This window comes from Glycine soja, chromosome 10 (genome assembly GCF_004193775.1).
Source record: "Glycine soja cultivar W05 chromosome 10, ASM419377v2, whole genome shotgun sequence".
Taxonomy (NCBI): domain Eukaryota; kingdom Viridiplantae; phylum Streptophyta; class Magnoliopsida; order Fabales; family Fabaceae; genus Glycine; species Glycine soja.
In genome coordinates this window covers 35,504,331-35,576,419 of record NC_041011.1, presented here as the reverse complement: position 1 = coordinate 35,576,419, position 72,089 = coordinate 35,504,331, and the positions used below count along the sequence as shown (strand labels likewise).

The following is a 72,089-nucleotide window of genomic DNA, read 5'->3' as shown; positions in this document are numbered from 1 at the left end:
ATTATCATCCAAAACGGTAGGAGGAGTCAGATGATCCGATGGTGTAGTCTCAATTTCAGGCATAACAAGCATGTCCTCCAAGGTATCTAGATAGTCATCCAAATTCACAACTTGATCAGGTGTTAAATGGGGTCGACCCTGAACTAGTCCAAAAGACTTCTTCGGGGGGCGACCGACACTTCGTGTTTTTCGTTTTAACTTCTTTCCCAGGGTGCCAATCTCATCTGTCGCATCTTCTCCAGCCTCCGATGATGGTAGAGCTAATAGTGCTAGAGATTTGTGAGTGGGGACACTCAGGCTTCCTGTTTCTTGTTTTAACTTCTTTCTTGGGGTGCCAATTTCATCTGTGGCATCTTCTCCAGTCTCTAGTGATTCTATAGCTAAAACGCCATATACATCAAACAATAAGAAAAATACATAAAATGAAGGAACAACAAAAGTTGGAAGGATGAGTTAGAAGTAAAGTTACTCCGTAGCAGACAAGAGGATCCCAACTTAGTTCACAAACTTCACACCAAAAAGATTATTGATTTGCTCCTTTCTAGAACTAAGATATTCATCTCATCACCATCATTTTCCAAAGTATTCAGAAAGACAACTGTCACACCACACTTTAAAAAAAAATACAGAGGAAATATACATAATACAAGTCATCACTAGTATCTTATTATTCACCTTCGTACAAGAAGTATGAAGGAAGCAAGTCCATCAACAAATGATAAAAATCACAAACCATTGCAGTAAAAGTTGAACAGTGTAGGGGCTCATGACAATCATGGAGGAAAAGTATCAACAATGACTAAGAAAACTGAGACAAATAGAAGGACTTTTATGCAGGAAAAAATTGAAAGATTTAAACTACAGCAAATCAAGACAATACCAAAAATAAAAAAAACAAGGCAAAAATGAATGAGAAAATAGCAACACTAGGTTGAAAAGAAAATTGTGAAACTGTTTTTGGCTAACCTTTTGTAGGGGTTTGCTGAGTTGAGGGAATCTGCCAGCTAAATAAAGCAAAGAATGCTTCAATTTTCATGTCAGGATAATTTGATTGAAGATATCTACTAATATCAGCCTTGCTTCGAAACTCTGCCTTGCGACGAGACTTCTCAAGAGATCTTGGAAGAGTAAGGAATCTATCAGTAAAATATCCAGAATTGTTCATCCTTTTTGCCACTTTCCAGCCCCATACATCACCAGGATTAGGCCACCCTTCAGGTGCATATGGCAAACCTACACCAGAAGAAAAAGGTGACACTGGTTGAAGATCAAAGGTTTTCTCCTTTGTCACATCCTTACAAGCATTGCTGTCAATTGGAGTGTCATTCTTCAAGGATTCCCTTTCATCCGTAGAATTATTAAAAGCATTGTTGTCAACTGGAGTGTCATTCTTCAAGGATTCCCTTTCATCTGTAGAATTATTACAAGCATTGTTGTCAATTGGAGTGTCATTCTTCAAGGATTCCCTTTCATCTGTAGAATTATTACAAGCATTGTTGTCAATTGGAGTGTCATTCTTCAAGGATTCCCTTTCATCTGTAGAATTATTACAAGCATTGTTGTCAATTGGAGTGTCATTCTTCAAGGATTCCCTTTCATCTGTAGAATTATTACAAGCATTGTTGTCAATTGGAGTGTCATTCTTCAAGGATTCCCTTTCATCCTTAGAACTGCAATAACAGAGAAGACAATGTCAACTGCTGAAGAGTCCATATGAACACACAATTGCTTATATTTTCCTGTATATTAGCACGTACTAAAATGTTTATGTATTCATGTGCTTGTAGAATAAATTTGATGATATAAATGGAGTTCCCTAGAACTTAATCCTACTACAGAAGTCACTGTCATTGTGCAAATGTGAGCCAGCTAATGTGAAGATGATCACAAAATACCAAGTACACAGGTGAAAAAATGTTGCCGACTTCATTCACCACTTACTTAGGAATTGAGATAAATATGTAATATCATGACCATGGCCCAACAATTAGTGCTTATCATAAACTCACTGAGATTTAACATTTGTGCTATTCAAGTCGCATGAGTTAAACAACAAACGTGAAAGAATAGCTTTTCAAACTCCAACAAGGAAAAATAAATAAAATGACAAAAGCTCATAATGTGAAAGATATACAGTGGAGAAAAAAAAAGTATCGCAAGCATTAAATAATCACTCGATCACCACATATTGATTATCTTGCTTGCTATGTTATGCAGCATGATGCTCCAAGAATCAAAGACAGTCTGAGAATCCATAATGTTTAAAAGTAGTCACTTTTTTAAACAACAAAAGCCTTATCCCACTAGGTGAAGTAGACTACGGCTATGTTTGGATAAAAGTTGAGAAAATACTAAGCACATTTCCAAACTCTAATGCACAAAATGAAGAAGCGAAAATTCATTTCTTTGAGATTGAAAGTACTTTTAAGTTCTCCCAACTGAAATCCAAACATACAGTGCATACTGCATAGATCACTCAACATGACACCATTTGACTCATTTTAAAACCAAATATTCAGAGATATTATTTACCTTGAAATTCCTCTTAATAACTTCCTCAACAACAACAACATCAGCAGCACTATCCCACTTTTTTAAAACGAAAGTTTTTTTTTTCTCAAAAAATGTTCTTTAAAATAAGTCAATCCAAATAATCACGGCCTTCAAAACAACACCATTTTTAATATAAAAGAACCAAAATTTCTAAACATGATGGTAACCCTTTAGTTGAATCTTCACAGAACACAAAGAAATTGACATGAACAACCCAAATACGTTCAGCATCTGGAAAAAAAACACGGAAAACAACAAATAATCTGTCCCTCATTGCTCTTCGCACTTCGCAGCAAGCTATACAAATTTTGTGATCTAAAATAAAGAGGCATTCGGGACTTCTAATTCTATAATAATCGTAGTCTAAGCTTGCATAGTTGCATATAACATGTTCTAAGGTCTGATTCAACCTATTCCTAAAAAACGAGCAAAAAAAAAACTCAAAAGGGCAAAATGGTAAATTACCAAAGTTGGGGGAGGGGGGGGGGGGGAACAAGAAGAAGAATGAAAAAGGAGAAAACTTGACCTGGTGGGAGTGATAGTGAGAGTGTCTGGTTGAGCCATGTACGGAAGAAGAAGCGAATCGCGGATGTGTTACAGAGAGAACTGCGCGAAAATTAGAAAACGCGAAGATTAGGGTTAGGGGAGGAAAGAAACTGAACTGTACCGGCGAGGCGTTACATGGTACGATGCCGGAGGCGAATTCGGAGATGGGGTCGGAGAGTTTCGACGAGAGGAGGGGTGATTTGGGGATTGGGAGGAGGACTGTGACAGAAAAAGAAAAAAAATGCTTCACGAGTCACAATGCGAAAGAGGAAGAAGGGTTTAGTTTACTCACGTGTTACTCATATGCTCTTTGTTATTCTTGGTAAGATAATTATGATCCGTTGGATCTTTTTATATTAAGGGCTGAGATTTATTCTTAGAATTGCACGTCTCAAAAACCATATAAGTTGTGTTTGGTTGAAGGTGGTTCGGAAGATGGAAATAGTGAAAAAACATTGTTGAAGGTGTTGCTTCGAAAGATGGAAATAGTGAAAAACATTCTTTGAGATCACTTGGGTCTTATATTTTTTATATTTTACTTCAATTAAAAAAAAATTCATTATCTTTATTTTCATCCTCTAAGTTAAACACAACATTAAAGACATAATATAATATTATCAAACTTAGCTTGGATGGATAAGTCGACATGTTAACTCAAAACTTATTATATAATTGATTTGTTAGGTTTGAGTCAGTAGATAAATTAATCATACGTATGGGTGCATCTCGTTTTAGTGAATTTAGAGATTAAACCGATGAATCATATAATTTTTAATTTTTACTTTTACAATTGAAAAATATTAATTATATGAGAAAATTCAATTTTTAACTTACACGGTGTTATTTTATAGATTTGATTTTTTTTAGCAAGTATAATTGCATCTTAAGATTTGAGATGATAAAGTTATTGTCATTTTCAATTTGGTTATTTTCTCTTACTTATATTGTTATTTTTTTCTCTTATTCATAAAAATTGAACACTATACGAAAGGATTCATAATACTCACATATTTTACCCAATCAATTAAATACATACTTTGAAAAATGATTATTAGTATTTCTTGTAACAACATAAGTTTTTAAAGTCTAAATACGTAATTTTATAATTATAATTAATTATCATTGTTTTTGTGAAAGATAATAATTAATAATTAATTATCATGAAGCATATAAATAGTATTCATTACATATAATTAAAGTAAATAAATAGATAGAATTTAATTACTTTACTTTTTATATATTTTTTTATATATAACATATTCTAAAAATGCATTTTTACCACAAATTTTTTGTTGGTATGTATTAGGTTTGATATTAGGAAATTTATTATGGATTTAGAATTAATTTTAAATATATTAGCATATGTTTAATTTTACTTGAAAAGGAATTTATAATTGATTTTGAATTCATGATTGATGGTAGGTTAAAACAATTTTAGGTAACAAATCAAATTTTACTTATAGTTTAATTTTATAATAAAACCTTCAAAATATAAATTATATTACTTTAAAATTAATTTTAATAAAATTTAATTTCATTTAAAATTAATTGTATAAACACTTATCCAAAACCCACTTAGAAAAAGTCATTAAAAAATAGAAATATCATTAAATTCCATTAATGAGGTTTGGAATAAAGATTAATAATTGATTAAAGTGTTGGTGGTAGATTCTCTAACATATCGAGTGAAAGAGTAGATGGGAGGAAGGAAGTAAAGAAGCAGCGCAAAAAGCACAGCTGAAGCAAACCACCATCCATCATCACATCCTTCACACCCAAAAATGCAGAACAGCACAGCACCAGCACCCTCCCAGTCCCAGCTGCACTGGCCCTCACTCTCCACCTTCCTCAACCTCAGAGATCCAAAGCCCAAACCCACCCTCCTCCTCTACTCCTTCCTCTTCCTCTCCCTCCTCTCCCTCACCCTCATCCTCTCCCTCTCCTTCACCTCCCCTTCTCCCCACTCCGGCCCGGACCCCTTCCTCCACCCCATCTTCCACACCCACAAACCCTCCACCCCCTCCCCTCCCTCCCTCGCCTACCTCATCTCCGGCTCCCACGGCGACTCTCCCCGGATCCTCCGCCTGCTCCGCGCCACCTACCACCCCCTCAACCTCTACCTCCTCCACCTCGACCCCTCCGCCCCCCACGCCGATCGCGACCACCTCGCCCTCTCCGTCCAGTCCGACCCCGTCTTCAAGGCCGCCCAGAATGTTCACGTTGTCGGGAGGCCCGACTTCGCCTACCACAAAGGCTCCTCCCCTGTCTCGCTCCGCCTCCACGCTGCCGCCATTCTGCTCCGCCTCTCGCAGAACTGGGACTGGTTCGTCAGCCTCGCTGCCGATGCTTACCCTCTTGTTACGCAAGATGGTATATTATATACATATTTGCACGCTATGGTTCTCATGAATGAATTTTCAATTTTTTGGTTCGAGGAGTGGAAATGTGAAACGCATACCTTTTTGATCCCTGAAAGATTTGAAGCTGGTAGTAATAGTTTTGAAAAGATGAGAAATGTGGATGGATTTAGTTGTTTTTTAGGGACTAAAATTGATGCTGAAATGAAGGACTATGTTGATCGAGTTTTCTTATGGTTTGGGGAGTGAAATGCTTACCCTTTTGGTCTCTGAAAGATTTGAAGCTGGTAGTAGTCTTGAAAGATGAAAATGTTAGTTTTTTGTAGGGAGTAAATTGATGTTGAAATGAAGGAATATGTTGATCCTTTTTTTGAGGGATGAATATAGTAATTAGTGATGAAATTGGTGATTTTCATCTTTTTGGACTAATGTGACTAACATGAACTCTTCCCGTAAATAGTGTTTGCATTGATAATGTAAATGGTTTTTAGACTGTCAACTCAATCATAAGCTGCCATATATGGTACCTATATGACAAATTTGTTGAGTATTATTATAACTATTTTAAAAGTTATATCAATGATGATTTTTTATTGCTTGACTTTTACATTGATAGTACATAGCAATTACGTTCTAAATCTTTTAAGTACTGAAAATGATGTTTTGCTCCCTTTATGTTACATGAATATGTTACTTTTAGGTACTGAAAGATTCAAAGTCAGTAGTAGTAGCCTTTGAAAGATGGAAATCTCTGTTTTAATCTTGGAAAGATGAAAATGTGGATCGACCTTTTCAATTTTTAGGGTCTAAATTGATGTTGAAATAATGGACTATAATGACCAACATCTTCATTTTTCAGCAATGAAAGTAGTAATTTTTTTCTTTCAGGTGCTGAAACGATGTTTTTCTCTCTTTATGTGATGTGAGTATTTTGCTTATAATCACGTGTTTTGGTGTTTTGATGATGAATCTTTTGTGGGTGTGTCAGATCTTCTCCACATATTGTCGTTTCTGCCTAAGGATATGAACTTTGTGAATCATTCAAGTTATATTGGATGGAAAGAGTAAGTTAGTGTTTTTGTGTGTTTTCTTCTTTTGTTGTTATTATTTGTTTTGCATAGGGGATTATAATATGGACTGTAAGGATGATACTTGTTTTCCATGTATTTTGATGCTGTAGAGCGAAGAAATTGAAACCTATTATTGTTGATCCTGGCCTGTATCTCTCTGAAGGGACTGAAATGTTTTATGCTACACAGAAGAGAGAACTCCCTAGTGCTTACCGTGTTTTTACAGGTATGGATGGCTTTTATTGTTATGTATTTGAGTCTCTGCATATTTTTGGATTTTCGTTTTGTTTATTTAGAGAGTGTCAACAAGTGCATGAGTGGAAAATAAGTGTATTGGTGATGATAATATTGTGATGGATGATTGACATTCATTGAAAAAAAAAAAACATAAGATCAAGATCTAATGATTAATATTTGTCCTCTCAGTCTAACATTAAAAGAAAACCTTTCATTTTATATGTTTGATTTTTATTTTGTTTTAAGGAAAATCTTTCTTGATGGAATCATGGGACTTCATTCATATGTTCCTTACTGTTCCAGTATGTCATGGATAAATGAGAGATAAATCCCGTGTTCAGCTTACAGAAGAAATCCACTGTTGGAAACATAGTAATGAAAAAAATAATGTTATCTGAGATGAAATATTCGTTGTCTAGTTGCTGGGTGAGATATTCGGAATTTTAATTAGCACCTTTAGGTGAATAGTTGACAATGTATGTTGTCAAAAGTATTTGCCTTGCCCCTCCTGTTCTTCCCTTTAGAAGTTTTAGAGGATACTTGTAGTTACCAAACCACTTTTGATCAAGGTGAAAATGTGAATTCTATGCTAGGTCGTGGAATGTCAGACAGTTACCAACCAGATCAGTGTACTTTAAATTTTGTTTTATTGTTTTGGAGGGTAGAGGGGAAAAAAAAAACCTCAAGAATTACCTGTAGAAGCATTCTTTGTGGGGAAAAAAATTCGGGAGTATTGATCTTGTGGGGATTGCTCATGAACAGGAAGTTAATTAAATTGATTCTTTTAAAACTGGGGCAACAGACCACAGGTTTTGTGGTGTGTTGATACAATGAGATAGAGTACTATAGCATATCCTTGCAAGCCATCAAGTGATTGGCTAAAAGGGAACTTCCACATTGCTATTTTGGTCATGTAAATTGGTGTGTTTGGTCAGTTGCTTGGGAAATTGAGCTACTTCCGGCATTTTCAGTGTTATTAAATTGTTGATTATATAGCATCACCAATTATCATAAATCTTCAGCTGTTGATTCAGTAGCGAAAACACAACAAAATTTTTACACTAACAATGAATCATACATTTTATAGGCATTCTATGGTCACACAAAGTACCTATCATACATTGAAGGGTATAGATTTTGTTTTTACCTTCTTATAGGTAATTTGCTCATGATTTTACTTTAATGAAGTTTCCTTTTTGGACATCTACACAGACTTTGGCTGCCTTGTTGAATTCCTGAGTGTTTCTGCATGTTACTTTCTGTATATGTTTTTATAATATATATTTTGAAAGAATTTTATCATGATCTAATTGTACTTGCCTCTATTCTCAGTTTTCACCATATAATATTTCATTTTCTATCAATAAAAAGAGTTGGGTAAATCTTGCTCTTTTCTTGTGCAGGTTCATCTTTTTCTATCTTAAGCCGCAGTTTCATGGAGTTCTGCATCTTGGGAGAAGACAACTTCCCAAGGATTCTGCTGATGTATTTTGCAAACACACCTTCATCCTTGTCCAACTATTTCCCTACAGTTCTCTGCAACGCTCGACAGTTTAATAGGACAGTCATAAATCAAAACTTATTATATGCTATCCATGACAGCCATAGAAATGATCTTAGACCACTCAATTCCACTGATTTTGATGACATGATTCACAGCGGAGCTGTCTTTGCTCAAAAGTTCCAGAACGATGATCCTGTGCTTGATCTCATTGACCAAAAACTTTTGGGTCGAAGTCCTAGATCAATTGTTCCCGGTGGATGGTGCTTAGGTGAGCCTGGGAACAACACATGTCTAACTTGGGGTGATGCCAAGATCTTGAGACCTGGTACAGGTTCCCAACGGCTTGAGAAGGCCATTGTTGAATTGCTGGCTAATGGCACTTTCCGATCGCGCCAGTGCATATATGAATGAACTGACTCTAGCCTAACATCTCACAATGTAACAGAATAGAAATCCATCTTGAAAGAATCTCAGAAGGATCGGCAACAACTATAGAAATGGTTTTTGTGCCTTATCTATTGAAAATCTTGTAGCATAGTTGGGGTATGGATTTTTTTGGGTGGTGCTTTATACAAGATAGCTATGTATTGTATGAGTATGTATTCTGTTAGCATAATTAAATTTTTGCCGATTCTGATTCGCATTTTTATAATTTAATATGGATATCAATATAGCATGTATGTTCAGATTTGATTGCTGGATGTTGGCAGAGATGTTTGCTTCGTTCTTGAATACTAAAAGTTGGATCAAATGCACTATAGGTGGGAATTATTTCTAATCCCGTGTACGTGTTACAATTAAGTATCAAGGTGTTAGCTTCTTGCTCTTTTTACCCAGGTATGCACTTTTGTTACTGGTGTCAAATCATGAGAACATATTGGGATTAATCTGAAGTGATGAAATTGTTAAAACTGATGAGTACAACACATATTCGTGTTACTTTTACTCATTTCATCCTTATTGATCACTCTAACTAAATAAACGATACGCTTGAGTTGGGGATAAATATTTTTGAATGGTTAATTGTATGCCTCATGTAATCTCAAGCCTTTTTATGTCTTCTGAATAAGATCCAGGCACTCAAGGCGGAGAAGATATAGTTAACATGGAATGTAAATAACACAAAATGCAACACGACAACGGGTACGGTTCCAAGTTACATGTGCATGCAAGAATTGAATTTGTGATTTTTGCGTTATTAGTCTGACGTTTTAACCAACTTAATTAATAGGTCAATTGTGTTAGAAAATAATTAATGTAAATATATGTAATACTAAAATTTTTAATATATATTTAATGTACATATAAATTTAGATAATAAATTTTGTGACAATTAATTTGTTTATATATATAAATTTTTATGAAACCTATTATTTTTATTTACAATTTATATATGTATACAAATTAATTATTAGATCAAAATGAATCGTCACAAAATTAATTATTTAAATTCACAGTGTATTAAATATACATGGGAAATTTTAGTTTTATAACTATTTTTTAATATAATTGATGAATTCGTAAGTCTTATACGAATTTAAAGTATCAACTTAAAAATAGAATTTAGTAATTTTGCTGGATGTACTAACAATTGTACTCGGTGTAGAAAGCAATATTTGTCTTCCTTTCGATCATACTCTTCAATTTGCATGAGCTTCAGCTTCAATAATAGGCCAAACTTATAATTTAAACAAATCCACGATTTTAATTTATTTTTTTAAAATCACGATTTTAATCATTTTGAGGATGTTGACCATTAAGTTTGGTTACATTAACCAACATGTGACACTGTCTAAATGTTAAATGATGTGACAGAAGCTAATTAGATAAATAAGAGATGAGTTGGATTTTTTTTATTATCTGTTAATTTTTTTACATTAAAACGATAAGAAAAAATAAAAAGAAAAAAGAAAAGAAAGAAAGAGGACACGTGAGGAAGGGACCATAATGCTTGTTCCCAAAACTAATACTTCAGAGTGTCTAAAAGTCAGAGAGAGTATCCATACCATTTCTCTACCCAAAAATTTCCAATCTCTTCTTGATTCTAATCTTTGTGAGACACACACGAGGAAGATCGAAGCGTTGTTGATTGTAATTGCAAAAAACAAATACCAGGATTCAACACTCCGATAAATTATCTAAAATATAGTTGAACCATTTCCTCTGTTTCTCTTTTCTTGGCTTAAATTTTCCCTGCATCTCCTTTTTTTTCATCTGATAATCATAAAGCTGATGTTTTGGTCCTCATTCCCCATGAATTTTCAGTACAAATCACTGCCAAGGTTATGGTAAACAAAGTATTTGAGTTAGTTTCTAACTTTTTTTATTAATTGAAAAATTTAATTGATTGTTCGGTAAATTAATTTTTTTAATAGCTTCTAATATTTTTTAAAGGGTTCTTCGAATAACATTTTTTAAAACGATAGCTTCTAACTTTTTATATTTTCTTGTATTTATATCCTTTAATATATTATTTATCAAATCTCTTAATTACTCTTTTTAAATAAATCATAATTCTATTTTTTTTATCATTTTACAATTTTTATCTATTTCAACAGTTAATTTTACCAAGCATTTATAATTTAATAAGTTAGTTTTTCAATTTTCAACTAGTTTTGTCAAACATAATCTAAAACACCAAACCAAACGCAATGTATTCTAATTGAGTTGGAGTAAGTTATAAATATAATGAAGAAGTTAATAAATCATAGACTTGATCATTTTCAAAAATTCAAGCTCAAGATAATACTAACTTTGTTTAATCTTTGTAGGGTTCTGCAGTTTGAGTATTTTGTAATCCATTATATAATAAATCATTAACTAGGGTATTTTATATAATTTAAAAAATTATGGTAAAACAACTATCATGGTTGAAATTGAGTTGAAGTTAAGTTATTTAGGAAACACAAAAGTTGATCAATTATAGGCTTTATCCTTTTCAATTTCAAGCTCAAGATGACACTAACTTTGCTTAATCTTTGGAGGGTTCTACAGTTTGGGAACTTTGTATTGTATTGGTGAAAAGTTGGAGGCCTTAAGGATTGTTTGGAGGCTTTTGTTGAGGTTAGTGCTTTATGTGATGAGGGGTAAATATCCCTTAAGGATTGTTAAATGAAGGGTAAATACCCACTTTTGTCCTTGAAAGTGTAATTCACTGACAAATGTGTCCTTGAAAGATATAAATGTAAAATTTAGTCATCGAAAGTGTTAAAAGTGCGACAAAAATATCTTGTCATCAACTTTCGTCCGTTACCGTTAAAAAAGTTATCTACGTGACACAGAGGGATAAATTTGTCACAAAATTGATTGTCAAGGTGACCATGCTGACTAGATTGGATGAAAATGTTAGTAAGAAATCTTTTTTGGACGTAAATGTCAGTAAAATTTTGATGGACCAAATTGTCAGTAATTTTTTTCTTGGAGGAAATTGTCAATAATTTTATTTGGACCTAAACGTCAGTATCTTCTTTTGGAACAAAATGTCAATCACAAAAATAATTATGATAGATTTTGGTCATTTGGATGAAAATAGTTACCAATTTTGGACGGTAATGTTAGTAATTTCATTTTTTTTATGGGTAAAATATAATTTTATAATATATTTTCATCATTTTTTATCGTTACAAGCATAAGTCACAATAATCACTTTAAAAAATAATTTGCAAAAATAATTTATAACAAACATAATATCAATAATATTGATTATGAACCATAATTTTTTTGTCACAACATAAATTATCCAAAATAAATATTGTACCAAAATACTAAAATAAACATTGTATCACTGTATCAATCATTACAAATTTATCTAAATTATAATAATTAGTTACTATCTACTATAAATAAAAGATTAATCTATCCCATATTTTAGTTCTTCGAATCTTGGCGACTGGACATTCCTGGTGTAGGTATGAAACTCATGTAATTCAGTTAGTTCTTGTTATGAAATACTTCATCTGGCATTATAATTCGAATTGGTGCTGGAGGCATAAGTGGAGGTGGTCTAAACGCATTTGACATCGATGGAGGTATGAAGATGGTTTCCTACCGCAGTAATAAGTGATTAGTTATGCATAATATAATTTAACAATAACTAATGAATAAAATGTAAAAATCACTACATGACTTGGAGTTGGAACATTTTGAGTTGAAGCATTTTCAGCATCAGGAGTTAGAGTAATTTCCAAATTAGTTAAAGTTTGTTCAACTTGTGGAGCAGATTCAAAGCAGTTAATCTCATCCTACATATATGTAAAATAGTCATTAGTCTCTGCACAAATTTAATATAACTATAGACAAATAAAGTATTAGTAAGTAATCATTAGCAACTAACATTCCACGTGGATAACACAAACCAATTAACATTTTTATCAAATGTTTGTGCTAGCATTATTCCCTAGAAAAAGCATCGCATTATAATAGACAAATGGTGTATGCAGTGGCATCCTCCAAAAGGAGTAATCATGAAAATTTAGTCTTTAAAGCTAACCTTTTCCAACAAAACAAAGTAGCCAAATGGTTACTAACAATATACATGACTAATCCCTTCTTATACAACACAAACTACATTTAAGAACAAATGCTTGCTAACAAAATTTAAAGTAATATACAACACAAACTACATTTAATAATAACAGACCTGCATCAAATCCAGCAGAAACTAATCATGTACTGGATTAACAAAATTGCATACTCAGTGGATTAACAACAATAGGTTTCTGCAATAGTAGGTTTTCACTTTTTTGGTCTTGGTGAAACACCACCATTAATGCATCCTCCACTGTTATGACCATTGAGACCGCATCTAGTACAAGTAACCTCTTTGTAGGATCTTTTCAGTCTACTGTTACTGACTTGGCCCTCATTCTGATCTTTTCTTCTACATTTTTTGGGTCGACTAGGTCTCTTTTTAATATGGAGTGGTGTTGACCTATCAAACGGTGTAGTTTCCCAATATTGTTGACTCCTGGTAGGGCGTATGTAATTTTCATAGGTTGCATTGTAAGATCCAATGGTCAACATACCATCATTGTAGTCCTCTAATATGTGGTTATTGTATCTTATGGCAACATGCCTACAAGGCAGACTTATGCACATAAGCACAATTTTCATAGAGATGCAATACATAAAATCCATAATTGACAAATTTAAGTCATGCAGTGATATACCTGTAAGTTGCCTACATGTGAATGACTGGTTTTGTAGATCTACATTAATTCTTGTTTCATGATGGCAAACCTCAAATCTAGTTCCATCAGGATCACCACCCCATTTTGCAATCCACTTGTTGGATTCAACTTTCTCTTTTTCCAGCCTTGACTGTTGCATAGGTACCAATGGGCTTAATCTTGCAGCAATTTTTGGTTTTGCACTTGTCATCTTGCGCATTATATACGTCCTTATATCTTCACACAGACTCAAAATTGGCTTATTTCTAAACTTTAAAATCTTTGCATTAAAAGACTTACAATTGTTGTTGGTTATGTTGTCAACTTTGCAATTTTCACTAAAGTAAGCTTTGGTCCATGATTCACGGGACCACTTGTCTAAACATACCCATGCTTTTTTAATTCTTCCTTTTTACAACTTCCATACTAACCTTAAAGTCTGCTTCAGTAGTAGATTGTGTACACTTCCAGACTAAGCCTCTTAACTCTTTTTCTTTCCATTGCTTTGAGAAATTCTTCCATAAGTGCAAAACACAATACTTATGTTTCACACCTGGCATAACTTCCTGATTGCAGGAAGCAACCCCTAAACTTGGCATATAAATAAACATTACATGTTAAATATCAAAATAGGTAAAGGCAGGGAAAATTAAATGCATGCAGAACAAATTATATTGCTAGCATGACACACTAGTAAGATTTGAATGAAATCATAGACCAAATTACTACAGAGTTAAAAAAAAACCTTGATGTTTATAACTTATTGACATTTGTATCCTTAAATTATTATACTTACTAACAAAAATGTTCAGGATACAGTATATCATATTGCTAGCATGACAACAAACTATCACATGCATGCATGAAATCAACTTTCTATATTGAATTGCACCTTTTGGATGTCTGACATGAAATTCCAGCCATATTGCTTGTAGTCTCCTATGTCTTCATGTAACAAAGTGAGGAACCACTTCCAGTTATCTTTATCTTCAATATTTACTGCCGCATATGCAATCACAAAAAAGGCATTGTTTGCATCTTGTCCCACTGCTGCAAGCAAATGACCGCCATAGTACCCTTTTACGAAACAACCATCAAGACCAATAAAAGGTTTGCAGTTAGCCTTGAATCCTTTCTTGCATGCATCTAAACATATATAAATTCGAAGGAATTGTGGAGAAGATCTAGGTATGGGAATGCAATTCATTTTCACAGTTTATCCTTTATTGCTTCTTGTTAACTTATGTGAATAGTCTTAAAGCTTAGCATATTGCAATTGGATGCTTCCCTTAACCAATGATCGAGCCTCTTTGATAGTCCTAAACATCTTTCTTTCATCAATGTGCACACCGTAATGTTCTCTGAGATGTTCATGTGCCTCCACATGATTTAGGTTTGGATGAAACCTAAGCTTATCAGCCACCCTTTTTGCCACCCATTTCATTGTAGCTTATTTATTTTTGAAGACCCTTCCACATATGTGCTCCTCCAAAAAAGTCTTGATTTGAAAGCTTTTTGTAACTTCAGACCATGAACAAAAACTTTCCCATGAACATCCAACTTGTTTACAGTGTGCTCTAGCTCGAATGGTGTCAACTTTTATCCATTTCAGCATGGAAAATAGTATAGTCTCTCATGGCTTCAATAAACATTTTGATGGTATCAAACTCTATCCCAACCTCCAAATGCACTTGTCCAAAACTACTTGTAGGATTGTATTGAGGATACAGGATTTTAGAATTGGAGTCACCTTCATCATCACTATTGGAAAGAGACTAAAATTCTTCAGACTGGTAACTATCTGCCAATGTGTCACTTGATTGTTCATCATCTTCTGAAGACACATATACATAGTTTGGGTCACTTTTAGAATGATAAGAAAACTCAACATCCCCATCATGTTCTTTAACTTCATCATCATCTGCACCATTGTTAACTTCAGTTTCAACTCCAACAACTTCAGGTTTCAACTCCTGTTTCAACAACTTCAGTTTCTGCATCTTGTACAACAGTTCCAACTACTTCATTTTCATCATCCGAACCACCTTTAGCACCATCAACATCCATATCTTCAATACCATTCTGAGTACACTCTTCAGCAACATCCTCAACCACATTTTCTGCACTGCAACTTATAGGCATTGCATGTACTTTAATCACTCACCCAATTTCATTAACAGGACCCCCCTCTGGATCAACATTTTCTAAGTATACATGCACTTCTTTTTTTGGATCAGCAAGCCCAATTTGGCACATAGACAACACATTACGATCATTCTCCAACCTTTGTAAACCAATACCAAGCACCAAATAACATACTAAAACAAACTTCACATGGTTGCGGCAAGCTTTGCACAATTCCTGGTGTATCCACACATTAACCAAATCTGTTTCAACTTCTCCCTAGACACAAAATTTACCACCGACATACTCCAGTGCCCCTTTTGCATTTTGTATGAATTTATCATTGTGGTGCAAAATAAGACTGATTTCATCAGACATCCTACGGAGAAACAAAAAACATTGATTGTATTTTCACAAACAAAGAACACAAAAAGTTTCAGAACAGAGAAGAGAAGAGAAGAAGTTTGAGAATAGAGAAGAGAAAACAAGAGAAGAGGTTTGACAACAGAGGCCAGATGCACAATGACCACCATGGCAAACGCAGCGGAAATGGTGCCACTTCGATCAACGAAATATGCAATGACGATGGCGTTGTTACGATTGTCGTCAAAACCCCAAAACAATCATCCATCGATGAAGAAGACACTAGCCGACGACGGTGCCATTATGGCCAACCAATAAACGCCATACGCGTAGAAAAAATATTAAAAAAAGCATAGAATGATGACACAGTATACGACAAACTCTAAACCTGGGTGTGTGTTGTTGTGGCCACCATCAACGGGAACGAATGTATGGTGATCGTCACCGTGGTTGGAAAATTTAGGAACGAACCACTTTCTGTGGAAGTGTGGGAGATGAAACACAGTTGATCATGAAGAACTTTCTGGAAATAGGCTGTGGAAGTGTAGGAGATGAAGCACAGTTTGAAAATGAAGAAGTTTTGGGAAGGAAGCTTTGGAAGTGTGGGAGATGAAGAAAAATGAAGAACTTTTGGGAACGAAGAGTCACTTTAGGGAATATGCATTATGTTGTGTCAAAAAAATTATTTTGGGAATGAAGAAAATGAACCAACATCAAAAGAATCCTTTTTCCCACAATCTAGGAAAATCAAGTCACTAAATTTGCATATGACAAATATGTTCCCAGGTTCACGTAAGTAATTTTTTACTATCAAATTCGTCCTTTTATACCAAGTAGACAACTTTTTTAACGGTGACGAATAAAAGTTAACAACAAGATATTTTTGTCACACTTTTAACACTTTCGAGGATTAAATTTTGCATTTACATCTTTCATGGACACATTTGTTAGCAAATTACACTTTTAGAGACAAAAGTGATTATTTACCCTTAAATGAATTTAAGAAGTTCCCACGCTTGAGTTAATGAAATTGTTCCAGATTGTAGACCCTTTTCAAGTATACCAGAGAACAATGCAATATAAAACTGCCTTAAGGAAATCTAACAACAGCAAATTGTTTTTGATAGGCACGTTTCTTTGAATCTTAGATGTAGTTTGATTATACAATAAATAAAGACACTCTACAGAAGCTAGTCTCGAGAAAGAATTACACAAGTTTCTCTTCAAACCTCACTCTAATGGCACATTTCATGCTTCTTATTCTCCAACCATGTGAGCAATTTGCTCCTAATTTCTACTCAAGAAATCTTTTAACAAAGTTAAAATATGAGCTTTTCTCTGTTCTCTCACAATCTTTCTGTTTTGAGCATGTGTTATTCCTTTTAGCTCCATCAGTGATATATTGCACACAAAAAAGGTGTATGGATAGACAACAATGAATCAGAAAACCCCAAAAAAGGTGGCCACAGCAAAAATTAGAAACAGCCCTCCACCCAAGTAGCCAACCTGAAAAAAGACAAAGTAAGTTTCATTGGATATTTAAAAATTCAAGCATTGAATGCTCTATCAGGTTGACTTGTACCAGTTTTTCAGAAATGTAGTTAGCAAGGAATGCTCCTCCAAGAATGGCAATAGTAGTTGCGAGTAGGTGTCCAGCAATGGCTCCACTTGCCACACCCCAAGGAGACTGAAAAGAATTAATGACATTAGTATATAAAGCAAAAGATGTTATGAGTTATCTCAGAATTTAAAAATGCACCTGAGCAGCCCCAAGTGCAATTGTCGCAAGCATAGAGCGATCTCCCCATTCCTGTATAATTCCAGTTACTAAATTAAATTTCATGCATGATAACACAAACCAATATAACTGTTAGATTCTATATATGAAGGGCTGATTAATCACTTCCAAGTTCCAACTTGAAATTTAAAGTTAAGCTGAAAAATACTTATTTAGACTCAGCATTCTGACATAAAAAAAGGATCAAAAGTACTAGGTATTAATTTCAGGTCACCTATATTCGTGGAGAGCATTCAATGCATTAATATTGTAAGATTTTCACAATGCATTAATATACTTGTTTTATTATAGTGATGATGATTTTACAATCAGAAATATAAGCTGAGTTGTTCCACAATACAAAAGATATGAGAAGAGGAACCTTACAGCAAAAAATACGAGGCTGAATGATTTCCAAACTATCTCAAGTGGATTTGAAAGTCGTGTTGACACCTGAAGATAATTTGGAAAGACATGGTTAAAGGGTATAAATGACAGTTGAATTGCCAATATCAAGGTAGAATAATGTAGCCACATATGCCGCCAGCCTTGGATATATAAGTGAGCTGTGCATCATAAAAACTTAACCAAAAAATTTACATCTGCACAATTGTCCAGGACTCTTGGTCATGCATATGGTTCAAACCTTTTCTTTTACAAGCTCCTCTGCTTCGGCAAGTTCATCAAGTTCAGGACTGCTGTTATCACCCTTAACCACATCTGATGGAAGATCCCAAGCGTCTTTTATTGCTTTTAGGCCGAAAAACAAAAGAAGAGTTACTGCTGCATATTCTCCAATTGGCAAGGCTGTAGGTTGACCACACAAAGCACAAACATCAGTTACTATCATTATAAATGATCTAGATCAACTCTCTGTCAAAGTGAAACAACAATTCAATACTAAGATTACCTGAAACCAAAAGTATTGAATGAAAGTTGAACAAACACGAAAGAAAATTATGGCACACACACAGACTTCAGATATAGTAGTTTAATGTGAAAAGTACAGAGAACAATTAACATGGATTGATACACCGAAAACCAAAATTTACTAATTACAGATGAATAAAATTTAAACGCCCAAAGTGGAACCTCAGAAGGGACAAAATAGCAGGCCAGTTTATATCAATGTTGAATAAGCTAACTGTAACATGCATTCCGCTTTGAGATACTTAGAATAACTTCCAACAACTTCCAACTTATATTTAGAATAATAAAGAATCGGACTATTCCATATTATCCTAATTTTCCCAATTTTATATATATGTTCCTAATGTTTCTATTAGAAATGAATTGGGTCTAACTCAATCCCAAAAGCTAGTTCAAGAAGAGAGGATTACCCAAGTCTTATAAGGAATACTTTGGCCATATTCCAAGCTGATGTGGGACATCTTAACAGCATTCAAAGCTATAATTACTAATGTTACCATTTCCAACATGACCCATCTAACCAGAATTGTTAAGGGAGAGTGGGATACAGATGTGAGCATGATGTGTATTTTGTTAAATTATGCTCCCAAGGGAAATGATGTCAATGACATGGACAAGATGACACTCATCCATCACAATGTTTCCAAATTAAAAATGGCTTTTCAAGAGGGTTTCTTATTTTCCTAAGTAGATGCACATGGAAAACCACTTCAGCTTTTGATTGAAAATGAGAAAAAAGTGATTTTTGTACAGTATCAACAGCAATTTTTTTCTTTAAAATATATCAAAATGCAGCTTGAACAGAGCTTCCAATGCCTTACACAATGTGTAGCTTGTACAGCCAGTTGGATGTCATTCCATTAAATGCCAAAATTTAGGAAGTCACTTACAGTTAGTACTGACTACTGCACATTAAAACAGATTTAAAAGAGACAGATATGCGGAGATAATTAGAGAAGACATACCAAGCCATAGTGTGAAAAAGAATGTAACAATAAAAACCACTTTCTTGTTCTCGTTAAACAGTAAAACTTGTGAAAATTTTCAGGAAAAAGAAGCTATAATATAAAATTTTCAAAGTCCAATTCATTCCCAAAATACTAATTCATTAGCAAGATTTATTTGTGTTTATCAAACAGATTACTTAGTACTCCAGTATCATGTACAAAATGCTGACTCGAATCCCTTCACCATAAAGACATACTAAAACATGGTAAATCTTATCAGTATGAGAAATACCATATGTTACAACTTACTTGTCTGAAACTGAGCAGGCACTGATTGAAAGATTCGGCCAATTACAACAGAGAGGATTGACATGAGTGCAAGGGCACCCATTGATCCCAATAGGACCTGGTCAATATATAAAGAAATTGCCAATTAATCAGATGTTATTTCAATAATAAAACTATCGAATTGACAAACAAGTAAAACAGTGCAGGAAGGAAAGGTGATGAATGCTACACAAGTTACATAAACAGAGTGTTTGAGAAAAAATGTTAGTCTAGGTTAGCACAAGGATCTCTTAGTAGTAGTATTGGTACAATCAATGAGAGGGCTAATCAGTAATCATCATAAATTTACAGCAAGCTGACATATGCAGTTGACTATCCATTTATAACTGTAAAACATTCTAAAACTCCAGTAACATAAGAGGCTGCATTCTTGCATTTCTTGCACATCAACCCTTTCACTACATTGTAGAGACTCACATAATACTAATGTCTAATGGTATACAGGAAACAGATGAATTTGTTGGTCCATTACGTAAAATAAAGAGGACATAAACAATAGAGAAGAATAATTCAAATCCTAAAAATCAGGAAGTATATAAGCCAACAAAATTAAAACAATAACAAAGAAAACTAAATATTATTACATCAATAATGGGATTGTGCCACGGCAAAAGCTGGGTGAGGGGGAAGAGGGAGACATTTGTTGAGAAAAGAAGTCAGAATACTCACCAATCCTTTCTCATATTGCATTGCCAAGAGTGCAGCAATAAAGAATGTCTGGTCAAAAGATAAAGGGCTGACTTTAGGTCCATTAATAATACAACTGCAATGAATGTTTAATGAAAAACTAGAATACTAAACCTAAACTAATACAGCAATTTCAATGCAATTATAAAAATTAAAATTCTGAAAAAACCAGATGTGAGAGGCAGGAAAATATCCCCAAAGGGAGTGACACATATCTAACCATTTGGACAGATTAAATATATCTACTGATTAAACATTACCAATTCTACCTAATTTTCCTTTTTTTGGTATAAGTCTGTAGCATTACAAAACTCAAACCACATAAAATACATTCCAGGCAGGATTAAAAAACAAAACAAAATAATCTCCTAAAGTTTCAATAACTGGAGAATTTTCATGAATAAACTGATTTTCTTAGAGCATGAAGAGTCCTGCTGATTCAAATAACTGAAAAACTTTATTATAGTTGCTTACTAAATTTTTGAGTTGTTAGCTACAGAACCACCGATCCCCCTTTTTTTGGATGAAAAGGTGCCTAAGTGGCACCGAAGAAGAATATTTGGGTAAGTAGTGTGGGCTTGCTAGGAAGCTGTAAGTACTAAGTAGCAGATTTAGTGGAGGCTTGCATAACATCTTAAGCTTTTGGGTGAGAGGTACTTGGCAAACTCAATTAAGTTTATCCACAGTACTGGGATCTTAATTATACCTATTACCTAAACAAGCATGTTGAGCCTCTAAGAAATAATAATATGTCACAAGCAAGAATCAAATATGCAGTTTAGAACGTAAACAAAATGGATCAACAGAAAGTCTTGGTAATAATAGTAATTACCTTGTCTCCAATTTCAGAAACAAATATTAATGTAAATGCAGCAGTGAATCCTGATTTTGCAATTGCTGCTAGAACTGATGAAGGCCCTCCTTTCACAAAGGCTATTAGTGAAAACACAAGTGCACATCCCAACAGCACAAAAGCTATAGAGAGAGGATAAGGGATCCGATCAGGAGGTTTTACACTGTCAAACCATAAAATTTATTTACATAAGAATTGTAGTAGAACCATGAAGGATGATAGTATACTAAAAAAAATCAAATTGAATTCAATAACATGTTAAATCACTCGACTCAACAAAACTAACCAAGAGACGTAATCTATAATGTAACCTGCTGAATAAACTGAAGAGCTTTCCTCATTGAAATTTGAATGCATTCCACATATGAGACCTAAATAACTACTCTCTTATTATTCTCAATGGTGATATGAATACTTCCAACTTCTCTTCAAATTATTTACCTTATATCGTACACATATTTTATATCTCAGCTGCAAGAGGAATATATTTTTCCCTTGAATAGATTCATCAGGCTAAGCCCATACAAGGCATATGATAAGTGTTATATTGCAAAAAGGAATGCAATTTCCTCATGGAAAAATAGTAGCACAAACTCAAGCTTTAATCAGATCCAACATCAAGAAGAGGATAATCTGAGATTGTTTGAACAAAAACAACATAAAATTCCCAAACTCAAGTAGGGTCAGACAGAAAACAAATGATTGGGGAGGAGAACGAGTGTGGTGCAGTGGAACCAAATTTATTGATGCAAAGCTCATATGACCAACTTCAGATTTTAAGGTCAGTAATTAGAATTTTGGCTGGTTGCCTTTTGTAGCAAAAGCTGCAACTCTAATACCAATATTAATAGTATAAGTGTATAAAAGGAGGAGATAAAGAAGTGAACCGTATAATCCCCACACTCCTCAGTTTCATAAATATGTATATATATGATATGACAAGTTTACAACAAAATTTAACATGCAAAATCTTGGATTTCAAGGGAGAACACAATTATAAAACCAAACATTACACCATTGAAGGTGCCATGACTAAAAGTCTATCAAGATAAGTTACTAGAGCCACTTTTCATCTCATGGTGTGAAGCTGTCAATGGCCATCTCTAGCACAGCAAATGAAATCAGTCAAGTGGTACTCACACATTAGAAGAACTGCCTTCGATAACATTCCCTTCAAATACATTCTGACCATCTTTCTCAGTATTGCTTCCATAATCTCCAGGTTCAACACCACTAATATTGGATGCTTGGGCTCGAATTGTGCCACGGGCCAAGCTCAACCTTGATTTTTGTCTGCATCTTACTATATATAATTCAGGCATAATGTCACTCACTATGCCAACAAATATAAGTACCAACAATATCATCCACATAAAAAGCGAAGTAGCTAACTATTGCCAAATAAATGTGAGATAGCAAAAAATCCATACATAAGATTTGATTCATACGTCAAAGATCGGAATCAGAGGTAAACATATGACTAGTACAACTACAACTACCAAGATTAAGGATTTATCTCACCAATTTCACTAACATTGAACTCCACAAGACAAGAAAACATTGCTTCAAACTACAACAGAAAAAATAACAACCACGGCAAGCAATACTGCATAAAATCTTTATTTTGTCACCAATTACTAGGAACAATAAAACTTTCTTATCAACCACCCAAAGGGTGAAAATTTTGGACTTGACCCACCTAAATTGGATGTCCAACTAAGCAAAATATTTCCATTGTCAACAAAAAAACCAACTAGCACAAAAAAGATCCATGTGAATTTTTAACTAAAGGATAAGAATTTAATACTTAAGACTTAAGAGCACAACTAACCCAAGATGAAATTTTTTTAAATGGGGTGTAAGAAAACATGATAAGCATTGGCTAGAGCTTACATGGGTATAGGACGGTGGTTCTAGAGAAATAAGAAGAGCATGTTGGCAAGGCATCCACTACTGCCAACGAAGGAGGAAGCTTTCCCCTTGAAACCAAAGGGGCATGAGGACCTAACCCTTTCATGTTTTCTGTGAAAGTGCTTCTTCTTCTACAATTTCATTCTTAGCTCCGTGGATTCTGCAAAACTCAGACAGTTTGAACTTTTAAGAAAACAAGTGTTGTGTTGTGTTACCCAGTTGGGCTAAGGTTGGTACTGGAAAAGAGATAGTTCTAGAAGCTGCCACGTAAGCAAAGGGAGAACCAGATTATGGATGAAGAATGAAAAGTTTTTTTTTATACCATAATCTACTACTATTTATAAAAAGAAATATTAATTCTTATAATAGTGCTTTTAAAAAATATTTTGAGATGATTTTTAAATACTTACTTCCTCCCAAAAAAGACAGTCTCAACTAATTCATACTTTTTTAAAAAATAATTAATTTAGTTAATCATATAAAATATATCAATTATTTGTATTATCATTTTAAAATTACTTTTTTCTCATTTTTTTTATACACTTAATTATCTTTTAATGTTTAGATAGAAAATAATTAAGAAAGAGTATATAGAAAAAAATAATTAATAATCTAAAAATTAGAAAATAATTTTATAAAAGAGAATAAACAAACTTATGAAAAAAAGTCTTATAATTAGAGACAAAAAAAATATATTTCAATATTATAAATTAGACCACAAAACTTGAAATGTGTCACTTTTCTTAGTTTCGTATTTAGATATTTTCAATATACTATTATCTTTTGTTTGAATGTATATTTCACATATCAATCATATAATTAGCCAAAAAAAAATATCTTTCAACTATTTCACATTATTTTCATTTTATTTTTATCTAGATATTTCACTTTTTAAAACTATTTATATCTTTTAATCTACATTATTTAACATTCATTTTTAAATTAAATTTTAATATTTTTTAAAAATGCAATAATTTAAAATAACTTCATATCACAATCAAGTAGTGTTATTAGTGACTCATACTAGTTAATCTAACGAATTGGACTAGAAACTGATAATGCAACATGTCTAAATTGATCACTAGATCATCACTCAAGTATTTTTTTAGTCTTTTATAGATTTAAATTTTTTATTTTAATCCCTACAATCTAGTATCAACGTTAACTGATGATGTAACAATGATGATAAAAACCTATTATGGACATATATATTCGTAAAATGCTTAATAAACTTTATTAGTTCATCAAATTTTAATACCTTTATTATCATCAAAACTATGAGATTTGTAGGGTTAGACATCATCCATAATTTTTGTTCTAACAGAGTGAAGATGAAAGTGGTGGTTAGAATATGAAATTTCTATTTGGTATAGTTAGAGGGTGTGGCCTTGGCTTAAAGTCTAAGGGGTAATGACACGAGTGTGGGATTCCTAATATTTTGTGCTAATGAGCATATATGCTTTTGTGTAGTCCTGGTTCTTTCTCTTGGCACACTTTTGGTGTGGTAAGTAGTCTTTCTCATTAGCTCTTTTCTTTTTGCCACTCTTTTCATGTTTTTTGAAAGCTTAGCCGGATAATATCTTTCATACTTTGCAAGATGGAATAAACAATACATAGTCTTTAGCATTGATTATCCTTTTATTGGGACGATCCATGCAAGTGAGGTACAATTTGTTTACACAAATGAAACCTAATTGATGCCTTTGTCTAATAACAACAGGGTGTTGTTTTGAAAACTTAATATTTAGTTTGCATTAATCAAATATTAGGGACCCATAGAGTAATTAAACGTATATTAAATTCATTAAAACTAATTTATTTGATCTAATATTTACTAGTAATTATTAATAAATTCCAAATAGCTTTAATAAATTATATGGAATTTTATAAATATTTCATTTTATTTTATTAACAGTAGAAAACTCATACCATTCATTCATAATAATGGAATCAATACATGATGACAAAAACTCATAAATTTGGTGACTAGCATGAAACATAGACACTTTAGACAAGGTTCTACATTTGGCCATAATAGAACGGAACTTAGTAACATTTTATAAATGCAAAAAGATAAATCTTCAATCACTTGCTTACAATTTGATTCAACAATCACATTTTGTAGCTTCATTTGATTGATCCACTCTAGTGCATGGAATAAAGCAGTAGCTTCCACTTCACTAACTAGTGGATTGCCCATTGCATGAACTATTTTTGACAAAATGTAGCCTCCATCACTACCTCAAATACACATGCCAACCCCTTAGTGATAGAAAATATTGTTGCATCCATGTTGCATTTTGTAAAACCCTAATTTGGTTTTTTCCATGGAAAATGATCTTGGTGGGCTTGCATTAATGCATGGTAAGAAGATCTAATAGCTAAGCATTGACTAATACTCTCCTTGGAAAGATTAATAGAGATGGTAGGAGATTTTTCAACATTATCCTGAACCTTTTCATTTCTTCTCCAAATACACCTAAGAAATGTAGCAAATTCAACCTGTTGGGGAGGAATCACTAGCTACATGATTTTAAAAAATGCCTCTAAGAAGCTTTCAGAGTTAATAATAAGGTTTTGAATGAGACATACTTGTGATAGACTTCAAAGATGCATTACATGTTGGCATTGAAAGAAAACATGACAATTCATTTTCAAATCAAGATTCACATAAAGGACAAAGGGTTCACAATTAACTCCTTTGGAGATGAATCTTCTAGAATTTATGTTTGTACTCCACCAAAAAGACTTCAACATTCTTTGAATTCATTCCCTAAAGTAGAGGGAAACAAGAACACATTAACACAATATGTTGGGATAACCTTTGCCACAAATTTGATAAGAATTTATCTTCTTGCATTGTTGAATCTTTTTCAAAATTTTGTGTTTAATATAATTAAAGATAACATTCTTCTTCATCCCCCCATGGATGGTAAACCAAGGTACTTGCTAGTCCTTAAACATTTGGTGACCCTAAAAAGAAAGGAGAGATGACTTTAAGTGCTTTGAGGAGTGTTCTTACTGGAAACAATTCCAAACTTCTAAAGGTTCACTGCTAGCCTAGAAGCAACTTCAAAATGTTTAAGAATAACATGTAAAGATTCAACCTCTTTTTGAGTGGACCTATGCAACAAGAAACAATCATTAACAAATAAAAGGTGTGAGAGGATGGGAGCCCCTCTACACACCTTAATACCATGAATATCTCCTTTGGCTTCTACATATTTCAAGAGGCAAGAAAGTCCCTCCATGCATATGATGAACAAATAAGGTGATAACGAGTCACCTTATCTAATACCTCTTTCAAAAGTGATAGGACCAACAACTTCACCATTGGCAAGGATATTAAAATCAACAGAAGTAAAACACATCCCCATCCAATTTATTCATTTCTCATGAAAAGCCAATTTATCCAAGAGACTTTGCAAATAACTCCAATCATTTTTATCAAATGCTTTATTAATGTCAATATTCAAAGCAAATTAGCCAAATTTGTCAAGCCTTTTACATTGCATGTGATGAATAGTTTCAATGAAAACAAGAACTTATCAAGTAAGGATTTGCTCTCAACAAAAAGATATTTTTCACGGGAAATACATTTGGCAAGGAAAGGATTTAATCTATTAGCAAACACTTTAGAATTAATCTTATATAAAACATTACACAAAGCAATAGGCCAAAAATCCTTTAGTGTTAGGATTGTCCTTTTTAGGAAAGAGAACAATATCAATGTTATTTAACTGAGGAGTTAAATAACCTTGATCCAACCAAGTGACACTTGCATGAAAAATTTCCTCACCGCAAAGGTTGGGGCTTAGCGGACACGCAACAAACTCAACAAAACAACTTTGCACGCTTAGCCTAAAATGTCGGGCTTAGCACGTTATTCCATGGGACTTAAATCAATACATTGCGCTAAGCGCAAACTCTCCCATTGAGTGTGCTTCATCAGAAAAACAAAAAAAAACATAAAAACCAAAGCAACAATTCTACAACTAAACACAAACTCCTAACACAAAAAAAACTCAAAACATGATTACATGATTTAAAAGGAACAGGACTTGTCATCACACCAATGCAAGCCTTCCAAAATTTTCAACAAGATTCAAGGGATATCATTCTCCACACAATCATAATTATGGTGCCCACAAGGAACATCATAGAAAGAAGCATGGAAAACAACTTCAAGAGATTATTGGTCATGGCAAAAAGAGAATGGGATACTCCAAATGTGCAAGGCTCCTCACAAAAAGTGTTTCACTCTAAGGCATATGCCATAAGGGTGAGTGTTTCTCTCAATCCAACACATTGGAACTGCACAACCAACTTTGCTTTTCATCTCAAACAAATAAAAAATTCTCTCACACACACAAAAATTCTCACACACATGCATCTCAACCATCAATTCTTTCTCTTATCCAACTTGAACCCATCATTAATACCCCCAAGTACCCCAAACTTAAACAAAAACAAAAATTGAAATGAAACAAACTTTTTTTTATTGAGTTGGTGGTGGCTATGTATTTGCATTGTTCACCAACTTTGACCATTTGTTTTCATTTTCTTTCTTCTTCTTTTTTTGTATATAACCTTGCAAAGCCACTTCAAACCAACCCAAATTATATCAATTTTTATTTTTCAACCCTTTTGCAATAATATGGAAAAAAATTATCATCCCAAACATTGTGTCAAACCATGGTAATAACAAAAGCTCTCAACCCTTAGGTATGGTGAGTAATTTGTTTTTCAGTAAGCTTAAGGGTTCAAACACAACAACTTTTCATCGTTTGACTTGTTGATGGATTGGCAAGTGCACCAATTCGTCCCAAGTAGTAAAGTTAAAATGAAAGTTTGAGTGTCGAATCCACAGAAACTTATGTAGATGAATATTTGATTAAGAAAAAGATTTGGAAAGGTTGTAGAAAAGCAGTAATTTAAATTGACAAAAAAATTACATTAAACAGGATGAGAAATTAAACAAGAATTTAAATTAAAAGACAAAAAAGATTAGAAAATCCAATATTATTGTAGAAGGAAATTCAGAAGATGAGAATGTTGAGAACTTATCCTACCAGAGTTACTCTTTGATGTAATGTTAATGATTTTCTCTATTTATAATTATTCTAATTTACACTAGCATCTACTAGTATACTCTAACTTTGGTCCCCCGCATAAAAGAACCTAATTTATCTATTTTCTCTCCCAAATCCCTTTGCAAAGCTAAAATAGTAAATTGCATTAAGAATAAAGATGTATAACAGACTAAACAAATATCAACATATCCCTAGTGATGACTTTATTTAGATACCCTTTCCCAATTCTACTAGAAAATAATGTTTCCCAATGCTACCCCTAAACTTACCATGCAAATAGGTGATCAAGCCGCAAACAATAATATTAAGCACAGGAAAAGATAATGCAAATGTAATATTCATAAATAGATAGGAAGAGAAATTACATCAAGAGTAGTTGGCTGCCAAGTTCCCAACAAAGGGGATTTAGCCTCTCATTGTCATGGAGACTTTACAATTGCAAGAAGGGAATATTTAGTAAAGGGGGAAAAGATAAGAAAGGGAATGAAGGAAAGGAATGACTCCCAATGCTTGCTTCTTCATCTTCTAGCCTTTGTCTTCTATAAGGAATTGTATTTTCTTGAAATTTTTGTGTGTCTTTTCCTTCTTTTCTCTTCTTCTTTTATAGGTGTAGATTAGCGAGCTTCTGAATTAGTCTAAATTAGTTTGCTTTCCTTAATTAGTCTTCATTTCCTTAATTATTTATGCTTTCCTTAATTAGTTTTATTTTCTTAATTAGTCATGATTTCCTTAACTATCCTGCTTTTTTAGGCTTTATTTTACTAACCAAGCATCATAAATTTAACATTTTTAATATTCTCTGCACAAAAACTTAAATGATATTAATTTAACAATTATTTTCTCAAAAAGGAAAAATTAGGAGAGAAAAATTACAAATTCCTATATAATTTAACCCCAAAATATACTCATAATTAGCAGTTATCAAATTCCCCCAAATTTAAAGTTTTGCTTGTCCTCAAGTAAAAAGAAAAAAGTTCAGAGTTTACCAATCAGAATTCATGAGATAATTGCATACATTCCAAAAAGCTTCATTAGCAATTTCTCAAGTTCACAGTTGTCATAAGTTTATGAAAGGAGCAGAATAAGATGCACTTCAAATGAAATGGTTAGCAAGAATGACAAATCACAAGGAATAATCACCAACTTCAGTCCTCACAAGGCTAGTGTTTCTCTTAATCCCACAAGAGTCTCGGTAAAAGTGTTTGAATTATAACAACTGGATAGTAAAATTCTCAACTTTGCACATCATCTCGGTCAATCCAATCATACATGCACAATGTGAATCACTAAGGACTTTATTAGGCTTGTAATGTGGTTGGGCTAACAAAGAAATCATGGTTTTTCTAGGATTCAAAACTTAGGATCTAGGAGAGCATCCATTCCCCTAAATTATTAACAAACCACAATTAGATTTTTTCACAACACCAACCTTATTGCTTTGCTACTCTTTTCAACACCTTTATTTTCTTTGATGATGGTTATCTTCTTTTTTTTTTTGCAAATGTAAAAACATTCATACTAGGCTAGAGTAATACCATATTTTGTAACTCAATTTAACTTGTGCTGTATATTTATTTTCCTGCAATAGAAAATCACCCAAAAACATTCTCCCAAATTTGGGACAAATTTGTTTGGATCCATGAGTACTCTCCTACAACCTAAAAAAGGGTAGTTAGTAAATATCACATTTTGGGCTTGGGTTCCAATGACAAAAATGTTACATTAGGCTCAAAAAGGGTGCAAGGGATGTATTCATTCACAGAATGACTTTTTGGCTAAGTAGCTAAATAAAATAACAAACAAGGCCTTGATCATCTCCACATCATACATGCATTTCAAGAAATCCAAGAATCATACAAAATTATGCAATTAAAACTAGTCATTCTTTCACAGTTGAAAGTTCATACAACTTATCGATTTTCATTGAAGTATGAAGGTTCTCATTCCATGCTTTTCTGTCAGAAATACTAACCTTTTCACTCTTGTACTATTAGTTTACACTCCATCACTTACATTGACGCCTGTTTGCATGAGAATCAACAATTCACAAAAATATTCATTAGTACGCAGTTCATCTCACTCATGTAATTGATTAACTCAAAATGTGTTGCAACTAATCAATAACTTCCTACTTCTCTATCAGAATTAAAATTAAATGACTAAATTTAAATTATTGAAATTAAATTGCTAAAATTAAACTATCCTAAATGCAAGAAATTAAAAAAATAAAATAAATGAAAAAAAAATAATTAAATAAAATTAAAGAAAAATCCTTATCAAAATGGGCTTCAATCTTGTATGGGTCCTGGATCCCAAGCTCCCTGATAAGTGTCGAATTTCAGTTATTTTTGGGATTAAATTGTTAGCACTTATCCTTTAATTGTAATAGTTTTCTTATAAACTACCCTTAAATCCAGCTGTTTATATATATTGTATATTTACTAATATTGTTGTTTAAATATGAAAGATTCATCCATGACATTGTAGGTTTTGATGGTTGTTTGTTAGATCTAGAAATAAAGTCATAAGAAAAGGCAAAATGGTCTTTTAATGAAGGTTTCTGACTCTAAATTCGCTCAGACTAGCATCCAACTCGCCTGGGCTAAAAACTAACTTCATCCCCAAGCAAGCAACTCGCCTGGGCGAGCTACAGCTCACCTGGGCGAATTTCCCTGCACTCCTTGGTGTGTTCTATAAATAGTCATGCATGCTTGAAGAGAAAAAGAATCCAACAGCTTTCAAATAACAGAGAAAACGCATAAGAAGAAGGAGAAGAAGAAAAGTGGAGCCGAGGCGCTGCAGAGTTGTGATCGTGGATCACTTCCTTCGTCATTTCTCTTATTAGTCTTGTGATCTGTGCAATGATTGATTAGTTTTTCTTAAGGATTGGATGTAATCTTTGTACCCTTATGTATCCCTTTTGATATTATATATGTATGAATTTTTTCTACTCATTATTGGTAATTTCATTCTACTCGCAATGCTTGATTCTATTTGATCACTAGTGTCATGAAATTAGATTTTAAGTGAGACTGGAAAGTAATCTTAGAATTTGAACTGAATGATTTTACTCTTTACGTTACGTTGCTAGGAATAGAGCATAACATTTTGATTGCAAAAAGCACGATAATATAATTGTAATGCTGAGATATTTACTACATATGCGAGGGATCAATATTTAGTAAATATTCTTAGGTTCCAAGTGCAAGGGATCGACTTGGGATAATTTAATGTGTGCATCAATAATGTTGGAAAATGATTCATATATGTTAATATTATCAGGATACTAAGGGTATGAATGATGAAATACAATCCTATGTTTTCTTGAATTAATTCAAGTCATTATTATTATTTCCATCATTTACGTACTTTCGACGCACTGAATTTCGTTATTCTGTTATTTTTACTATTCTTTTACTTTAAGTTGTCTTTAGTTAATCAAAACAAAACAAATGTCATTCAATTAAATTTGTACATAACTATTGAACTGATAACCTTTATCTAAATGAATTAAGTAAACTCGAGTCTTTATGGAAATGAACTCTTTTATAAATGTGAAACCTACAACGACAATTGATACGCTTGCCAAAAGTCTTAACAAGTTTTTGATGTCGTTGTTGGGGACTTGAGTCATCCACTTAGTTCTTTCAAATTTAAACTTTCAGTTTGATAGGCTATTTTCCTTTGTAAATTTCTTTTGATTTTGTATAAATTGCCTCCTTTATTTTTTCTTACATTTGTACTTATTTCTTTCATTTTTAATTTTGTATAAATTTTTCTTACTTTTTATTTTCACTAACCTTGGTGCTTACGGGTTGTTGTAGTGTGTTCTTTTTTCCTTTATCCGAGGTAAATTTCTTGCAGATAAGTCGTCATTTGATCAAGAAATTACCGAGACTGAAAGGAAGAATAGAAAGAAAAAGAAACAAGCAACCACTATAACACCAAGTAAGTCTTCTTCTTTAGATTATCTTTCAATTGATAAGCCACTTGTAAAAAATAACATGGCTGAAAGAGGAGAAGGAAATAGACCACCAAGGAGGACTTTGGGTGACTATGCTTATCAACAAGGCCCAAAACATTACAATAGAATAGTCATTCATCCTTTCAGCAATAAGGTCTTGGAATTAAAGCCAACACTGCTTAGTCTAATTGGCTCACATCCCTTTGTTGGAATGGATCATGTGGATCCATACACACATTTGTCTACCTTCATGGAACTATGTAGTACTATGGGAGCTTCTGACAAGGATGCTGAAGCTGTGTACCTCAGAGCTTTTCCATTTTCACTAGTAGGGAAAAAACATGGCTCCAATCACATCCAAATAAAAGCCTCAACACTTGGGAAGAGGTAGAGGAGAAATTCATAGTGAGGTTCTTTCCTCCTTCAAGATTTATCAGCGAAAATCTGCCATCGTGACGTTTTCCCAAAGATTTGATGAACCTCTCAGTGAGACATGGGAGAGATTCAAAGCTTTATTGCGAAGCTGCCCAAACCATAACTTTGATGATGCCGCACCACTGCATATATTCTATAGTGGTTTGAAACCTCAATCCAAGATGATCCTTGATGCCTCAGTTGGAGGCACTATGATGTCCAAGAGTCCGAAGGAAGCTATTGTAATCATTGACTTTATAACAGCCAGTGATTATCAAAGTCATCATGATAGAGCTCTGACTCAAAGAAAAGGTATTGATAACTGCTAAATATGAGTTATTTTGATAATAAAAATATATTGAAAATATCTTTAAAAATATTTATTTAGCAATTAACTTTGACTTAAATATTAAGATTTGATATTTTTCTTATTTATGGTTTGCAGATATGAAAAAGAGAGATTAAAAGAGAAAAAGATTGAGAAAATATCCAAAATATCAGGAAGTCTCAGGAAGATATGATTAAAAGCAAAACAAATCCAAAAGATATCAAAAAATACCAAAAAGGAAGATTTCTAGCATCAAGCCCAAGTCCATTACAACAACTATAAAAAGGAAGTTAAGCCAAGCAGAAAAACACACCACTACAAAACCCCCTCTAGTAGGGGAAATCATTTTCTCCCTTTCTTTCTTTCACCCCCTCTCGTTGTAAAGTCCTCAATGGCCATGAGTGACTAAACCCCTAGTTAGGGTCTGGCAAGCCTAAAAAGCCAAAGCGATGTATGATGTACTTCATATTTATCAATGCAACATGATTCTTTTCTAGGTTTTTCTATTCTATTATCTTTTTTTCTTTTCTCTTGCATTATTCATCTTTATATTTTTTTAGGGGTTAGATGCTCGGGAGATGGTAACTTCTAAATAAGATTTAAAGAAGGTATGCATGCATTGGTTTTAGGGGTTAGACGCTTGGAAGAGGGTAACTTCTAATAGAACAAAAAGAAAGGATTTCATAAGAAAATCATTGCTAGGAATAGAATGAATTTTATGCCCATGCATTTTTGCAAACATCTAGAATTCATACTTCATGCATTTTATTGTTGATTCTTTGCAAAGAAATTTGGAAGATAGATAAATAAGATAGGCTTGTCATCGTGAGGAATCAGGGGCGAGTAATTGAACAGACGTGGGTAGAATAGAATTACATAAATTGATAAAGAAAAATCATAAACTCATACATCCTATGCAAACAAGGCAGGACAGGTCCCAACCTTATCAAATTCTGATTTTATTTTATTTTTTATTTTTATCTTTTACTTTTCTTATCTTATCTTTATCTTAATCTTTTACTTTTATTTTCTTTATCTTCTATCTTTATCATCTTTTAATTTAAATCTTTTATTTTCATCTTTAAATCTTTATCTTATCTACTATATTTTCTTATCTTTATTTTAAATTCTTTATCTATTGCTTTTAAATTGGGTTTGTATTAATCTATGTACAAACAAAGTTCCTGTGGATTTGACACTCAGACTTTCGAGTACTTTACTACTTGTGACAAATTTGGTACACTTGCCAACGAGTTAACAGGTATAATGGAGCTGGACACTCAGCGTGAAATTTTAGCTCAAAACAAACTCTTGACGCAACAAATTGAGGCCTTAAGAAAGCAGATAAGACAACTTCCTCAACAACATCACCTAGGTGGACCACAGAAAACACATCAAGCTCACCAAATTCAACAAATTTTGAGATGTGATTTCTGTGGTGGTAACCATCAGAATGGCCATTGTTCAGCACCTGGTGATGGACAACAAGAAGAGGAGGCCCATTATCTGCATGACCAAGCCATACCTCGACAAAACATTCAAGGAAGCTACCAAGGCGGCTTAGGTTCAAATCAGCCTTATGGCTAGAGACCACAAAATTCTGGTCCCACTAACACTTCTTTTGTAGGTCCTTCTAACAACTCTTATAGAGGTTTTTCAAATAGGGGTCCACAACAACAACAAGCTCAACTAGATAGAATGTCAAAGATGGAAGATACCTTAACACAGTTTATGCAAGTATCCATCTCAAACCAGAAAAACATTGATGCTTCTATTAAAAATCTAGAAGTTCAAGTTAAACAACTGACTAAACAACTATCTAAACTTGGAAGTGGATCTTTCTCAACAACCACACAGGTTAACCCAAAGGAACATTGTAATTTAATTACAACAAGGTGGGGGACTGTGGTTGGGTTGAAGGATAATGATGAGAAAAAGAATAAAGAAAGAGTTGAAAAAGAAAACGAGAAAAATGATGAAGTGGTGACAAGTGAAAAAGTGGTAAGTGAAGAAGAGAAGAAGAAATCAAATGAACAAACCACTGATAAAGGTAAAGCTATAGTAAACCATCCATCAATTGAGCATATTCCTTATCCGCATGCTCCGTCAAAGAAAGATAAGGAAAGAAAGTACAAGCGTTATATATATATATATTTTTAAACAACTGCATATTAACATTCCTTTTTCTGAGGCGTTAGAGCAGATGCCAAAATATGCTAAATTCATAAAGGATTTCCTTATGAAGAAGAAAAGAATTATGGATGATGAAATATTGAAGCCTCAGCCACAACAATGAAGTCCAGCTATAAAGACGTTAAAGAAGCGCTCCTGGGAGGCAACCTAGTACTTCTAACCCTACTTTTTAAATTTTCTTTTCGTCTGATTTCATACTTGTGTTATTTAAATATTTTTTTGTTTGAACTATTTCTAAATGTTTTAAAATTATCATTTTAGTTATAAGGGATTAATTGTCCATGAATTGGTACTAAAAAAAATAGACCATTAACTCACCTGGGGAGTGAACATCTACGAGAAAAAAAATAAAAAGGGGGTGAAATCAGATTTCACCCCACTCATTTCAAAAGCTCAAAAACCCTTCTTCCTCTTAAAAACACGAAGGCTATGCCTTTAAAAGCCATAATTTCATCCAAGTGCCATCCTTTTCTCCAATTTTTGCATTTCACTTCATCTCATTCAAGTAAGAACCATGTTTTGTCTAAATTTCGCAATTTGTTTATGTTATTTGAAGAATTGTGCTTTCCTTTCAATGAAATGCAATTTAAAGTTTTGTATGATTGGATGACTATTTGTTCAAAAGATGTGTTGTTCTGAATTGTAATAGGTCTACTCTTGCTTTTCTACTTGTTGCATTTTTCTTATTATTGTCAATCCTTCATTTATACATGCCTTAACATGTGCACACCAAGTGTTTGATAAAATGTCACAATGGCTAGACTATGTTTTATTTCAAATTCTGAATGTTTAAACATGTTTATTAATTAGTTTAGGTGTGATATCAACTCAAATTGATAACTTAAATGGGGCTGTTAATTGAGTTTCAAAATTACCACATTTCCTAAAAATGCAATTACACTAGTTATTAGTAGGCAAATAAACTTGTTGGGTTTGAATGACCACCATTTTTCTTTTGGACTTAAATTGCTTTTGGTTGGATTAAATTGTTGTTTAAATTGTTATTTTGGATTAAACTTTCACACATAGTGACTTCTTGGTTGCTAAAAAAATTGACCAATTCACAATGGCTAGCTATTCTTTGAAAAATAAATTTTTGCTAAAATTCCAGTTGAATTTGTCTTTGTTTCAGATGACTTCGAAGAGAATCACCTCTAAGAGAGCTAGGAAGAGCACTGTAAGAGAAAGATCTAGCACAGCTCCACCTGTGGAATTTGAATTTGATGCACACCGCTTTCGTAGTGAGGAACATCAACGCCATTTTGAAGTGATCAAAGATTGGTCTTTCCTCAAAGAAAGAAGGATCCAATTAGCTGAGAGCGAGTATATTGAATTCCAAGCTGAGATTACTAGGAGGCACTAGACACAGCTTGCAGAGCCTATGCCTAAATATGACCTTGAAATTGTCATGGGGTTTTATGCAAATGTCTGGCCTACTAAGGAAAGTGTTATGGATAAGCACTCAAAAGTGCGGGGTCAATGGATTCCTTATGATGCAGATGCCATCAACCAATTTTTAGGGAATCCACTGATCTTAGAGGAGGGGCAACAATATGAATATACTGCAAGAAGAAGTCAGACTACAGGTTTTGATGAAGAGGCTATAGGTCAGCTACTTTGCTTCCCAGGACGTGATTTTGTATGAAGCATGACAGGGAAGCGGTTGTGAATCATGTGCACCATTATGATGTCTCTGACTCAAATCTGGATGACTTTCCTTCTCAGTAATATCCTTTTGAGTGACCACAACTCTGATCTTGCCCTACCTAAATGTCAGTTGGTCTACAACATTATGGAGCATATCAGTGTTCATGTGGCCCAACTCATTTAAGATGTTATCCATCGGTTTGTTGGTACTGAACCTCCTAGGCACCCAGTGGACCCATAAAAGTCCAACAAGGCGCTGAGATTTCTTACCATAATTACAAGTCTTTGTCAGTTCTATGGAGTACCGGTCACACTAACAAAACACATCTGGCCTTCGATTAACATATCATTTATTGAAAAATATTGCATGCTAAGTGTAGAAGAAAACTTCGATGAATCAAGTATGATTCAAGTATTTTTGATGATGACAAAAAGCCCAAACGAATAATGTCAAGATTGAGTCAACAAGTTCAAGATCAAGATTAAATAAAAGACATCAAGAAGAATCAAGATTCAAGAGAAGATGATTTCAAGATTCAAGAGAAGAAACCAAAAAGCAAAAAGTCAAGACTTCACAAGGGAAGTATTGAAAAAGATTTTTCAAAAACCAAACATAGCACAATTTTGTTTTACAAGAAAAATTTTCTCAAATTTTTCTAAGTTACCAGAGTATTTACTCTCTGGTAATCGATTACCAGTTTCCTGTATCGATTACCAGTGGTAAAGTTTGATTTCAAAAGCTTTTAACTGAATTTGCAACGTTCCAAATGTTTTTTAAATGGTGTAATCAATTACAATATATTGGTAATCGATTGCCAGTGTATCTAAACGTTGAAATTCAAATTCAATTGTGAAGAGTCACATTTTTTCATAAAATGCATTGTGTAATCGATTACATGGTTATGGTAATTGATTACCAGTGATAAGTTCTGAATAAAAAGTCAAGAGATGTAACTCTTCCAATGGTTTTCTCAAGATTTTCTCAAGGTTATAACTCTTCCAATGGTTTTCTTGACCATACATAAAGAGTCTATAAAAGCAAGACCTTGACTTGCATTCAAACAACTTCTACAACTTTTGAACTTCTTTGAACAACTTTTGAGAAATCTTGAAACCTTTGCTTCTCATCTCTCTTCTTCTTCCTTTTCCAAAAAGTTTTCTAAGTTTTATGTTTTCAAAACCTTGTTCTTCTGCAGAAAACAAAAGTGTGTTATATCTTTTCATTCTCTTCTCCCTTTGCCAAAAAGAATTCAACAAGGACTAATCGCCTCAATTCTTTTTGTGTCTCTCTTCTCCGTTTTTCAAAAGAACAAAGGACTAACTGCCTGAATTCTTTTATGTCTCCCTTCTCCCTTTTCAAAGAATTCAAAAGGACACAGTTTGAGAATTCTTTTGATTCTTCCCTTTCCCTTAAACAAAAGATTTCAAAGGACTAACCGCCTGAGAACTTTGTCTTAACACATTGGAGGGTACATCCTTTGTGGTACAAGTAGAGGGTACATCTACTTGTGTTGCTGTAACTGAGAACAAGAGAGGGTACATCTCTTGTGGATTAGTTCAAGTGGAGGGTACATCCACTTGGTTGTTCAAAGAGAACAAGGAAGGGTACATCCCTTGTGGATCTTTGCTTTTAAAGGATTTTACAAGGTTGAAAAGAAATCTCAAGAACCGGTGGTTGCTTGGGGACTGGATGTAGGCACGGGTTGTTGTCGAACCAGTATAAATTCTTGTGTTTGTCTTCTTCTTCCCTACACTCTTTAATTTCCGTTGTGCACTTTTAATTATTTCTTTTACTTTTGGTTAAGTTTCAATTATTGTTCTTTACTTTCTTAACTTTGTAGTAAAAGCCTAATTAAATTTAGTAACATTAAGAAAGATAAGTTTTAATTAGTCAAGGTACATTAATAATTAATTCAACCCCTCCTTCTTAATTATTCTGAGGCCACTTGATCCAACACTAAGCCAGGTACAACAACCAGAGTAGGATTAGCAACACCAGCCAGAAGTAGATGCACCACTATCACCTCCACATTAACCACCATCCTTGGAGTCCATCTCAACTCACTTGGAGAGGATGGAGCTCCATATGCACACATACATGCATCATTTGGCTGACCAGCAGATAACAAATCATAGGGGCCAGGTGTAGTTGAATGACAACTTTTACCATTACACACTGCACTAACATCGCCAGGACCCTAGCCCTTACCCTTGGCATATTCTAGAACAGTTTAGAGCCATTTTTGCATGGCTTGGAGACAGGCCTATTTTTCAGAAGAAGGCGGGATCTGCAGATGCTCCAGGAGATGCCCAAGGAGATGGAGGAAGAACTGAGGATAATGAAGACATGGTAGATTTAGTTGATTATTTCATTGGAGGAGACTGAGTGCCTCAACCATGATCTTCAAAAACTCATGAACTTGTCTTTATGTTTATTTATCGCTTTGTATTAAAATTCGGTACTATATTACCTTATTTACTTACGCTAGTTTATTTTGACTAATTTGTGTGTGTTGTGATATTTTGTTAGTATAGTTATAGATTATAACTCTTTTTGGGACTTAAATAGAAATTTTTCCTTGAACATAACATGCTTTGAAAGAATCAAATAACCAGTATTTTTGAAACATATTTTTTTATCAGAACACAACAAAAGAATTTTTTTGAAAACATTAAGAATGAAAACAATAAAGGACTTTCCCAAAAACCAAATGAATTCAGATGTTTTTGCATGGACTTGATAAAAGAACAACTTTCAAAACATTGATTTGATTTGAATATGGAAACAAGCCTTAAGCTTTAGTGACTGTGTTCAAACCACAAATTTTACATTGAGTTTTCTCATTGATATATTCTACAGTTGGTTTTGCATGAATTTCTAATTGTCATAACATATGATTCATGGATATGATCTAAGCATTCTTTCTTTCTTTACATTTTTAGCCACTAGCCAAACAACTATCCCAATGTATATTATTTTATCATTTGCAAGCTCTTTGAGCCAAACACTTGATATTTTGTTGGAACACTAACCTAGGATAAAAGTTTCCTACCTTACCTTAGGTTAGGAGAGCAAAGGTGTTTTGTTGGGGATGTCTATCATTTGGTGGCTAATATGATGTAAATATTCTGTTTTTAATATGGGTATTAAGGGAAAACAGAAACAAAAAAGAAAAATAGAAAAGAAAATAAAAGAGAAAAAGAAAAGGAAAAACAAGTTCTTTATGGATAAATAAATGTCTGAATCATGTATAGAGTTGTTGTAAATATCTGAATAGAAAGAAGTGATAACTTGGTTGAAAAGAAAAAGGATAGGAAGTGATCATTCATTTAAGTTACTAGCTAGATTTTTATGTCTGCTTTCCTATTCTCAAGGTATGTTTGAATATCCAGAAAAACCAAGATTTCCTTCAAAATCAGGCCCAACCTTAAAAAGACCTATTGATCCATGATGATTATGCACATTATCTTTAATTTGATGGGAAATGACTTGCAAAATTGATTTATGACATATCTGTGATTGGAATTGAGATAAAACACTTGCTTGTGTGAGATTTATACACCTTTGAGATGTTTTCCTCTGTTTGAATGAATCCAGTGTTTCCTCTGATGTTCTTTAGAAACAAAATGTGAAATGATCTTAATCTCATTTTTGGTTATGAGAATTCCATCTTTGTGCTTTCATTTCTCATTGTTGCATATTGAAAAATGTTGTTCTGATCAGTTTGGGGATTGATTCTTTACAAAGCATGTTCATAATTTTTGAAGCATATTTATTTTATACTTATACTATTGTTATTTGTAATTTTTCTTTACTTTGCTTGAGGACAAGCAAGATTCTAGGTTGGGAGGAGTTGATATTGGGATTAAATTGTTAGCACTTATCCTTTAATTGTAATAGTTTTCTTATAAATTACCCTTAAATCTAGTTGTTTATATATATATATATATATATATATATATTGTACATTTACTAATATTTTTGTTTAAATATGAAAGATTCATCCATGATTTTGCAGGTTTTAATGGTTGTTTGTTAGATCTAGAAACAAAGCCAAAAGGAAGGGCAAAATGGTTTTTTCATGAAGGTTTTTGACCCTAAATTCGCCCAGGCTAGCATCCATCTCGCTTAGGCTAAAAAGTAACTTCAACCCTAAGCAAGCAACTCGCTTGGGCGAGTGGATGCCTTCACCATTAAGCCACAATTCACCTAGGCAAGCTACAACTCGCCTGGGCAAATTTCCCTGCACTGCTTGGTTGTGTTCTATAAATGGTCATGCATGCTTGAAGAGAAAAAGAATCCAACAACATTCAAATACTAGAGAAAACACAAAAGAAGAAGGAGTAGAGGAAAAGTGGAGTCGAGGCGCTGCAGAGTTGTGATCGTGGATCACTTCCGTTGTCATTTCTCTTGTTAGTCTTGTGCTCTGCGTAATGCTGGGTTAGTTTTTCTTAAGGATTGGATGTAATCTTTGTACCCTTATGTATCCCTTTTGATATTATATATGTATGAATATTTTCTACTCATTATTGGTAATTTCATTCTACTCGTAATGCTTGATTCTATTTGATCACTAGTGTCATGAAATTAGATTTTAAGTGAGACCGAAAAGTAATCTTAGAATTTGAACTGAATGATTTTACTCTTTACATTACGTTGCTAGGAATATAGCATAACATTTTGATTGCAAAAAGTACGAGAATATAATTGTAATGGTGGGATATTTACTACATATGTGAGGGATCAATATTTAGTCAATATTCTTAGGTTCCAAGTGCGAGGGATTGACTTGGGATAATTTAATGTGTGCATCAGTAATGTTGGAAAATGATTCATATATGTTAATCTTATCAGGATACTAAGGGTATGAATGATGAAATCCAATCCTATGTTTTCTTGAATTAATTCAAGTCGTTATTATTATTTCTATGATTTACGTATCTCTGACGCACTGAATTATGTTATTTTCGTATTTTCTGTTATTTCCATTATTTTTACTATTCTTTTACTTTAAGTTGTCTTTAGTTAATCAAACCAAAACCAATGACATTCAATTAAGTTTGTATATAACTATTGAACTGATAACCTTTATCCAAATGAATTAAGTAAACTCGAGTCCTTATGGAGAGGAAATCTTTTATAAATGTGAAACCTATAACGACAATTGGTACGTTTGCCAAAAGTCTTAACACTCTCTGTGCATCAATGATGTCTGCAATGTAATCATCATCAACTCTAGTCTCTGCGGTATCATCATCAGTTATATTATAATCCCAATGGTGGCACTCAAACATCCATGATCACACCACTCACACGGTTCAAGCAACATTCAAGAGTCATGTAACATCCACTAACCACAATCAGTGTATCATGCAACATTCCATACTATCAAGAGCATAGTTGTGAAACTCGGCCAGGTCATTGACCCGATTGTGGTAGTGGGTTAGTAGGTCAGTGGTCCAACCGATGGGTCAATAATTGGTCCGGTTTGACCCGGTATATATTAAAAATTTAAAATTATATATGTATCTATTATATATAAGTATATAACTAACATTATTTGAGTAAGAAAAGTTCATCCATATTTTAAAATCCAAAATAAAAAATTTATAATAATGAGACATAAAAACAACATCGTAGAGGTGGTCTATTTTTTCTCTCGTAAAACCAGCCGGGTCAGACTGGTCCAACTGGGATCCGGTACTGATGTGATCCTTATTAGGAGCGGATCGCTTAGTACAGATCACAGAAACGAATGATGCCACTTCCAGAGATGGAAGATAAGCCAAGGGTAGACGCCACAAGGGTTCAACCTTGATAAGTCTGAGATTGGTTCAGTAAGGAACCCAGAGAGAAGCTCTCACAAAATACACACATATTTTCTCAAAAGTGCCAAAAGTCCCTTTTCTTGAAAATGAGTTCAATACATATAGTGTAGCTGAGGTGCAGCTGAAAAGGCACCAATTTTATTTAATTAAAATTACAAAAAAAATAGAAAAATATTTGACATGGGCCTTCAAATTAGTTTGGGCCTTCAGCAACAATCAAGATGATTCTTGATAGTGCCTCTAGGCCTTCATCCTTCTTCACTTGGGCCTTGTCAAGTATGGCTAATACCATTTGTTGGAGGATATCCTCTGACTGTTTGGTCCTACTCTTGGTCATAGGTCCCTGTATTTGGGTAGCTTTGGGATTCTCATCAGGTACCAAATTGGTCGGGTTTGACTAGGTCATCCCGGATCAATTGCTTGACTGATCCAATAGTGCAACCAGTCTGGTTAGGCCACCGGCCGGGTCATCCCGAGTTTCACAACTATGCTCAAGAGTGCATCCACAACAATCGATTGCAAGAGAATCTTTCCAAAAAAAAATATTCATATGCATAAGTGCTCAAACAAACATAGAACCTTCAATCACATGATCAATAACACTATAAAAGGTCTAAAAACAAACCAACATAAAATTGAGGTACTCAGCTTTCCTTCAAAATGAAGCACAAAATGAACAATGCATTTGGTACCAAATGAGACTAAAAATTCAAACAAAATGCTAACTAGCACTAGCATGAAACAAGATAAACACATGACAATAAAACATTCTTCCATGCAATAATGAGAGCCTAAAACTTGGTACCGAAGTCTCTTCCCCAAGCATCAATATCATTGGTACCTAGGGCTAAACAACGGTGGATTTGGGCCTAAAAAGCCCAATATGGTTCAAACCGACATATGGAATTTCTAGCCCATCCTTTGTTGATTTGGACCTTTGGGTTGGACGAATTATGGGTTAGTCGAGTTAAATCGGATTGGGCCAAAAACAACAAAACAAAACAAAAGCAAAATATAAAACAATGTTAACCTCATAATACAAATTAATTGGCATATTGATGCCTAATGCCTATATAGCCAAAAATATAAATAAAAAATAAAAAGCTATTTTATTACAAATAGAGTCCTTCTATGTTAGGCTATATGATTCTATTTGGCTTTCTTTGTAGATGAATCTCCTACAAAAATTAATAATAAATTTAGAATAATTATAAGAAAATATATGATAAATTATCATAGGGAAAGAAAAACAAAATGCAACTAAACAAAACTACTCGATTCGAAATTGAGTCCTTGAAATTTCATGAGAGGATTGAAATGAATTCACAACTATATTGTTCTTAAAATAAAGTAAAAGTATTAGAAATAGAAATTTAAAACACTTAGCATTTATCATATTGCAAATAAGCTAGTTCACAGAAAATAACACTTAGTAAAATGAAAAGGAGTTACTTAGGTAAAATGTTAGATTTTATAAAAAAAAATGTTGAATGCTTCTATTATTGTACAATTACAAAAAAAAAGAACTTCTATGATTTTTTCACAAATATAGCACTTCCAAATTGAACTTCTGTTATATATCAGCTGTCATTTCTTTGTTGCTTCTCTGCGACTAGCTCCAATATATGTTACTTAAAGAACTTGAAATTTCTTAACACTTTTTGAAAATGTTGTTGCTTTGTTGTAAGAGAAACAACTCAAACATATTTTCACAGAAGAAGTGTCTAAAGAATTTCAAAAAATTCCTTAACACATCTCCAACACTATTGATTTAGAAAAAAGTCCCAATCTTCTATTTGAAAGTATCCTGCAACATGAAACCAAAGATCAATAAATCCATCAATCATCTTAAACATTAAAGATAACCATAGGGGAAAAACCATTATACATTTTGTATTATTGTTTTCAAAATGTATATGAAACTTCTCAAAACAATCAAAATACTATTAATTTTTAAACTAACTATCAAGTCAAAACAAGAACCAAATCATCAAGTTTGATTTTTTAAGCACACATGAAACTTAGAACACACAGAGAGAAAGGGAGTCCACATACCAAGTAACAAAAAATGAACAAAAGTCTAATCTTTATAAAAGTGAACAAGGAGCAATTAGAGTCAAGTGAGAATAAAAAGAGAACTTACAATGTTACAATTTCAAGTTATAGAAGAACCTGCAAGCAATCCCTGTAAACACAAAAAAGAGAGAAATTACAAATTTTCTTCTCCATTGTTAAAGTTACAAACTTTCAAAACACAAATACCTATTTTCTTTGGATTCTTTGGTGGACAACATAGGAGATAAAGTGAAAAGTGAAAAAAACTCGAAAAAGGTTGTGAAGGTGGTGGTGGGATCTTAGATTGAATAAGACAAGAGACGAGAGACTGAGAAAGGGTAGAGAAGGTAAAGAGGGGATCGATGTGATTGGGAGAAAAGGGAGAGCAACACTAGGGTTTGTGTGAAAAGAGATAAGAAAAGGGAGAGCAAGCTGCTAGGGTAAAATGAATCACATGTGGCTCAAGTTTCTTTTTTATATTATGCTAATATAGTTGGTTGGGTCGGACACCGATGGATTACAAAATTTGAAATCCTGTTTTTTCCACCTGAAAACTCATTAACCCAATATGATCCGTCTAAGCATTCAAATTTTTGTTTGATTATGTCAAGTCTCGATCGAGTGGCAAAAACTTGCTTACCCCTATTGGTACTATTATGGAGCTTGGCAAGCAAATCAAAAGATAAATTATTGGACCAAGACAAAGCTACCATAGAGGGTAATTCATCCTCTTTAAGTTAATCGTTCAAAACCTGGAATGCATAATACTCATTTCCTTGAGAGAAAAAAAAACAAAATTGCATTTTTGGTTCCCTTAGTTGTCTCCAATTTCGATTTTGGTTCCCCTTTAAAATTATTGACGCATTTAATCCTCCAATTATGTTTAATCTCGTAAATGTGGTCCCAAATTCAAATTTAGATGTTGACTGTTACAAAGGAATGTTGACTGTCGTGTGTCATATTTTGATGGGACGATGACGGTTACGTGCCACGTTCTGATTAATTTTTTTTTTGTGGTTGCTTTTTGCTAAAAGTGTTGATAAGGTTTTACAACCGTAAATAAAGAGTAAATAAAAAATGAAATGACTAGAAAATATAATTTTAAATTTTGATTGATTTTGGTCAGGGATTTATATTATATATGATTTTTCTCTATTTATAATGATAATAATTAACACTGCAATTACAAGCATCAACCGATAGAAATACACCTTAACCATAAGAAATAATTTTTTTAGCTATCAGCGGACAAAAATAATCATTAACCATGAATTTTTCAATTTAGTTAAGCAATCCTTAAACTTTTTAAGACATAAAAAAATCCTTTTATCCATCAATTAACAAAAGTTATCCACATTATGTTTGTTCAATGCTCATTTTCTCTCTTTGTATTCCCAACAATAATTTTTTGACAAAATAAGAAAGTTTTTTTTATTGATAAATATTAATTATTAATTTTTTATTAACAAGAAGAATCGAATCCATAATTTTTTTTCTTTTTAACATCCAAATAATCTTATAACTCCAAAAAAAAATAAGAAATTACTATAAACAACATGCGTTGTTTAAATGAAAGATACTCAAAACTTTTAAATCCTGAATTTGATTCCGAAATTTATGTATCCAAAAAATGGCCATGAAATAACTTTACCATAAACGCTTAACCATATCACAAGATACGCTTCTCACCTATTAAAAAAATGATATTTTCTGTAAAAAAAAAATGATATTTTTGGAAAATTTTAAAAAGTAAAATAATTTGACAAATTTAGAAGAATTCTAAAAACCTTGAATTTGAATTTCAAATACTATTTTGTTTAACTTTTGAAAAAATAATTATCTTTTTCGTCAACTTTCTTTAATAAAAAACTTTTAAAAAAGACAATTATTTTTTCTTCGAAATTAAGCAAAATTGAACATGTTTGAAAATTCATGATCATTTTTTTCAAAAATGGAACACCGTTTAATGAAACATTATTATAAATGATTTTTTTCCTTATAAAAAATTATATGAATTTATTTATCACAAAAGAAAAATTTAGACAACAAGATAAAATAAAAAGACAAAAAAGGACAAAAAATGGTAATAATAATAATAATAATCCCCGCATGAACCTTCCCCTAATCCCTACACGTGCCTCACCATCTCTTGTTCTCTCACTCCCTCTCAACTCTCTTCTCTCTCTCTCTCTGCTGCTGCAACTCAAAGTACACAAAACGTGAAAAGCTGGTTAGTCTGAGTCTTTTGTTCTGTTGGGTCTCACCCATGTGTGTTTTTTTTTGTCTCCCCTAACCCTTATTTACCCCTTGTTGTTGTTTTTTTTTTCTTCTTTTTTTATCTTTACTTCCCCTTGTGTTGCTACCATGTTTAATTTGTTGTGGATTTCCTCTGCATGAAAGGGTTTCAATAGGGTTACATCATAGGGTTAAGGTTTATTATATATAATATAAAAAATCTGTCATAGCTTGTGTTTATTCTGAAACAAAAAAGAAATGGCAAAAACCTGCATAATCCCTGGAATAATTGAAAGCTAAAGAAGCACTCTTCAAAAGAGTTTGCGCTTTACACCAAATAGAAGCCAATAGTCTATTCTTAGTTCAAAACCAAAATTGTTGAGGTAGTGAATTGTCCTTCAAAATACAAGTGTTACATTCCACAAAATGCAGCAAACCAAATAGTGGCATAGCTTGCAGATTGGCATAAAAATTTAGCCCCATTATTTGTAATAAAACCGTTGACTAAAGCTAGTTAGCATTTAGCAAGAATTGGTCCTATGTCCATACTTCATAAGGAGAAAGCAAAAGTAAAAAATTGTAAGAAAACATGTGAAATTTGTCCTGAATTAGCGCCTGACGTGACACATGCCAGATAAAAGAGCCTTATGTGGCCTTCGATTCTGCAAAGGATGGCAAGCAATGCAAACTTCCACAAAATATAGTCTCCTTGTTTTTGTCGCATTTCTTGATATTGCAGGAAATTGTGGCAGGAAATTGTGGATAAATGAGACTGATGGGGTCACTGATGGGGTCACAATTATAGTGGCGGACACTCAAAAACCTTGACATTGTGGCCAAAATCACAGTCACAAACTGTTTTTTAAAACCTTAAACCTTTTAAAACAGCTCATCGCTCACAAAAAGTTCTAGAAAGGGAGCTCCGTGGTCAAATATTTACCTTACAATCGTATCTTTTATGAGGCTTTTAAACTTGAATTAATTAAAGGTAAACATATCATCTAATTTAGGGAGTGTTTCTGATACAATATTGCCTCTTGCTGGCTCATCTCTCATTCTCAACATTCAATATGTGCAAACATGACTTCTTAAGCTTGTCTAGTATGACTTGATGCTACTTTGTGGCTTTAATTTTGTCATTTAATCATTGAGAAATTTGTACTTTCTTACACCACATATTTGTGTGGCACTCTCTTCCCTTCACTGTTTTGTGTATTTTGTTTACACATCTCTATCCATTCTTTAACTCGCTATAAATGCATTTTTAAACTTCAACATGTCTTTCTTTCCAGGGATGGAAACCATTGGTTCTGTGGATGACCTCTTGGATTTTTCATCAGACATAGGCGAGGAAGATGATTACGATGACAAACCTAGGAAAGCCTGTCCTTCACTTAACTCAAAATGCGCCGGCCCATCATTGTTTAACCCATTGGTCCAGGTTGATCCAAACCATTCATTTTCTGTAAGTTTGATATTCCCATTTTCACCTTTTTAGGAATAATTATGAGGCCTTGAGAAAATAGAGAATATTGATTTTTGAATGAGTTATGACTTGTTAGTGCTTCTGTGATTACAGTAAGAGAAACAATAAGAAAAACATTTGTGAATTATGGCTTGGTTGGAAACATCTGAAATTGGAATTTGAACTGGGCTGGCTTGTGTGAGTGAATTGAAGAAGATATATGGGGTATCTTTTAGTGAGAATAAATTCTAATTGGCTTTCAACTTGTTTTATAAGGGTGCAGCTTTTGTTGCAGGAGAAGTTTGCCTGGTAGACTCTTATTGTGGTGATCATATACTAGTGCTATTTATCTGAATAGCTCTGGGTTCTCTGAAATTTTAAAACAGTTGGTGAAACTTAAGTTTTTCTCTGTGCATGTTCACTGAAGATGGGGACATTGTCCTCTTATATTTAATGTTGCTGACAGATTCTTACTTATTTTTCTATTGGCATCAATGTATTGGAAATCCTAGTTTTGTAAATGGACAGTATATTCTGCTTTTTCATACACTTGTGATGATCACTATGGTTCCAAGGTTTCCATATTGTGGAACCATGCATTCCTCAGTTCAGAAGAAAATTAAACAGTGTGGACATTATTTTTTTGATCCATAGGTTGTTCATCCATGACTAGTTGTATGGATCTGATGCTTGTGTTGACTTGAAAACCCCTTTTTTCTTTACTATACTTACAAAGTTTAACATGGCCCTATTTTCATGTTCCAGGAGTTTGCAGAAGAGGAGCTTGAATGGCTATCCAACAAAGATGCATTTCCTTCTGTTGAAACGTTTGTCGACCTATCATCTATTCAACCCGGCACAATCAAGAACCAAAAATCAGCCCCAGTACTTGAGTGTAGCACAGGCAGTAGCAACAGTAATAACAGCACTAACAGTATTTCCCTCCTAAACAGCTGTGATCACCTGAAGGTCCCAGTCCGTGCACGGAGCAAGAGTCGCAGTAGGCATCGCCCTGGCCTTGCTGAGAATTCTAGTCAGCAAGTCTGGTGGAGACAGCCAAGTAATGGAACTTCCAAAGCAGATGAAGGGATGAAAATCTCATCCATCGGTAGAAAATGTCAGCACTGTGGAGCTGAAAAAACTCCACAATGGCGGGCAGGTCCCTCTGGTCCAAAAACACTTTGTAATGCATGTGGGGTTAGGTTCAAGTCTGGGCGGCTTGTGCCTGAATACCGTCCTGCAAGTAGCCCAACTTTTCATAGTGATTTGCATTCTAATTCCCACAGGAAGATAGTAGAGATGAGGAGGCAGAAGCAAATGGGAATGGGATAAATGCAAAGTAGTAGTGAGCAGTATTTTTAGCATTCAGCATGCTAGGACTTAGAGATTTGATTTTCTTTTCGATTTTGATTTATTCTAATTTAATTTTTCGTCCATTTTTGCTATGGGATGGTTTTAGACGGGGCAGTGAAAATTCTTGATTGAAAATGAATTTAGGGAGGTCTTAATCATTTGTCTTTGTTATGCTTAAAAGAAGGAGCCAATTTGGGATCTTTTGATTTGGCTATTTTTTTATGGTTGTAACATGTAGTGTGATTGGAGATGTGGGAGAAGGTAAGTTGCTGGAATGATGATTATGGTCCCTTTTCCAGAGAGAAGCTCTGATGCTTATCTGAACTAATTCTAAACTTTTATGACAGTAGTGGTGTAGTTGATTGTTGAGGAATTATGACTCCATTCAAGGAGTGATGACATCATTCATGTATTTGAAGGAAGAAAAGATAAAATGCTGTCTTATCTTTAGATGTAGAGACAGGTATGTTCTTTATTATTTGATCCTCCTTCTAAGGAGCTCAAGATGTATGCAACAAAATTTGTATTAATCAAGCCTTGACTAATTGGTGGCTGCATGTAATCTTTTTGTCTCATTGTCTTGGTTACAACTGCAAACATGGATACAGTTCATTTTTGGTTATAACTTGCAAGTTGCTCTTATATGTTTGATCCTTTATATTGTGTTGTGATTTGTGAATGGATATTACAATGCAGATTTGTACATTGTCTTCTAGAAAACATTGAATTTACAGAATAATAGATTTGTTTGTTTTATCATGTATGACAATGTGAAAAATTGTGGCACAAAATAAGAATTACCTACCACTAGATGGGGATGGAACCGTCATGGGGGCTTGCATGGCCAACTTTTGATGCTTCTCAATCAGGCATGATGGAATTTTCGTTCAATGCAATTCCAATGATGCCTTGTTCTTAATACTTCTACCTCATTGCTAAATGCAATATTATTTTGGGCTTGGTAATTGCCTCTGCACCATTTCTTGTGTGCAAAAAGATAGGGTTTGCTATGACCTTGGTGTTGGTGGAGGTATGTAACTTCCCTTTTTCCTGCCAAATAAAATAGAAAACAAAATATTTTTTTGTTGTTGAATAAACTAAAGTCTTATTTTTAACTTTTAGAATGCTAAAATGCTTATTACAATAGCAGAAAGACAGATACTACAGTGCTTGTCTGTGGCATTTTTTTATTTTTATTTTGAGTAAGACATAAAATTTGACTTCTTTCAACAATTTTTATCTAGAAAGAATTTTTTTTTACTGTAATTCCATTTTTAAGGGGAGTTTAACTTGATGGAGTCTGATCTTAAAACAAAAAACTTGGTGTCCGGAAGAAATTAGTGGGGTTTTTTTTTTTTTTTTTTTATAACAATTAGTGAATGGTTCGGAGAGTAGCTAAAGAATAAACAAGTCTAACAAAACATCTGCACCAAATAGAAAATAGGGGTATTTCTTTATTATTCTTAAACAGATTTTTAAATTTCAAATTAGTTTATTAGTTATCGAGGTAAATGACCAATTTTGTTTCTGAAAGTGAGAGAGCTATAGTCCAAATGGCCTTCATAATTTTAGATTGAGTAATTATGGAATACAACTGAATCTGGAGGTGGAGAAGGTTGTGGCAGCAACGCAAGGATGATAGGAAGCGGAAGATGGAGAGAAGAGGGTGAATGATGGGAGAAGGGTGAATCTGTTCGTGTTTGATTTAAGGTTGAAGAATTGATTTTGAATTTAGAATTAATTTTAGATATATTTTCATAAGTTTGATTTTACCTTAAACAATAATCAAAATTGATTCTATCTTAAAGCAACTTTAACAAACTTCTATATTAAATTTATTTATTTGTAGTGTATCTTATTCCTAATTTTATTTTATAATCAAACATTTAAATATAAAACAGATCACTTCCAAGTAAATTTTATTAACGCCTATCAAAATAGACACTCAATTTACCACCCTGGTTGGCTGGTTCTATTTTTCTCCATTCATTATCTCATCTTCAACCTTTCCAATTTTTCCAACTAGTAGGGTGTGCATGCTATTGCACGGGCCACATTGATTTTTGTGCATGTTTTAAAACGACGTGCATACTAATAAGTTGATATATATATATATATATATATATATATATATATATATATATATATATAAACATATATATAAACATTAAATTATAAGGATTAAAAATAAAAAAATAATTTTACAAGAAAAAAATAAAAACATTAAATTACAAAGATTAAAAATATATTTAAATCTTAAATTTATCCTTGCAATGCACAACTATAAATTCATGCATATTAATCCATAATCAGAAACTTAAGTTTCTTATTTCTTTGCAAGAATGTGTTGTGAAATTTTTTTATTTATTCTATAATTATTATAATTACTTTTTCAAATACTAAAAGTTGAATTTTTAATTTTTTGTTTTTGTTCCTATATCTTTAACGTTTTTTTAATATCATTATAATATAATTTTTTTATTATAAACTATCTTATTTGATAATTATTTGTTTTCATCCCTTCTAATTTGTTTGATATTGATCAATAGTATGTAATATACATTTATATAAAAAATATTAAAATATTTAAATAGATCATTGCAATTTTATTTAAATATTTAGTTGAAATATTATTTTGTGGTACTAATTAATATAATTATATATATAAAATATATATAATAAGTATTGAAATAATATATAAATATATTTAAAAAATTTAAAATGTAGAAGAAAAAAAAGAAAAGACTTAAAAGAAAAAACAACATAAAATAAAAAATGTAAAAAGAAAAAGAAAAAAAAGTAAAAAATGAGAAAATTGAGAGAATTTGTTTTAAAAGGATTGATAGAATGTTGACATGTGGCAAAAAAAATTTTGACACTTGTCCAAGATGACTACTTTTATTATATGTACTAGTACCGTGCAAGAACCCGTCGTTCCACTTTTTTTTTTTTTTAGTGAAATTGTACTTATATTAAAAAGTAAAATATGTTAAAAAAATATAAAAAATACAAGGAAAAGTATAAAACTTAATTTGTATTTTTTTAAACTAATTTTTGGTGAATAAAAAGAGTCGGATATTATCTATTACTAACAAAAAAATTGACATCTCCATTCTACTTTCATAAAAAGAGTCGGATATTATAGTCAATAATATAGAATAATTGAAACATATAATTGGACGAACAATTTGTTTATTTAAACAATGAATAAAAATAACTCATAAATTTTGATAATTTTACCCCCTTCAACTATAATTTAATAAATGAATAACATGTGCATAAATTATATTGTTATTTAATCACAAAATTAGTATATATGATAAATTTCTTATTTTTTATAATAATTATTTTATAAGTTATACTGAAAAAATTTATGATTGATTAATGATACAAAAAATTTTACATAAATAAAAATTTTGAATTAACTTTCATATAAGATTTATTATAATACTAAAACTGATGTAGCAATTATTATATTTTGTATCTGGCCTTAGATAAGGAGGTTATCTCGTGGTATTAGAAGGTTCCAGCTGTTGGATCGAGTGGCCTCAGAATAATTAAGAAGGAGGGGTTGAATTAATTATTTCTAAACCTTTACTAATTAAAAATTATTCTTCTAAGACTTTTACTAAATTATTAAGAGAATGAGGAGTAGAAGAGAAACTTTAACATAAAGTAAAAATGGAAATTAAATGCACAGCGGAAAGTAAAAAAGTAGGAAAGAAGGAAACAAACACACAAGAGTTTTTATACTGGTTCGGCAACAACCCATGCCTACATCCAGTCCTCAAGTGACCTGCGATCCTTAAGATTTCTTTCAACCTTGTAAAAATCCTTTTACAAGCAAAGATCCATAAGGGATGTACCCTCCCTTGTTCTCTTTGAAACCCTAGTGGATGTACCCTCCACTAGAACTGATCCACAAGAGATGTATCCTCTCTTGTTCTCAGTCAAACCCAAGTAGATGTACCCTCTACTTGTACCACAAAGGATGTATCCTCCAATGTGTTAAGACAAAGATATCAGGCGGTTAAACCTTTGATACTTTGTGAATGGGGATACAAAAGAATTCTCATGCGGTTAGTCCTTTTAATACTTTTGTATAAGGGAAAGGGAAGAATCAAAAGAATTCTCAGACTGTGTCGTTTTGAATTCTTTGACAAGGGAGAAGGGAGACACAAAAGAATTCAGGCGGTTAGTCCTTTGTTCTTTTGGAAAAGGGAGAAGAGAGACATAAAAAGAATTTAGGTGGTTAGTCCTTGACGAATTCTTTTTGACAAAGGGAGAAGAGATGAAAAGAATGAATAACACAAGTTTTCAAGGTTTAGAAAACCAGAAAACTTTGGAAAGCTTTTGGCACAAAGAAGAAGAAGAAGAAGAATTTCAAAGAGATTCAAGGCTTGTAAAGAATTGTAATAGATTGATTGGAAAAGTATATTGAAAAGCAAATCAAAGCCTTGCTTTTATAGACTCTTCATGTCTGGCCAAGAGGATCATTTAGAAGAGTTATATCTTTTAGAAAAACTTAAAACCAATTTGAAAAAGTCAAAAACCATTTGAAGAGTTACATCTTTTGATTTATTCAGAAACAATCACTGGTAATCGATTACCAAATTAGTGTAATCGATTACACAAAACTTTTATGTGAAAGGATGTGACTCTTTACATTTGAATTTGAATTTCAACGTTCAAAAGCACTGATAATCGATTACCAAAACATTGTAATCGATTAAAGCTTTTTGAAATTAATTGCAACGTTGTAAATTCAGTTTGAAAACTTTTTCAAATCCATTTTGCTACTGGTAATCGATTACAACAATCTGGTAATCGATTACCAGAGAGTAAAAACTCTTTGGTAAACATGTTTTGAGAAAAAACCATGTGCTACTCAATTTTTGAGAAAACCTTTTCATACTTATCTTGATTAAGCATTCTCTTGATTCTTGAATCTTGAGTCTTGAATCTTGATCTCTTGAATCTTGATTCTTGAAATCTTGATCTCTTGAATCTTGATTCTTGATTCTTGAAATCAACTTTCCTCTTGAATCTTGAAGTGTTCTTGATTCTATCTTGAATATTTTGAACTCATTCTTTGATTGACCTTTGAGCTTTTTGTCATCACCTTTGTCATCATCTTTTGTTATCATCAAAACATCTTTGAATCACTCTTGATTCATCATGAAGCTTTGCTTCTACACCAGCAAACTATAATCTTTACACATATACTACTCTTTTATATATATACTATGTAGATTAAATCATAAAAAAATATTTTTAATGATGAGAAATCACTTTAAATAAATTGTAGTACCATAAACATAAAGAATGAGAGAAACTAAAAATAAAATTTCAAAAATATGAAGGACTAGTAAAAAAATTATTTTTTGATGGGATTCAAAAAATATTATCAAATTTTAAAAAATATATTTATAGCAAAAGAAAATATAAGGAGATAAAGAGTTCATCCCATGGTATTAGAAGGTCTTGTGGTATTTGAAGGCCTTAGCAAACTATACTTTTTTTTTATATATTTATATACTCTTTTAAATTGAATGAAAATAACTTATAAACTTTGTTAATTTTATCCTCTCCAACTATAATTTAATAAATGAATAATATGTGCACAAATTATATTGTTATTTAATCATAAAATTATCATATATGATAAATTTATTATTTTTTATAATAATTATTTTATAAGAAATATTGAAAAAATTTATGATTGATTAATGATAAAAAAACTTCTAAAAACATTTGTTAAATATTGAATTAATACAAAAATTTATGATTGATTAATGATACAAAATTTTATGATTGACTGATTAATAATATAAAAACATTTGTATTTAACTAATCCCAACTACTTTTTATTCTATCCTTCTACCATAACATATTCTAAGTCGCATGAATAAACATGCATTGAAAAAAATAGTATTATAACAATTATTGCATAAATAATTTTCAGAATCCTCTCTTGATAAGGAATTAATATGTTAGCATAGATATATTGAAATTCAAGTAGAACAATTGATTAAAGTAATACCACATTAGCATCCAAGGGGGGTGGATAGTTTTCATTTAAAGTGTCTATCCAACTGAAGATCATGTTATGGTAACCATATGATTTTCCTGCCATGCTCAGTGCATACTCCCATGCAATAGTCTCATTAAACTTGGCACGCAAAGTAGGATGCAATGGAAGCAAAACAATATAGGGAATGGAATCATCTTTATCCAATTTAAAGTCCCACCACTCTTCCCATGGTATCACATCTATTATATCTTCTCCCTGCAAACAAAAGGTGAGGAAGAAAATAAAATGCTAGCAACTTGATCCCAAATGCCGCTATAGAGTTGACAAACCACTATACATTTACCATCATTTCTCAAACAATCAAACTACCATGATGAATTAACTTGACAAATCTATGTATGTTAACATGATAAATACCATGCCCTAATTTTCGATCACAATTTCAAACTGAAATTGAGAGCATAATCTTGTTATTCTGATGATAAAATGGTAAACTTAAGGAACTTAAAACAATTATTCATAAACTATATCAAAACCTTAGCATCGCATAGGATTCTAGAAATGCTATTTTTTTAAAATTTAAGAAGCGAAAGCATACATGATGTAAAAGTAAAGTAGAAATTCATCTATGAGAAAACCTCCAGTTAAATTCAACTATGAGAAAACCCCACTATGCTTCTACAGTTATAATTATGGCTAATGGCCTAAATTATATATAAAAAATGGCTTAACTAAATATGTGAATTCCAATTTAATGAGTTTTAATAAACCTTATAAAATACCAAATGAGCACCATAACACATTACGTCAGATTATCAAGAGGTTTTAAGGAATACCTGGATCTATAGAGTTTGATCAACACGCAGCAGAATCTTACAGCGGTCACGAACAATTGGTTTAATGACCTTCCTCAACCAAATCACCTTCTTCCTTATGAGACCTTCCTTTTCTATTCAGATGGGGAGAGGAGAAACTGTTTCTTGATTTGGTGTATTGGGGACCATAACCATGCCTTAGGTTTTAACCTATTAGGGTTCTCATTATCCCCTAATGGGCTAAACTGGTTTCCGCTCATTAAGCTCATATCAATTTTCTGTTGGCAGTCTAATGGGCTCATTGAATTAGATCACTTTATATTGAACCCATCTAAATGTAAATAACTAATATAAATGTTGTAATATAATATGTAGTCCATATTAATTAATTAGGAATTATAAAATTCCTAACAATCTTCCACTTGGGCTTCATATTAACCTTAGATATTTATATAAAAAAAAATTCTTTAGGTGTGCAACCGTATGTTATTTACTTTTAGACTCCTTTTATACAATCTGGTCCATCTCATATAGCAACAGGAAACCACTATAGTTTTCATCACAATTCAGCATGACTAAGCCATAATGATCACCACTATTACTCATACTCGATGACATAGATCAAATATGGATAAGTGGCATGGAAATTACATACAATGTGATCTTAATCATGTTTATTTCCAACTAGTCCAAATTTTATTCTTTATAGAGATCAATCCAAAATGCAATACAAATATTGCACACAAAACAAGCTCATAATAGAATGATAAACATCAACTTTATTTTTGTGGAAAATCCAAACAATACAAATATATGGAAAACATAAGATATAAAACATAAATGAGACTCCTACTAAACTAAGGTACTGTTAGGAACTACACCCATATGAACTGTGTACTCATGAAAAACTCTAGGTACCAAACCTTTAGTAAGTGGGTCAGCTAGCATGGAATCAGTCCCTATATGTTCTATGGAAATCTGCCTATTCTGAACTCTTTCCTTAACAACCAGAAACTTGATGTCAATGAATTTTGACTTGGTTGTACTCTTATTGTTGTTGGAGTAAAGAATTACAAAGTTATTGTCACAATAAATTTTCAATGGTCTTTCAATGCCATCGACCACACGCAAACTAGTGACAAAGTTTCGCAGCCATATCCCGTGATTAGATGCCTCAAAACAAGCAATGAACTCCATAGCCATGGTTGAAGAAGCTATAAGAGTCTGTTAATCAAACTTCCAAGAGATAGCTCCTCCAGCCAACATATATATGTATCCAGAAGTGGAGCGTTTGCTGTCTTGACATCCAGCAAAATCAGAGTTTGAGTACTCGATGATCTCCAAATTGTCAGACTTCTGATAAGTGAGCATGTAACTTTTTGTTCTCTTCAAGCAATGCATTACACATTTCACTGCCTTCCAATGCTGCAATCCAGGATTACTCAAGTATCTGCCCAGAACTCCTATGACAAATGTTATGTCGAGAGGAGTACAAACTTGAGCATACGCCAGACTTCCTACTGCTGACGCATATGGAATCTTCTGCATCTCAGTTCTTTCAAGGTTATTATTGGGGGCATTGTTTGAGACTGAATTTGTCTTCTTTAGCTATTGGGGTATCTCCTGGTTTACTATCTTTCATGTCGAATCTATCAAGTACTTTATCGATATAACTCTCTTGTGACAACCTTAGGATACCTTGAGAGCAATCTCGTAGTATCTTAATACCTAACACAAAAGAAGCTTCCCCAAGATCTTTCATTTCAAAATTTTTTGTCAGAAATCTCTTGGTCTTCTATAAGAAGCTATTATCTCTACTAGCAAGCAGTATATCATCGACATATAATACCAATAATATGTATTTACTCCCACTGAACTTATGATATACACAACCATCAACTACATTTGCCTCAAAACCATATGAGGTAATGACTTAATGGAACTTGTAATACCATTGACGGGAAGCCTGTTTGAGACCATAGATGGATTTCTTTAGTTTGCATACCATGGACTTTGAGTCACCTAACACAAAGTTTTTTGGTTGCACCATATAAATCGTTTCTTCAATGTCACCATTTAGAAACGCAGTCTTGACATCCATCTGATGTAGCTCTAAGTCAAAATGAGCTACCGGTGCCATTGTAGTTCTAAAAGAATCCTTTGAAGATATGGGAGAAAAGGTTTCTTTATAGTCAATGCCTTCCTTTTGAGTAAAGCCTTTAGCAACTAGACGAGCCTTATATCTCTCGATATTACCCTTTGAATCCTTCTTGGTTTTAAATATCCATTTACAACCAATAGGTTTCACACCTTCAGGCAATTCGACTAGATCCTAAACTTCATTGTCTTTCATAGACTTCATCTCATCCTTCATGGCGTCAATCCATTTTTGAGAGTTAGAACTATGCATAGCTTGACAAAAGTTGATTGGATCATCTTCTGTTAAACCAACGCCATCCTCATGTTCTTGGAGAAATATTATATAATCATTTGAGATTTCACTTCTCCTCTCTCTAATGGATCTCCTTAATCGCACTTCTTGAGGTTGTTGAGGTTGCTCTAAAGGTATTTGAGGGAGAACCTCATTGTTGTCTTGTTCTGGAACAATGTTAATAATTTGAACATTGTCGTCTATTACTGGAGTTGTGTCTTGAACAGTAATAGGTACAAGGACTTGATCACTGTAAATAACATGTTCTTCCTCAAAGACAACATTCCTTATGTTCTCTTCCTTCCCAAACTCAACTTCCTCAAAGACAACATTCCTTATGTTCAGCATAACCAACAAAATAGCAGCTAATTGTTCTTGAGTTCAGCTTTATTTCATGTGGCCTATAAGGCCGTGCCTCAATCGGACAACCCCAAATATGAAAATGTTTAATGCTTGGCCTTTTACCAGTCCAAAGTTCATAAGGGGTTTTGTTAACTACTTTACTTGGAACCCTATTAAGGATGTAAACTGCGGTCTTTAAGGCTTCTCACCAAAGTGACTCTGGCAAAGAAGAATGACTAATCATACTTCTCACCATATCCTTAAGAGTTCGGTTTCTTCATTCTGCTACACCATTCATGCTAGGTTTGCCCGACATAGTGTATTGCGGAACAATTTCACACTCTTTGAGGAAAAGTGCAAAAGGTCTTGGACGTTGTTCTCCTGATCCATCATATCTGCCATAGTACTCACCACCATGGTCAGATTTGACAGCCTTAATTTTCTTTCCAAGTTGAAGTTCAACCTCAGCCTTGAAAGTCTTAAAAACATCTAGGGATTGGGACTTCTCATGTATCAAATATAGGCAACCATATCTAGAGTAGTCATCTATGAGCGTAATGAAATATTGTTGTCCATTCCAAGAAGTTGTAGGAAAAAGACCACAAATGTCTGTATGCACTAGTTCTAAGATGTTTTTAGCTCTTTCGACACCTAATTTCCTTATGTTTGTTCATTTTCCCTTTATGCATTCAACACAGACCTCAAAGTCCGATAAATCCAAAGGGTCAAGAATTTCATCCAACACAAGTCTCTGAATTCTCTGTTTAGAGATATGGCCTAAATGTTTATGCCATAAGGTGGCTGAATTCTCATTCAACTTTCATTTTGTACCACGTGAACTTATTTGCATTATTTCATTATAGGAACTAACAACATCAAGCATGCAAAAATTATCAATTAAAGAACCACAACCAACCATATTTGAATTTTGGTAGAGACTAACTTTATTATTTCCAAATGAACAAGAAAATCTAAATTTGTCCAAACTAGAAATATAAATCAAATTACGTCTAAAAGATGGTACAACAAAAGTCTCAAATAAATCCAAATAAAATCCAGTTTTTAATTCTAATCTAAAAGTTCCAATATCTTCCACTGCAACCTTCTTGCCATCACCCACAAAGATGAACCTTTCATCATCACTTGGCGGTCGGCTCCACAGGCAACCTTGCATAGTCATACTTATGTGAGTAGTAGCACAAGAATCTACCCACCAAGTATCTTTAGGTACAAAAGTCAAATTAACTTTAGAACAAACTAGAGTAAGAAATTTACCTTTTTTCACACGCCATGCAGCATATGTGGGACACTCTTTCTTCATGTGTCCCGACTTCTTGCAGAAGTAACAGGTAAATTCCTCATCCTTCTTTTGTTTCTTTTGCTGAGAAGTCCCTTCCGCAACACCCTTAGTCTTCTTCCTTTTCTTATTTTGAGAGGTTGAAGTCAAGTGAGCACTTTCAGTCCTATCTCTCTACAGCCTCTCCTCCTCTTGCATACAGTGAGATATAAGCTCATTGAGGGACCATTTGTCCTTTTGAGTGTTATAGTTCCCTTTGAATTGCCCAAAGTGTGCAGGAAGCGAGATCAAAACCAAGTGCACGAGCAGGTCTTCACCAAGCTCTAACTTAAATGACTTGAGTTTTGATGCGAGATTGGACATCTCCATAATGTACTCCCTTATGTTCCCTTTGCCTTTATACTTCATGGAGATGAGTTTAGCTAAAAGGTTACTCCTTTCTACTTTTTCATTTTTGGCAAAGTATTGCTCAATTTTCTCAAGGAATTTCTTTGCACTTTGACCCTCATAAATATAGTCTCGAAACGTCTTTGGAATAGAGCGTTTCATGATCATAAGACACATTCGGTTGTACCAATCCCACTTCTCAATGTTTACCTCATTAGAGGTTTCTGGAGTGGAAATGGGTCGTTCCATCCTCAGTGCCAAGTCCAATTACATACAGCCAAGAACAATTTCTACGGCTTCCTTCCAAACCTTAAAATTTGTCCCATTCAGCATTGGGATAGAATTCACTTGGGCAGTAACATTTGCAGCACTGGAAATATTAATTAAATAGAGAACAAAAATTAATAACATGTTCACAAATAATCAAGCAAGTCCTATAAAGTATATATAACAAGACATGCAAATATTTCCCATAACAGATCCATCACAAGATACCCAGCACAACATTAATTCTAGTCTTTGGACAGAGGAATTAATTTGTAATTGGTACTCTCAACGGAATGATCAAATATTGACAATTAGTTCTGTCAAATAATAGCCTTTTTTTGGACCAACTATTATTCTAAAAATAAACTTTATAATTGTCACATATTTATCATCACAAGTATGTTATTATTAGGCCAAATTGTGTCTTCCTTTGGGCCGAACACAATTCGCATAAATAATTCCATACTCACATCCATGTAATTTAATTAAATCAATTTACACAATAGAGGTTACTTTGGCAACATAATGGTTCAATCAATTTAATTAATATTACAGGACACGCAAATAAATGGAAATGATCCATAATGGTTAAATTTGTACCCAAATATGATAGCAGTAAATATTTGAAAACAACATCATGGTAAACTAATTACGCATCTGAAACGAACATACCACAGTACTATCACAAATTTATACTAACCACAAGAACATCATAAACTATCAGCCTGTCACCGATTCATGAAGGAAAAATAGTTGGCAAAAAACAATAAATTATTCATATAAGACAAAAGACCATTGCCTTATTATTGATTCATATAAACAATATATATATATATATATATATATGAAATTGTGCCACGTACAAAATACCAACGCCGGACACGTACAAAATACCAACTTTGTATTCGACGTAAAGAGTTTTCGAAAATATTATATGTATAAAACAAAAAAAAAACTTTCTTGCTCACGAAATATATATTGTTCAAAGAAAACCAACGCCGGATACGCAGAACCTTTATCCCAAATAGAATAATATGTAAGCACACACGACACAAACAAAAACTGTGTACAAGACCGTAAATCAAATGCAGAGGCCTTTTATTCATTTGAAAAACTCTTTACGACCATAACACAAAAATTTACAGGTCTTACAATTTTATTGATCGAAATAGTTTCTCCCCAAAATAAAATTAGGGTTCATATAACTAAAACGATCTTGATATAATATATATCAAACAACTTTAAATCACAATAATTTAACAGTAATGGTGGCTTTGATACCACTTGTTGGAATTTTTAATAAACCTTATAAAATACCAAATGAGCACCAAAACACATTACGTCAGATTATCAAGAGGTTTTAAGGAATACCTGGATCTATATAGCTTGATCAACACATAGCGGAATCATTGTTGCCGTTGTTTTATCTGAAACCTGAAGTCTTTGATCCACAAACTTGACTTTCTAGTTCATTGCAGCAATGCCTACTATCAATTTCTCTGTCAGTCCAACTCTCTTGTCAAAAGAAATGACTTTTGCAGATGCATTGACTGTCAATTGATGCTTTTCATCAAATGTTTTAGCTTTGTTCACTGTATCTTATCCTCTTCTAAGGTAGATTCTTCTATTGGAGGGGCTGACTTTTGCCTCCTAAAAGAGAAATAGTATAGCAGACCATGAGCTCAATCAGAAAAACAAAATCAAAAGAATGCACTGCTTAAGATTATAAGCATATGATGCAGGATTGACACAATGTCAAGAAGCCCTAAAAAGTAGTTATGATTGTTATTGACATAACTTGCTTAAAACAAAATATCATGATTGAAACTTATTTTTTAACAGTTTTCATAATTGCAATGCTAAAGTAATAATGCAATATATTGAAAACACACTCAAATTACTAACAAAGCCATGGGTATAATAAAAAAAATTTCAACTACTTTTTAGCCAAATGCAAATGCCCATGAAGAGAAATGGATCATGCAAAATCTTAATCTGGATTTTGGGTTTTACCTCAATATTCAGAAGGAACAATTTTAGGGTTCTTCAAAACCAGGTCCTGGATGACCCAAACCACTTTGGTGTGTAGCCACTTGCACCAAAATCACATAATACCTATGTGATTCTTGCTAACAGGGAAATATTTAACATTGCTCTTGTCCATTACTTACGTAAAACTTAATCATGGATGCTCAGAATATTCGGTTTTCAAGTGTATGCATCAACCATCACGACAAATGTTTATAATATGTAGTTTATAATCAGTGGCACACAAGGTCAAAGAAAGTGAAAAGAAAATCTGAAATTGAATAACAATCCTAATCCATAAATTGAGTCAATGCAAGAGGACCAAACAATATTTTTATACATCAACTTACAATGTAGAGTAAGAGCATAGAGGTAACAATTACAATATAAATAAAAACCTTATTTTTTTGCCCCACTCAGACCCTAACATCAGTAGACAAAAAACCATTAGCATATGAGAACAAAAAAAGGAGCACAACTCAGGATGCAAACAATAATATATAAAATTAAAAAAAATGAGATAAATAAAATAGTGTTGCCAAAGTGCTTTCAAAAAGAGTTGTAAAAAACTACCACCTTTTTGCTACCTGCCAGCAGAGTTATAAAAAATCACCACTTTTTTTTTTAACTTACACCTGAATTCTAAAAGTGAAGGTCCACACCATAAAAAAAAAAGACCATGAGTCGTTCCAAAAGCAAACATAAAAAAAACACAGCAAAAAAAAAAAGAAGCAAAAAGATGACCAACACCATGCAAAATACCTTCAAGAGGGTAGATTTTCCACACCCACTGGGTCCAAGAATCATCCAAAACTGCCCGCAAGAAAGAGATGAACAATCCTTAAGAACTGGTACATCATATGTCTTCCTATTTCCACTAAAAAAATCAAAACAATCAAAATCCAAAGCTTGAACGAAAATTTTTCTAGAAAATGCCTAACTAAAAAGCGAAATGAAGGAAAAAAAAGAAAGATAAGAGAAAAAAGGAAAAGAAAGGAGAATATTGAAGAAGAGAAATAGAAAGACGGAAGAGTGGGATAGGCTCGTTGGAAGCGTGAGCTGAACTGAACCTGATTGGTGAAGAAGAGAGGTGGTGGCTCTGGCGGTGCAACGAGAAAGAGGCGAAATTGTGCCGTTTGGGGCAGGATAGATGGAGAAATGAGGAAGTGTGCAGAAAAGGGGTTCTTGAAGGGTCAAGGAGAAGATACAAGCAAAATATGAAACTCAAAAAGATTAAAATTACATATTTTTGTATTAGGAGGGCAGGTGTTTACAATTAAATGTCCATTTTGGACATTTCCATGGACTACTCCTTTACATGTATTTATTAGACTAGATACACAAGATGACTACTTTTATTATATAGGCAATAGGTTATACATTCATCATTGTATATTCATATATGTTTAAGTCTTTTTTTTGTCCAAATTTTGTATGGGCTTGGACATAACTCCAGCATGGGATTTGCCTGTTAAGATATTGAGATTTTCTTCCTACATCAATCATTTTTTCTTTTACATCCAGCATATTTTTTTATAATTCTAACATTATCCTTTTTAACTTCTTCTTCCTTCCTTCTGATTTTGTTTTCTTCTTGCACCATTCACTTTGTTGTTCACTGAGCTCTTCCTTCTGTTGGGTTGTGGTGGTTGGTTTCGTGGTGCATTGTCACGATGATGGTTTCTTGTTGCATTGAGTGATAGAGAATTATCCAAGGAGGAAGATTTTGGCTTAAGTGGACTCAACATGGATGGACCAATCACTTGAGCAAGGAGTAAGATATTTCAAGAAAAGCTTGGCAAGAGAGTAAATTCTCTCATGGAGGAAAGAGAAGTAGAAGTAAAGTTCATTTGTTTTAGCCAACTTTTAGAATAATATTTATTTTCATTTTTAATTATATATTTTTGGGTCTATTTTTGGACTTGTAATTGACTACTACCTTTTTTAGTTTTTTTTATGAAATTTCATATTAGACACGGTCAAGAGAGTGTCTCTCTTGGTTCTTGTGTGAAACCTTAGGTTCTTATCAAAGAATTCTATTCTTAGTGGTGAATCATCCTCAACTTATCAATCTCCCAAGATTGTGGCCTTGTTCTTTCCATCTCCTTCTCTAATTCTTCTTTTTCCTTTTATTTTCTCCAATTTCATAGAGTCCCAAATTGGTTTTTCAGTTTGCTGATGCTAAAAATTGGATCTACAAATTAGGGTTCCAGCAATTGGTACTAGAGCTTTGGTTCTTGAAATCAAGTGTTATCTATCTTTTGTGTTTTCTGTTTCATGTGTGTTTCGTCCTTTGTTTGTTCTGTCACTTTTTTGTTTAACTCTATATTATTATTTTATCTTTCTTTGTTTTATTTCTTTGAGTCTATCTTTCTTTTCTGAACTATATCTAGTATGAATATCTTTTTATCTTCTTTCTTGTTTTTATAAATATAGTATTAAAATTCGTGCAAAAAAAGAGGAAAGAAAGAAGTAAAAAAAATAAAGAAATTCAGTGTTCAGATTTGGAGGCAAATTCTATTACAATCTAGATTTGGATTTTCCCAATCACATATTTGCATTCAAATTTGAATTGTGTGCCAAAAAAAAGAGAGAAGAAAAGTGCAGAAATAAAAAAAGGAAGAAAAAAAAACAAAAAAATTGCCTTCAGAATCTTTCTTATTTTTACATACTTCTATTTCAAAAAAAAAATTATGTCTTGTTGGTTATTTACATCTAGTATAGTTCAATTCTTGGGCAATTCTTTTCTTCATTTTGGAGTCTTTTAGTTTGCCTTTCTTGACATTCCTTTTGAGTATTCCTTTCATTATTTTTGTTTGTCTTTAAAATTCCTTAGTTATGTCTTAGAGTATTTCTTTTCTTGGCTTCTTGAGTTGAGTTTTGATTTGTGACATATTTCACATTGAATACTTTTTTTATTTTGAGTTTGAAGGTTCTGCAAAAGAATTGGGAAAAAAAGAAGCAAGAGTGGTAAAAGGCAAGAGTGCATATTATAAAAGAAAAAGTCTTGAAAGAGTGATACACGAGTGAACTTGAGTGAAACACTAAGTTGAGTTGTGAGTTCCTATTCTATTTTTTACTTACGCACTAACTTTTCTTGTAGGTATGGCTTCTACAAGTGGAGATGCTACTCCACCATCTCCAAAAACTGCAAGGCTCATGGTGGAGATGATTAAACTTGGTGAGCAAATGAAAAGAATGAGTTATGAAGATGAAGAAAGGATAGAGAGAATGAGAAAGGAGAATGAGGAGAGTTTGGGAAGAATACACAAGAGTAGTGAAGCTTTAAGTTTGACGATTGAAAATATAGAGCGAAGAAGAGAGGACAGATCATCCAAGTCTTCTAATGGACAAGATGAGGGGTATGAGGAGGATGAAGGAGGAAGGAGGAATGAGAGGTATAGAGAGAAGAAATCATAGAAGATATGGAGGTAGACAAAGAGAGGAAGGGATTGAGGAAGTGAAGGTGAAGATCCCTACTTTTAAAGGGACTTATGATCCAGAAGTGTATCTTGAGTGAGAGATGAAGGTCGAGCAAGTCTTGGCTTTCTACAAATACAATGAAGAGAAGAAGATCAAATTGGCCTCCTTGGAGTTTGAGGGACATGCCTTAGTGTGGTGGAATCAAGTGAGGAGTGATGTTAAGAGGATGAGAAGGTCGTTGATTAATACTTGACAAGACATGAAAGATTTTTAAGAGAGAGATTTATGCTGTCCTATTATGGGAGAGACCTTCACAACAAGCTCCAAATACTAATTCAAGGAAATATGAGTGTGTATGAGTATTACAAAGAGATGGAGATTTCCTTGATTAGGGCTCAAATTGAGGAGTTTCAAAAGGCAACCATGGCAAGGTTTTTGCATGGTCTCAATAGGGATATTCAAGACATTGTAGAGTTGCACCACTATGCCTCTTTGGAGGATCTCATTTATCAAGCTATCAAGATGGAGTAGTAATTAAAGAGAAAACAAACATACAAGAAGTTCCCCTATGGCTCTTTAACTTGGAAAGATAAAGAGACATTCAAGAAAGAGGGGGGATCTTCATTCAAATCTCATGAAAAAATGTTGCCCTTGATAAAAATAATTCTAACCCTACTCCTACTTCTTCAAATGAGAGTTCTATTAAATTTTTTAACTGTTCGGGAAAGGGTCATATTGCTTTCCAATGTCCTAACAAAAGGACTATGGTTGTGTTGGGTAATGGGGATATCACTAGTGCATCTTCTTCTAGCTCTTCTAGTTCTTCTAGTGAGAGTGAAAGTGAATGTGATGTACCTGGAAGGTTATCTTTTGATAGTTAAGAGGTTAATGAGGAGTGTGTGTAAGGATAGAGATGAAACTCAAAGGGAGAACATTTTTCATACTAGGTGCGTGGTCATGGGGAAAATATGCTTTTTGATTATTGATGGGGGGTAGTTTCACTAATGTAGCTAGCCAAAGATTGATTGAAAATCTTGCTTTGAAAACTTCCCCTCACCCTAGGCCTTACAAACTACAATGGTTGAGTGAGACTGGGGAGCTAGTTGTAGATAGACAAGTTTTGATATGCTTCTCCATTGGAAAATATGTTGAGGAGATACTATTTGATGTAGTTCCTATGGAGGCTAGCCATCTCTTACTTGGAAGGCCTTAACAGTATAATAGGGATGTTGTCCACAATGGTGTCACAAACAAATTTTCATTTGTACATAAAGGGCAAAAGGTTACCCTTAAACCTTTGTCTCCAAGTGAGGTTTGTAAGGATCAAATAAAAATGAGAGTGAAAAGAGAACAAGAAAGAAAAAAAGAGAAAAACAAAATTGATGAAAAGAGAGAAAAACATGAAAGGAGAGAAAAGAAAGAAAAGAGTGGAAATAAAAGAAAGAGTGAAATTGTAAAAAAAGATGAAAATCAAGAAGAGAGAAGAATATAGAGATTGTTCATGAGAGAAAAAGAGGTGAAGAGAGTGATGCTAGCTAGGCAACCTATGTATTTACTAATGCCTCATGATTGTTGTTTGTCTGCTATTGCTAGTTATTTGCCTATAGGTGTGGAAGAATCATTGAAGGAGCTTAGGGATGTCTTCCCCAAAGACAACCCTCATGGGTTACCACCTTTGAGAGGGATAGAGCACCAAATTGATCTCATTCCAAGAGCTTCCTTACCAAATAGACCAGCATATAAAAGTAATCCAGAAGAAACAAAAGAGAGCCAAACACAAGTGGAGAGCTTGACCGAAAAAGGATGGGTTAGAGAAAGTTTGAGTTCATGTGCTATGGCCATTGTTATGGTAAATTGAACTCTATCTCAACTTCTAAGGTGCTTGGTAGGTAAGAATTTGAAAACTTGGAAGCAATGCCTACCCCATGCTGAATTTTCTTAAGGGTAGTAAGCTTTACAACTTCTTATTCTCTTTTCGAGGTAGTTTATGGTTCTAGTCCATTGTCCCCTCTTAATTTGTTACCTTTGCCTAACACTTTTGCTATGATGAATAGGGATGGACTTTCTAAAGCTAATTTTATTAAGAGTTTGCATGAGAAGAGGGAAGCACAAATTGAGAAAAAGATTTAACAATATGCTAGATATTCCAATAAGGGGAGAAAGAAAATGGTTATTAGTCTGGGTGATTAGGTTTACTTCCAAAAGGAAATCTAAATTTCAAGAAAAGGGAGATGGTCCTTTTCAAGTTTTAAAGCGCATCAACTATAATGCATATAAAATTGCTTTACCACTAGACTATGGTGTGAGCAACACTTTTAATGTTACTGACTTCGATCTTTGTGATGTAGGTACCTTTGACATCAATTCGAGGGCGAATTATTCCCTAGAAGGAGGGTATGACAGAGGACTATCCAAGGAGGAAGAGTTTGGCTTAGGTGGACTCAACATGGATGGACCAATCACTTGAGCAAGGAGTAAGAGATTTCAAGAAGAGCTTAGCAAGAGACTAAATTCTCTCATGGAGGAAAGAGAAGAAGAAATGAAGTTCATTTATTTTAGCCAACTTTTAGAATAAGATTTATTTTCATTTTTAATTATATGTTTGTGCCTATTTTTGGACTTGTAATGGGTTGCTACCTTTTTATTGTTATTTTTAAGTCTTTTAATTATTAGATTAGTTATCGGGCCTTGGGCCTAATTTAGGATTATTAGTAGGAGTTATAAATAGACTCTTTAAACACTTTGTTGGCAAGGTTTTTTTTTTTTTAAAATTTCATATTAGACACAGTTAAGAGAGTGCCTCTCTTGGTTCTTATGTGAAACCTTAGGTTCTTATCAAAGAATTCTTTTCTTTGTGGCGAACCACCATCCTCAACTTATCAATCTCTCAAGATCGTGGCATTGTTCTTTCTATCTCCTCTTCTAATTCCATTTTTTCCTTTTATTTTCCCCAATTTCATAGAGCCCCAAATTGGTTTCTTAGTTTGCTAAAGCTAAAAATTGGATCCACAAACCAGAGTTTCATCATTGAGTTTGTGGTCGTCGTCATGATGGGTGTTGCAGTGGCAACGACGGAGGTTAGTTTTTAACATATGAGAACTACCGATCCGTATAGGCCATACTGATTAACAATCTGTATAATACAATTTGTCAATCATATAAGTTACACGGATTGTCAATCATATAAATAGTTCATTTAAGTGTAGAAAATATGAAAATTTAGATATAAATCATAAAATATATATATATATATATATATATATATATATATATATATATATATATATATACACGCTTATCCATTTCAATGTAATATATTATTATTATGTATAAAAAATAATAAAATTGTGTCATACCATATGTTAAAAAGCATTTTTGTTGATATATCTAAACCTTTGAATCAAGTATTGTAGTAGTGATTCAAGGGGTTCTCAAAACAACAAACATATTCAATTATAATTCAAATTCATTTTTATGTAATTAATATAATACAAAAGAAATATAGGTTTTTGTATTGTGCATAGGATTTATTTATTTTATTTGAGTTTTCATTTATTCGTGAAAACTATCTATAAAAAATTAGATAGAATAGCTTCAACCTTGTCAGCTGAAAATGAAAACTATCTATATTTGAGTTTTTGTATTTGTACATATGATTATATGTATATACAAGTATGAAATTTTTTGTAATGTTTTGTTAAGATGAAGATGAGTGGATAAATTAATATGAATGAAGACATGAAAGAGGAACTATCTGTGGGTGAAAATATTGATTGTCATGATGCCTTTAATATTTCTCAGGTATTGATATGTTTTTGTATTTGGTTAAAGTAAGTAAATGAATATCCTAAGAAGATTAACCATGTATTATCCTTTTTGTTGGTGTTAGCTACCCATGAGGACGTATTGCAATGGGCTCGTATTGTTGCATATGATATTGGTTTTGTGACTGTGATAATAAGGTATGACACATCAACTGGAAAGAGATGAATGACCTCATTTGTTTTAATTGGTTGTGAGAGGAGTGAAAAGTGTAAAGCATACATGAAAGATTTAGTCCGAGCGATGACTAGCACTTGAAAATGTGGTTGTCTCTTTAAGTTGGGAGCGAAACCAATCTCGGAAGGTGAATGGTAGATGGCCAACTTAGTATGTAGGACTCAGAATTATGCATTGGCTAAGTCATTCACTGGACATCCATAAGCTGGTCAAATAACTGAGGATGAGAAGATTATTGTTGGTGATATGACAAAGTCAATGGTCAAACCAAAGAATATCTTCTGACTTTGAAGGAGCACAATGCCAACAATTGTACAACAATGAAGTAAGTTTATAGTGCAAGATATGCATATCATTCTTCTATAAGAGGCACTAATACTGAAATACAACAATTAATGAAACTACTTAAACGTGATATTATATTCATTGGCATAGACTGAAGGATGAAGATGTTGTATGTGATACATTTTGGACACATCCGTATGCAGTAAAATTAAGCAATGCATGTCACTTGGTATTTCTCATAGATAATACATACGAAACAAACAGATATAGACTGCCTTTGCTGGACATTGTTGGTGTGAAACTTACTGGGATGGCATTTTCAACCGCATTTGCCTATTTGGAGTGGAAATGTATAAACAATATTGCCTGGGCTCTTGAACGATTTAGATGTATTTTTATGAGACGTGATGCAATCCCTCAAGTAATTATTACTGACAGAGACTCAACATTGATGAATGCAGTGAAAACTGTGTTCCCTGAGTCAACTAACTTGTGTCAATTTCATATTGATAAGAATGTTAAGGCAAAATGTAAAACCTTTGTGGATCAAAAAAATGCATGGGACTATGTGAAGGAAGCATGTGGGGAGTCTTGTGGATTGTCCTACTGAGATACAATATGATGACTGTCTTACAAAGTTTGAAATTGTTTGTTCACCATGACCAATGTTTGTTGACTATGTGAAACAATCATGGTTGATTCCCCACATACAAAGATTTGTGAAAGCATGGACGAATAAGGTGATGCATCTAGGAAACACAACAAGTAACAAATATGAAAATTGTTAATGTATATTGGTTTTAATAAGAACACATTAATGGATGAAAATA

The 72,089-nt window shown here is 33.1% G+C and overlaps 5 protein-coding genes across 7 annotated transcripts in view; 2 read left to right on the top strand and 3 right to left on the bottom strand.

Moving 5' to 3' along the window:
• LOC114370895 overlaps positions 1-3,395 on the bottom strand; it is a 4,214-nt gene extending 819 nt beyond the window's left edge. Inside the window, exons 1-3 of the mRNA XM_028328297.1 lie at positions 3,080-3,395; positions 967-1,670; positions 1-380 (exon numbers count right to left, since the gene is read on the bottom strand). The exon at positions 1-380 is cut by the window's left edge and continues 819 nt beyond it. Of these exons, the coding sequence (XP_028184098.1) occupies positions 1-380; positions 967-1,670; positions 3,080-3,117 (1,122 nt within the window). The 5' untranslated portion in view covers positions 3,118-3,395. The remainder of the gene's footprint in view (positions 381-966; positions 1,671-3,079) is intronic.
• A 1,373-nt stretch (positions 3,396-4,768) lies between these two features.
• On the top strand, positions 4,769-9,038 carry LOC114369471 (beta-glucuronosyltransferase GlcAT14A). The gene is made up of 4 exons (XM_028326704.1): positions 4,769-5,469; positions 6,445-6,520; positions 6,637-6,752; positions 8,167-9,038. Exons 1-4 carry the CDS (start codon positions 4,881-4,883, stop codon positions 8,676-8,678), a joined length of 1,293 nt encoding a protein of 430 aa, XP_028182505.1. The 5' UTR covers positions 4,769-4,880; the 3' UTR covers positions 8,679-9,038.
• A 7,944-nt stretch (positions 9,039-16,982) lies between these two features.
• On the bottom strand, positions 16,983-23,607 carry LOC114372512 (protein PAM71-homolog, chloroplastic). The gene is made up of 10 exons (XM_028330101.1): positions 23,358-23,607; positions 22,605-22,767; positions 21,444-21,627; positions 20,594-20,641; positions 19,886-19,982; positions 18,346-18,506; positions 18,087-18,152; positions 17,682-17,732; positions 17,505-17,609; positions 16,983-17,428 (listed from the first exon to the last, which is right to left on the bottom strand). Exons 1-10 carry the CDS (start codon positions 23,479-23,481, stop codon positions 17,363-17,365), a joined length of 1,065 nt encoding a protein of 354 aa, XP_028185902.1. The 5' UTR covers positions 23,482-23,607; the 3' UTR covers positions 16,983-17,362.
• Positions 23,608-47,012: 23,405 nt separating this feature from the next.
• LOC114369892 (GATA transcription factor 1-like) lies at positions 47,013-50,609 on the top strand. Of its 3 annotated transcripts, none has more exons than XM_028327165.1 (3): positions 47,013-47,128; positions 48,426-48,598; positions 49,364-50,609. In XM_028327165.1, exons 2-3 carry the CDS (start codon positions 48,428-48,430, stop codon positions 49,928-49,930), a joined length of 738 nt encoding a protein of 245 aa, XP_028182966.1. In that variant the 5' UTR covers positions 47,013-47,128; positions 48,426-48,427; the 3' UTR covers positions 49,931-50,609. The 3 variants fall into 3 exon arrangements, with proteins under 3 accessions (XP_028182966.1, XP_028182967.1, XP_028182965.1); XM_028327166.1 differs by lacking the exon at positions 47,013-47,128 and adding an exon at positions 47,464-48,121; XM_028327164.1 differs by lacking the exon at positions 47,013-47,128 and adding an exon at positions 48,150-48,234.
• A 10,435-nt stretch (positions 50,610-61,044) lies between these two features.
• Positions 61,045-61,506, bottom strand: LOC114371684. The gene has a single exon (XM_028329043.1). The coding sequence runs from the start codon at positions 61,504-61,506 to the stop codon at positions 61,045-61,047; it is 462 nt and encodes a 153-aa protein (XP_028184844.1).
• Positions 61,507-72,089: the final 10,583 nt, after the last annotated feature.

Bases quoted from the DNA above. Each gene is read 5' to 3' on its own strand.
- LOC114369892 (XM_028327164.1), top strand. From the start codon at position 48,204: ATGTGCAAACATGACTTCTTAAGCTTGTCTA. The intron at 48,235-48,425 runs GTATGACTTGAT...CTTTCTTTCCAG, and splicing joins TGACTTCTTAAGCTTGTCTA to GGATGGAAACCATTGGTTCT. The intron at 48,599-49,363 runs GTAAGTTTGATA...TTCATGTTCCAG, and splicing joins ATCCAAACCATTCATTTTCT to GAGTTTGCAGAAGAGGAGCT.
- LOC114369471 (XM_028326704.1), top strand. From the start codon at position 4,881: ATGCAGAACAGCACAGCACCAGCACCCTCCCAGTCCCAGCTGCACTGG. The intron at 5,470-6,444 runs GTATATTATATA...TGGGTGTGTCAG, and splicing joins CCCTCTTGTTACGCAAGATG to ATCTTCTCCACATATTGTCG. The intron at 6,753-8,166 runs GTATGGATGGCT...TTTCTTGTGCAG, and splicing joins TGCTTACCGTGTTTTTACAG to GTTCATCTTTTTCTATCTTA.
- LOC114372512 (XM_028330101.1), bottom strand. From the start codon at position 23,481: ATGAAAGGGTTAGGTCCTCATGCCCCTTTGGTTTCAAGGGGAAAGCTT. The intron at 22,768-23,357 runs GTAAGCTCTAGC...AATTATATATAG, and splicing joins AACCACCGTCCTATACCCAT to TAAGATGCAGACAAAAATCA. The intron at 19,983-20,593 runs GTGAGTATTCTG...TATATTGACCAG, and splicing joins TGCAATATGAGAAAGGATTG to GTCCTATTGGGATCAATGGG.
- LOC114371684 (XM_028329043.1), bottom strand. From the start codon at position 61,506: ATGGAACGACCCATTTCCACTCCAGAAACCTCTAATGAGGTAAACATT.